The sequence below is a fragment of the Lissotriton vulgaris genome, chromosome 4_1 (assembly GCF_964263255.1).
Source record: "Lissotriton vulgaris chromosome 4_1, aLisVul1.2, whole genome shotgun sequence".
NCBI lineage: Eukaryota > Metazoa > Chordata > Amphibia > Caudata > Salamandridae > Lissotriton > Lissotriton vulgaris.
Window position 1 is genome coordinate 1274274057 of NC_141691.1, and position 72089 is coordinate 1274346145.

Sequence of the window (72089 nt, forward strand, 5' to 3'; positions counted from 1 at the left end):
GTCGGAAAACACATAGTACCAGTCTACCAGACCAATTGACAAACGAACCTACCGGAAGATGGGTTACATGAGACATGATTTAGGGACGGGCTCCAGGAAGATCTATTTTTATTGTGCTGCAATATTTATGTAGACCTATTTTTATCTGTGCAGGTGTACTTTTTCGCCCGTCTCCTCTTTGAAATTGATGGTGCTACCTGACCAATCAGAGAGAGTGGGGTTCCTTGGTCAAGCCATATTTCTTTTTGTTTTAATAAACACTTTTTATTCGTTTTAAATTATTGTTAATGGGAATACTGTGCATTTTAATCCCTGTACGAGCCACGCATATTTCATCTGTTTTTGAGTGACCCCTTTCTGCAAATCTGCTTGACATCAACTGGCTTGAATGAGCAAACAATTGGAAATACAATTCAAAGTTGTTCCTATCAGATCTGGGGGTCTCTAGTTGGCAGTGGTAGGTACCATTATCCAAATAGGGACCCTTGCTTTTAGTCAGGGTAAGGGGGATACACTCTTTGGATTACCCCTGCTCACACCCTTAATAGCTTGGCAGGAGCAGACAATCAAAGGCAATGTGTAAAGTATTTGTACCAAAACTCACAGTAACACAGTGAAAACACCACAAATGGACTCCACACCAGAAAAATAAAGTGCCTTTATCTAAACTACACAAGATCGAAACGACAAAAATCAAACATACACTGTTCCATAATAAGGGGCCCATTACGATGTCGGGCGGATTGCCCCCGCCAGGCTGGCAGTAGCCACCGCCAGCCTGGCGGGAGCAATCCGCCCAACATCCACACTCGTTTTCCACCCGCCATATTAGTATGGCAGGGGGGAGCTCAGGGGACGGAAAGACCGTCCGCCGCTTTTCCGCCCCGGTTGCAAGGCCATCGGAATGGAAAGGCATGCGGTCTTCACTCTGGGGGCCCCCTGCGGGCCCCCAGAGTGAAGGAGGGGTGGGGGTTGCACGCAGGGGGTTACCTGTGGTACCCCCCTTCATTTGCATAAACAAAGCGGTAGGCACCGCGCGGTGCCTGCCACTTTGTTTATGCAAATGCATTTATGCATTTATAGCATTGTGGCGGTGCAGAAAGCACCGTCCGCCACAATGCTATAAATGCAGGATGTGCCCGCCACTGTGGCGGGCACATCCTAATACCCCCCACGGGACCCCCTACCTAATGGCGGGCGGTCCTGATTTCTGACAGGATGGCGGGCGGACAAAGTCTGCCCGTCATCCTAATGAGCCCCTAAGTCTTTAGAAAGAGTTCGAAGGTTTGCACCAAAATAATCCACAGTTGCATCACTTTTAGCCCAAAGTACCCGTAGATGCGTCAAAAGTTCCAAGCCGCAGCTGCAGTGTCAGAAAACAAGCGATGCGCCACTCCTGAGACCCTGGGGAGGCGATGCGACAACCCTGCTGCACTCAGCGGGCGGGTTGCGTCGATTCCGATCTGCATGGGGAGCGATGCAATACCTTGTATGGATTCCGGTTTGCAGGTTCTCTGGTAGGAAGCGTCTCGCACAGGCACAATCCGTCGATCTTCGGGACGGCAACGATCTTCGGTGCAGCAGCGACGTGCGGTGCAGCATTGATCCTCTTCTTTCGCGGCCCCTCGATGTGTTGGCGCTGGACTCTGTGACAATGTTCGCAGCGACGGGATGCGGTCCGCAGGCAAGCAATGCGACGGTTCTCCCAGTGATGACAGGCTCTGCGATGATATTCGCAGTGACAGGAATCTTCCCGCACCGGGGCGATGCGCTCCGCAAGCAAAAGTTGCGCGATTCTTGCAGCGGCAGTAGGCACTGCGACAATCTTCGCGGCAACGGGAATTATCTTGCACTGTCCACGATGCGCTCTGCAAGCGAGCGATGCATGCAAAATTGTAGATCTTCTTCTTTTCTTCTTTTCCAGCTCCCCTAACAGCAGGAAACAACCTCCAGATACCCCACAATTGGATCAAGCACTCTCGGCAGGTTAGAACTCACACAGCAGAGTTCAAGGGGGAAGCTGGGGGTGAAGTCCTTTTGTTACTGGGACTTCTTAACAGGAGGCCAGCTCTTCTCAGGCCCTTGGAGATCTCTTCAAGCAGGGGACACAGCATCAGCAAAGCCCATCCCCTCTCCTTGAGAGAATAGCAACTGCAGGTCAGCCTACAAACACACAGCAGGGTAGTCCTTCCTCTTCAATCTTCCGGTTTTTCTCCTTGGCAGAGGTTCCTTCTTGATTCCAGGATGATCTAAAGTCTAAAGTACCCCTTTATATACCAATATTCCCTTTGTTCTCTGAGGGCAGAGAGGCCTGTGCCTAGTCCAAACCAGTTCTGGTCATTCCTGGAGCACTCTGTTTACATGACTCCTTCTTTCCTGTGAGAGAGAGCGGCAGGGTCATCAGCCACCCAGCAGGAGGTGGAGCCTGCATCGTGGAAGGCAGGCACAGCCCTATTCAGGCCCATGTGCTATCCTCTCCCACCACTCAAAATGCAGGTGAAGCTATTCAGCCTAGTGCTGACTCGCCCAGCCTCCTGGAGCAACCTAAGCCCCTGTCACTCCCAAAACATACAGTCAATTCACAAACAGGAAAAGGCAGACAGAAAGGTCAAACAAGAAAATAGCCACTTTCTAAAAGTGCTGTTTTTAAACACAGGATTTAAAAACCATCCTTCCTAAAAGATGGGTTAATAAATTCTGAGTTCAGGGATACCAGACTTCAATTTTGTATCTTGCTCCTATGGGAAGATAAAGCGATACCAAAGGGGATGATGGACGGAGCGTTTGATAAAATCAAACACCCCCAGTTAACTAATTTGGGTTTAATCCATCACCATTCTTTAGCTCACTCCACCACCCCAGTTCAGACATGGACATATGCCAATCAGTGTGACCCTGTGCCTCAAGAGAACAGTCCAGCCCGAACTGCCAAGCCATGTCTTCCCTTGACCGGAAACAAGCATCCTGGGACCAGTTTTGGATTATTAATCCTCATCAGCCAGGCTATCTTAATCCAGTGGTAGAGTGAGCAAGGGACCCACCTCTGGGCATACCCTGCCAACTTAGGGCGAACAAAGCGATACCAAAGGGGATGATGGACGGAGCAGCATGTCAAGAAGATGATGCAGCGAGTCTGCTGAATTTTCAATGGTTTGTGATGAGGTGTGCTGCAGCATGAAGAACATTCCCCAGGGACATCAGAAGGGACTTTTGATGCCAGCTATTAGACTGCTTCCTCTCTCGAGGTGAGACTGGATCAATGCATGGAAGAAAATTCTGAAATCATCTTCAGGATGAAATGGCTTCATTCTGTCTTGCTACACAGCAGTAACGATATCACAGAGCCACATCATATATTGCTGGGTCAAGCCCCTAAACCTTTACCTCCACTCCTCCACTCCAATGAAAAAAAATTTCAGGATGCCTTCTTGCAATGCTATGAACTAAGTTTAAGGGAGGGGTGGTGTGCTCAAATATATTCCTATGAAGAAGGCAGCACTGATAATATAAACATGGAAACACATCACAAATAGAAACAGGGAGGTAAAGAGATGCATCATTCTTAAACAGAACCCATTACCCTAGCAGGAGGTGTTGTTTTCCAACAAAGTAGATGTAAACCTGGATACCCTATTTGCGTTCTCAATCAAATCAAGGTATGCAAACTCCACTGACCTTGACACTAGTAGATAGCCACTGACCTGCAGTGCACACGTGGCTGAAGCAACAATGAAGTACAAGGCTAAAATAAGATAGGATAGGATAGGACATTTATATTGTGGAATTACAAATGTATATTCTCGTTGCTGTTCGACGCTATACAGTCACGAGTATTATCACTCTACCGTAACTCTAAGGTAGAGTATTGTAAAACCTAGAAAAATAAATGGTGCCCTCATGCTTTTACCGAGTAAGTACTGCAGGGCAACAAGGAAGTTATTTATTTTAAGAAGGCCAAATGATCAGTTTGTGTTGGTACATTTTAGTTGGGAACTTTCTATGCCCTTTCCCACTTCCTTACTCTAACATCCAAAGTGTGTGATAAGTGTGTCGGTGTAGGTGGCTTGTGTGGTACTTGCATGGTGTGTGTGAGTATGCCAGAGAAATAGGGGCTGGTGGGATCCATTTCTGATCCCTCGATCCTGTCCTTACATGAGATGGAAGGTGCTGACTTTAGCTCCCAATAGTGGAAGTGTATACTGCTCACAGTCCTGTAATAGGAGGGAGATGACCTAGACTTTGAAGTGAAGGGATTAGAGACAGGGATCCTTTAGATATTCTATTAGGTCTATTAAGCCTTTTGGTTGGCAGGGAGCTGCTGATTAAACTTACCGGGAACTACCATTTGGTGTATAGTAGGTGTGAGAAGTGGGTCTGCAGACTCTGATGGGAAGGCAAAAAAGCCTCTGGGTGTCGACTGCTATTTTGTCTTTCCACTGATTACCCCTTCATATGGGCAGATAGCAGCCAGGGTCACAAAACATTTTGTGTTGTGGGTGCTCCAAAATGGAGATGAATCAGCAGTGGAACAAATAGTTTTCCACGAAGATTCTGTCTGGAGAAAATCCTGGAAAGATGAAAGGAGAAATACCTCGGACAAGTACACTATTGGGAGAAACCAAAGGGACTTGTGGATTTAAGGAAACATGCAACGTGATATCTGGTGCAGTTAGCAAAATAACAGTGTGTGCTAGCTGGCTATTACTAAAAACTCTCATGTACTTGCACGAAAAATGCTGAAACTTAAAATGTATGTTAATGGTCACAAAAATACAATTTCCAAAATGGTAACTGCGATAGGGGAAGATTCCACATTTGTGTTTTCTCTTCATTTATTTTTCATTTGGACTTTGGTATTGAGACATGTGCATGATGGAGGCTTCAACCACTAGGTCCTTTATAATGGCGTGCCTGCTACTGTGGGTCTGGCTGCATGCAAGGGTCAGCAGCTGACAATGAGGAACTAGAGGCCCGATGTAGGTAAATCCCATTTGCCGATTTTGAAATACCGAATTTTACCGATTCGGTATTTCAAAATCAGTAAATGGGATGTAGGTCCCAACATCTGGAATCGTTAACGATTCCTTACAAATTCGGTATTATTTGCTATTGAATCCTATGGGCCTTTGAAGCCCATAGGATTAAAGTCAAATACCAAATCGGTATTTACCGAATCGGTAAATACTGAATTTGGCAAGGGTGCAGGGGGTGTCACTTTGACACCCTGTAGCACCCCCAAAACGGGCATGTGTGCAATGTGGCACACAGACATGCCCTAAGGGCACGTCTGTCTGTCACATGGCACATGTGTACATGCACAGATGTGCATGTACACAGGAATCGGTATTTTACCATGGATTTGTGGGCCCGATGTAGGTAGCCCTTTACCGATCGGAATCGGCCAAAAATACTGATTTTTGTCCGTTTCCGATCGAAAAAGGGCTATCGAGATGTAGGGGCACATTTTCGGTAATTTTACCGAATCGTTATCATTACCGAATCGGTAAATTTACCGAATCGGTAATATTTACCGATTCGGTAATGATAACGATTCGGTAAAATTACCGAAAATGCAATGTAGGTAGCCAATGTTCCATCAGCACATGGCTTACAGAATCGGTATTTTACCATGGAATACAAATCCATGGTAAAATACCGATTCCTGTGTACATGCACATCTGTGCATGTACACATGTTCCAAAACACAAGAGGAAGTAGAGAGGTACTGATAGAATCACCCTCCAATTAGATATGCATAAACAAATGGATTCTATCAATGTGAAGTGAAAAAAATATATAATATTAATTTCTGTGAATTGTGGGAAGATTCACTCTCTCTTAAGGTGGTAAAGATGAGAGCACAATGTGCTTGTTAAAATACCCCTCACACACTAAAAAAATCCAATAGTGTCATGCTTCATCATTGGGGTCTTCCCGTCCCTCTACGGGGCGGGGCGTGCTACGACCTGGCGAACTACGCGGGAGCACTGATAATGTGACAAGGCTATGTGATGGTGCAAGGTGAGGTGTGTCAGTGAAGTGTAGGGACCTAATAATGTGTGGGAAAAACAAAAAGTTAAAAATCCTCTGGCTAGTGGAAAAAAACAATTTATTCACTTCCCTAGCTGGGGACGTTAAGAAGGGGGTTTTGGGGTAGAGCAAATAGCCACTACCTGGTCTACATGTTTCGTAAGCAGTCCCCTACTGCTTACTCATCAGGACCTTCTAGTGGCCCCTACTAAAAAATAGCTCAGTTGCTAAATATAGTAAGCCTGTCGTCCTAAAAACTAACAGTAAAAATAAACTGATAGTTTTATGCTTCAGGGCATGAGCTGGCCCAGGGAAGCTACGATTCTCAAAAAGAACCTAAATAGGTCTTGCTGAGGCGGAATGAATGTGCCTCATGAGCTGGCAGTCGATAGGTGTTTCAATGCGGTAATAGTAGCCGCGCAAGGTTAATACCTTACTTCTATCCGTCCTGCCGCTCTGGAGAGTGCTCTTAACAAGCACATTGTGCTCTCATCTTTACCACCTTAAGAGAGAGTGAATCTTCCCACAATTCACAGAAATTAATATTATATATTTTTTTCACTTCACATTGATAGAATCCATTTGTTTATGCATGTACACATGTGCCATGTGACAGACAGACGTGCCCTTAGGGCATGTCTGTGTGCCACATTGCACACATGCCCGTTTTGGGGGTGCTAGAGGGTGTCAAAGTGACACCCCCTGCACCCTTGCCAAATTCGGTATTTACCGATTCGGTAAATACCGATTCGGTATTTGACTTTAATCCTATGGGCTTCAAAGGCCCATAGGATTCAATAGCAAATACCGATTCGGTATTTACCGAATCGGTAAATACCGAATTTGTAAGGAATCGGTAACGATTCCAGATGTTGGGACCTACATTCCATTTACCGATTTTGAAATACCGAATCGGTAAAATTCTGTATTTCAAATTCGGTAAATGGGATTTACCTACATCGGGCCCTGTATTCCATGGTAAAATACCGATTCTGTAAGCCATGTGCTGATGGAACATTGGCTACCTACATTGCATTTTCGGTAATTTTACCGAATCGTTATTATTACCGAATCGGTAAATATTACCGATTCGGTAAATTTACCGATTCGGTAATGATAACGATTCGGTAAAATTACTGAAAATGTGCCCCTACATCTCGATAGCCCTTTACCGATCGGAAACGGCCGAAAATCGGTATTTTCGGCCGATTCCGATCGGTAAAGGGCTACCTACATCGGGCCCAAAGTGTATTTCACTGCAAAGCTTTGTCACAAAACTTATGAGAATGCTATATTTCTACATTATGAAAAGTCAACATTATGCATCTTACAAAGCCACCCTCACCTGTGGCAGTTCCGATGCAAGGTCCATGTCTCCTAAGAAAAAAAATGGCAGTGTTGAAATGATGGCCCACCAGTCAATTCCCCAGCATGGATATTATTAAATTTACACAGTCAGCATATTTTGGTTGATGTGGGAACTTGCAGAGCATGCTAAAAGAAGTATTATTGAAATTTGCAAAAGTGATAAGTGTTGCATTATGAAAAATAGCAAATAAATAGCAAAAGAAAAAAATGAAATATCGTAAAATGTTACTTTCTTTGTGTGCTACAAAGTACACCATCTGCTTAGGAATCTCTCAAAAATCTTTTGAGGAAATCTGAACTCTCTGTGACGTTGTCCATATACCCCACCACATTTTGAACAATGTTACAAGACTCTAATGATGAAAATGTACCATTTTCTTCTACATTTCAAAGGTGTCCCTTTGGAAGAACCCACAACCACCTCCATAAAAAAAACTGCTCTTTCAATCCCATCAAGGTTTGACCAATGATGGTGGCAGCATGTGAAACATCCCAAAAGCAGCTGGAGCCTCGTCAGGCACCCTAGCCCAGGATGCACAGCAGTAAAAATTGTAAACTATTCCATTAAAGTTCAAAAATGTTGTCCATTTTAAGTCCAATTTATTTATCAATAATCTACAAGTAATCCATGGTTTTAAGAACATTAACGGAATTAGTGGAGTATTACATCAAAATATGGTAGTTGTCCCATCCAACATTGTATTATATGCATTGAGAGTAATGTGCTTGCAATATAGTGGATGGAATATTCATCACGTTTTGATGGAGGATGAAGGTGGTAGGCAGGCCACAACAACTTAAACGTGCTCCTATTTACTGGAGCCAGTAAATACACAGGGCTTGATTCTCAAAGGGCCTCCACACTCATGGCAGAGGCCCCACAGTCATGGGAGAGTCTCTGTTCTGGGGGCAGAATCTCTGCCATGAGAATTCTCATGTTGGAGACTTTGCCCAGAGAGTGGAGACATCCACATGAGCATGCGACCTCTGCCACAATTGCCGAGGGCCTTTCTAAATTAAGCCCACAATGCCTCAAATCGAATTTAGGAATGTTTGTATTCAAGCACAGCCATTTACTGTTACATACTTACTGACCACTCCATCTCAGTTTCCCAGAACTTCCCCTTTTTTGTTGGAGAAAGTGAAATTAATTGAAAAACACAAGCTAGGCTGGAGCGGACACTAGGCACAGTAACATTTACTCTCCTGCATCTTTCCTTGCTTATTATAAACTCTGCATTGCTTATATGGAGTACTATTTTCCCTGTTACAGGATTGCAGTCAGCAAAGGGATGATCATGTAGCCTTGCAAAATCTCCCACAAAGATGAAGTAGAAGTTATTTCTTTTTCAACAGGAAGCCTATCACTAACGATCAACTGATATTAAAGGAAGGACCTCAGTATTTCCTCAATGGTCTAGCGATAGACAATATATACATTTTATGCAGCCACCTGAGTCAGATAGGTAACTAAGTTCATATACGAAGTGTCAGTTTTATTACACATGTCACAAGCGTAAAGTTCTCTGGTGATTATTATCCACTCTGCCTCATAATTGTTGCAATCAAGTAGACAGTTGGGGTTTTGGACTTTTGCCAAAGTAGCCTAAATCATGGTCCAGGAAGAGCTCTCAGTCATCATAAATTGTAGTGATGACAAATACCTGGGGACTATCTGAAAATTTGATAGCTAGCAGTTCTTTGCAATGCAATGCAATGCTCTGGCTATTTTAGGTGAGGGGCAAGGAGGCTTGCCCCTCACCTGTTGGAGCAGACATTAGCATTGCGAAGCTTGTACAACATAGGACATTGACTATGGTTGGATAAGATGATACTGGAACTCACACTTAACCCCCCTAACAGCAACTGAGGCGACTTGGAGCCCTCAAGCTGTCACAGTTTGGATCCTTCCTGATTAGCCCACTGGGCAACGTGATCAGGTTGCCCTTTCTTCGTCCTGATGAAGACTCTCCGCTGAGGTTGCATATTGTCCCTCTAGCACAAGTTGAGTCGAAACGTCGACGCCTTCCCACTTCAGAGACCTGTACTCTCTTCCCCTGACTGATCCTATGAAAATACATCTGATGAAAAGGATGTTTGCAATTTACAGATGACATGTAAATTAAGATTTGTACATTGGATAGGTCTCACCTGACTGGATTTCATGACCGGTCGTTCCGAAATACTCAATTGTTTCCCTTTTTCCTTCTTTGATTTACACCTTTCCGACTATTACACCAATCTCCCTTCCTCCTTCCCTGTGCAACCTCATTGCTTTCAAACTGTGTAAATAAATTACGGATGCGTAAAGACAGAGTTTGTTTTTGCACTTTTTCAAATTCTATTGTGGTCACCATGAATATATGTATTGTAATCAATAGGGTTGCATGCATATATTCTTCACCTGCATTGATATTAAGTATCAGTATTGTAGTACATTCACAATACCGACTTTACCTTGCAATTAGTTTGCTTCACTTAAACATTGGTTACGGACCATTTTTTGTATTCCACTATCATTAAATCCAGCATACACATCAGAATCAAAATCCTATCTCTAGTCATGTCTGAAGGGAGGTTGAATATTGCCCAAACTGTCTAAGGTGATCTGTAATACTGTATATTTAGTGTGTACACTATTCCCATGATTAGCATCAGGGCCAAATTGTTTTCCAACTCTGCAGGAAGAGTAGGAGTCAACAATTGTACACTTCACAAATTGTGTTTGCAAAGTGACTGTCATCGCCATGTTCTTTAGAATCACTGAAAAACAAGTCATGATAAGATGGAACTCCACTTATTAAAAAAAAATACTTCTAGATTCTGATCTATGATCCCCTCCATCAGATGCAGTCCCAGTATCTAAACCTGCCTCAGAGTGCTCCAATATTGGAGTTAGGACCTGGGCAACAGTCATATAATGAAATGCCATCACTGCTTACTATCCAAAACGATCTTCCCCACATACAATGTTGTAGGTAACATGCAGAGGGGCAAGTCAGAAGGTATTAAATTATATGATTTTAAAGTAAGAATGGAGATTGGTTGAAAAACCTGGTTTAAAACGATTCTGACAGAAAAATTGTCATTGATGGTTTGACAAAATTAATTAATCAGAACTAATTTCTCCGTGCTAATTTCTCAGTAGAAGTGTATAAAACAGTTTACTTCATTTACGTCATGCCAGTCGTGATTCACTTTCATTGCTCATTTTACCTCAGTTTACTTACCTCATTTCCATATTCACCTCATTGTTCACTTGATGTCAATTAATTATGGACCCAAGCTGTTTTTTTGTGTTAAGCCTAATAATGCAACCATTTTATCTCTTTTTCCTCATCTCTTTATATGCCTGATCACACAAATGCTATTCCTGTTTATTTTTCCCCAGTGGTAAATTGAATCACTAGCCAGCTTTACTCTTGGCTTGAATCACCAGTTTTCAATATCTCTACCAACCTAATTCCCCAATGTCTCTTAAATCCACTCCTGATATTGCCTGCGATCATAAAATCTTTCCTGAACATTAGTTCTTTAGCTTATGTTTCTATATAAAACCTCTGCTTTCTAAATTAACTGCTAATCAGTATTCCTTGTGGTTTTATCACATTTTGTCTTACATTAATTCCATATTTTAGCACATCCATTGTTACATCATGTGTTATATTTTTAAGTTAAAAATGTCTCATTTGATTTTGAATACAAAAGCAAGGATATTGCCTGTGATCATAAAATCTTTCCTGAACATTCGTTTTTTAGCTTATGTTTGTATATAAAAACTCTGCTTTCTAAATTTACTGCTAATTAATATACCTTGTGGTTTCTATCCGATTTCCATTTTCTCTTATATTAATTTCATATTTTAGTACACCCATTGTTACATCCTGTGTTATATTTTTGAGTTACAAATGATTCATTTGATATTTAATACAAACGCAAGAAACAGAATACAATAAGTTTCAGTTATTTTTTTTAAAAGTATTAAAGTCATGTAATGAAAACAAAAATATTTCAAGAAGATTTTGGAAACTCATTTCTGTCTTAAAGCCTGAAGAAGCAGAATCATTCTATTTGTTTCAAGTGACTTGACTTTTGGAAAGCCATTTGCGATGCAGCACGTGCAATGTAATTCGTTTGACTGATTTATTTAGTTATATAACTCTGTTCGGCCGTGTGCCGTAGTTTACCACCCCCCACCCTGCCTCTCCCCAGCCCTGCCTCACAGCACTCCCTCCAGGAGTCGCTACTGTTGAAAGGTCGGGGAGGGGAAACATATTTTCGGTACCATAGACAGTATCAAAATGTGCATCTAAAAACACCTGTATTTGAATTTCCTGAGAATTGTATTCTTTGGCATATGCTGTTTTGGAAACGTTACCTTACTTGAAGGATGTTTCTTTGTCATCATTGCATTTACATCTACACTGATAATATTTAGAAAAATGTAAAAATCTTCACTTTCATCAAACGACTATAAAAGCCAGGGAAAAAAGAAAATATCACCTAATAAAAGAGAAAAACGACAATTAGAAATGCCAAGAATCCAAGAAATCATCCTAGACGACTAGAAAAACAGCATTACAATGCTCAGTTGTAGACGACAGGTGGTAGAAGGAGGCTGAGAGAGTCTCCAGGTGTACATACAGTTGATCTGGTACAAGCAGTTTCTATTTCATCTAATTCTTACCAAATTCAATTTGGTCACTCAAGTGCTGTGAAACATTTGCAGCTGCTTCCACTGGTTACTAGTGTCTAGAAATGACTATATTGTACGTATTGGTACAATGTTGAGACTTTTGCCAGACCACATGAAAGAAGCCTGGGTGGGTGAAGCGGAAGCACTTGGTAGTGGGCAAACTTCCTTCCCATCAATGGTGGTGGGGTGTGAGGTACATTGCATGTAGGTAGTTTAGTTGAATGAGTAGAAGTCTGAAGGATATTGCAATCTCCCTAGGAGTTCGATGCGTGTCTCAATACGTGCCTCATCTAGTTCTCCCACCTAAGCTTCCCATTTCTATTTCAAGCTTCCAAACATGTTTGGTGCATTGCTTATGAGGGAGTGGCATATCTTGGGCACTCTACCACAACTGAGGCTTCCCATCAGCAATTGTGACACCAGCGGGCTATACTGGGTAAATCTGAAAGATCTGAACAGTGTGTGGCCAATGTGTGCCTAATCTTAAGGTACTTATGAAATTGGGTGTGCTGAACTTAAAAGTGTGTCTGTAATTTGGCAAAGGACTACACGTGTGCTCTGCTCCACATGTCACGTAGGGAGGGATTCCAATCTTCCCCCAAAGGCGAACATGGCTGGGCTTTATGGCACAGCCAACAGCCGCTCTACAGCGGGGTCTGTTGCATCAGTTTGTGGTCCGATATTGTGATGTGGAGCGCCACTCAATAGCACAGTAGCACAACTTTTGCAGGCTCTAACATGCAGGCGTGGATGGTACATTCGTATAGGTATCCTGGGACCTTTTCCAGGTCCAGTAAGGCTGGGTCGCTGCAGCCCCCATTCATCCAGCCATTAACGACCAAGTGCTGTGAAGCCCAATAATAAAGCCTGACTTTGGCCAGCCCCATCTCACCATCAAACATCAACAAATGGAATTTATCCAATGCAATACATTGAGAACACACTCTTCATAGGAATGCCCGGATTAGTTCACTGAGTTGTTTAAACCAGATATTGGTGACTGGGAGCCAAAGGTTTTGCAGGGCCTATAGGTGTTTTGGGAGTATCATCATCTGAAATAGGGCCACCTTACCCAGTGTGTTCAGCGGGAGACTGGTCCAGTTTTGTAAGGCTCTTTTTGTATCTGCGACCAGAGAGATACGGTTATGGTCATGTGTGAGTTACGTATTACTGATATGTAGACCCTCCAATTATTTAAATTTCAAACTCTAGATTGAGATTGTATTCAACCTGCTCACTATTTTCATATCACCTGTCAATAGAACTAGAAGAGATTCTGTCAGTTCACGAGAGGCCAAAGGCCTTCTCACAGACCCACAGAATGTGTAAGATACAGAGACTGGACGATTGTGAATAAGTCAAAAAGAGGAGCACATAGTCAGCATACAGGGCTATGCAATCCTCTGTACCCTCCCGCCACCTCCAGTAGTGCAGCTGATCTGCACAGTGGATAATTGTGGCCAGGTGTTCTATCGCCATTGCAAAGAAAAGGGGAGAAAGTGGGCCACCTTGCCTTGTACCTCTGCTGATGGAAAGGGGTGGAGAATGCTATTGGTTAGGACCTAAAAGGAGGGCTCCTCTGGTGCACCCATAAGGCAGGGGTTCTCCAACTTTAGCATTCAGGTTTTCAAACTTCTGATCTCCTGGCCTTTGGGTGTTTCTGCCCTTCGAACATACGATTTGGTGAGCCTCCTAATTGTAATTTTTCCAGCTGCCCAAAGCACCCCAGGACAGGCTACTGAGCTTGAGTTCATCTCAAAGTATAGTTCAAGCTCTTGCTGGCTATTTTCTGTGCCCTCCTCATCCATGAGACACCATGCATTGAGCTGCTACATTGTGCCCCTGGACCAATACGGTGTCCCAAGGTACAAGTTCGCCAAGATATGGTAAGAAATGCCTCTAAGGAGTATTTGTGCTGCAGGTGAGTAGGGAAGGTCAGTAGCTGAGAGGAGCAATAGGTTTATATGCAAGAATCTTGCTTGGTGCCAACAGATGGGTGTATTATCTGTCTGTTGCTTGCCAGGTTCTCTACACATCGCACAGTTTCAGAGAGTCCATCCAGGACCCCAGGCCATGTTCCCCTAGAAGCCAATGCTCCAACGGGGGACTAGAGGAGTTCAATCAAGATGAGGAATTGCATTGAAGTTCCCAGCTAAAATGGTGTTGCAATGAGGGAGGCCCTTGAGGGCCTCAAGAGGCTGTGTCAGTAGATGGGGTGTGACATAGGTGCTCAGGAAGTTGAGTTGTTTCCACTTTAGTGTGCCTTCCACTGCAACATAGCAGATCCAGTAAATCCAAGGGAAACGTTCTGTGTAGCTACCTGCCTGGATCACCCAGTATGTCCCGCATGGAAGACCCAGTCATAACCAAAACTGCACATAAAGGAACACTTTGGGACCTATTCACAAAAAGTCATGCCGCAAAGCACAAAAAGTAAACTTGCTGCACTGCACTCCATGACAGCATAAGGGCAGAAAGGCACTGTACCTAAGGCAATATGGCACATCCCTGTCCTTTCCCATGTACTGGCGTACAATGGGCTGCCTATCGCCTAAGCAGGCACCCTTGCACCATGATGCAGGGGGGCCTGTGTTGCATGCAAGATTGTTTTTGTGCAGGAATGGGCACCTTCCTGCATAAAAACAATCCTGGGAGGGATATTCCTCTTCCTATGTGTTATGCAGAATGCAGCACACATAGAAAGAGGAAGAAACGAGAAAAAATAAAAATATTTCTTCTTGTTACGAATCCTTGGGGAAGGAGTAACTTTTTTGACCATTCACAAGTTTACTAGTACTGGAAATTCTGGGAATTTGGCAAAAGCCATGGGATTTGTGTGAGAACACCAACGCAACACCCGTTAATCAATCAATCCAGTGACATTTAAAGCCTGATTACTCACTTTTAAGGGTCTAAACACGCTGGGGGGCTGATGATCTGTTACAGGCCCTGTGGTTCAGTTGAAGAGCCAGGTATTGAGGTCCTCCCTAAATTGGGGCAGTGACAGAGATTGCGGTGGGTGGAGAGGTAGGGTGTTCCAGGTGTTTGCTATGAGGTGGGAGAAGGATTTTCCCATATCTGTGGCCTTGCGGATACGTGGTATGGCGCCAGGACCAGTTGGGCGGAGAGGAGTTATCTGGTGGGTGCATATAATGCAAGTCAGTGGATGAGGTATGCATTTCCTTTTACGGCTTTGTAGCTGTGCGTGAGGAGCTTGAAGGTGATTCTTTTGTTGACTGGGAGCCAGTGGAGGTCTCTCAGATGGCTGGTGATGTGGCTGCATTGGGTGAAATTGAGGATGAGTCTGGTGGAGGCGTTCTGGATGCTCTGCAGTTTCTTGTGGAGTTTTTGGGTGCTCCCATCGTAGAGTGTGTTAGCATAGTCAAGTCTGCAGCTGATGAGTGCATGAGTGACCGTCTTTCTGGACTCTATGGGAATCCACTTGAAGATGTTTCAGAGCAGGCATAGCGTGTGAAAGCAGGAGGATTAGACAGCATTGATTTGGCGGTTCATGGTGAGCGAGGATTCCAAGATGATGTCAAGATTTTGTGTGTGGTCTGTGGGTATGGGGGGATCCAAGATCTGCGGGCCACCAGGAGTCATCCCAGGTGGAGGATGAGGACTTCGGTGTTCTCTGAGATTAGCTTCAGGCAGCTTTCCTTCCTCCAGGTGGTGACCATCGTGGAAGTTGTTCTCGGTGACTGTGGGTTTGTGTGTGAACGAGAGGATCAGTAGGGTATCACCGGAATAGGAGACAATGTTCCATCCGTGGTTCCTGATGAAGGAAGCGTGTGGGGCCGTAGATGTTGAAAAGAGAGTGGTTCAGGGAGGAACCCAGAGGCACTACACAGCTGATCTCTGTGGGTTCAGAGTGGAACGGTTGTGGCCTGAGTCTCTATGTTCAGCTGGAGAGGAAGGAGTGGATCCATTCCAGGGCTTTTTTTGGATGCCCGTGGAGTCTTGAACATAGGGTGTGGATGGGAAACAATGTCGAAGGGAGCTGAGAGGTCCAGATGGATGTGGGCTGCAGTTTTACCTCAGTTGAGGAGGGTGGGTTTGTTGTCTGTGGCACCGAGGAGGGGGGTCTCAGAACTGTGATTGCTTCAGGAGCCGGTTTGGGATAGCTCCAGGATGTGGTTCATATGATGAATTTGGTACACCCATGGAATGCCTTCTCAGGGCAGGGTGATGTAACAATTTGTGCTGCATTCATGGACTCCAAATTTATGGAGGTACTCAGGGACACACAAAGTGGCTTTATACATCTTCAAAAATCTTTCTTAAGGTTTGCATCATGCATCTGTCATGTGGCATGGTGCTAATGCCACACAAACCTCCTCATAAATAGGCCCCTTTATACCTAGTATAGTAAGTGTGTCTCTAACAACATCAGGACTATTGGGTGGGTTTTCCTAGCTGTCAGTAACAATAATAGTGAGGGCTGAGCGTAAACTGAGTGCCAAGGCAAGGGGGTTGTGGAGGCCCAATCAGTGAAGTGGACATGAATGTGGCATGGTATTGGGTAGGTGTGCTGCCTAATGTGTGTAACATTACTAACCAACCAATAACAAAAAAAAAACATTCACTTCCCCCAACTCCCCCAAACGTCCATCCCAGAAGCACCTGCCACTCCAACATTTGACCATGAACTCAATTGTTCAAACTTTAGTACATGCATTAGAGGTGAACCTCCTCATTTAATGTACGCTACCAAGGGTGCAGACATCAGAACTAACAGCTAAGCATCTCTTTAGCCATTGGATTTCTCAGCCCCCTAAAGGAGTAGTTCAATGAAGAGCCTTAGCCTACCAGAGCCATACGAGGGTCTCTATCACTCCTTCTTCGAGGCAAACAACTGTGAGTCTCCTTGGTGTGAGCTCCTCCTCAGGGCTGGGGAACCCTGCTCTCCTCTCTGATGGCTCCTGTCTGTACTGGTGGAACCGGGTGAATCTTTGCAGCAATCTTGTCTTTCCTGAGGGGTAGTGGATAGTAGGGGCTGCTGAGGTGTTTGAGGCTGCTGCGTCTCATCCCAGAAGGCAAGTATATAATGCCTGCAGAGTTCTTGTTTCTCAGCTGCCCACTCCAATGTCTCCTCAGGGCAAATAAAAAAGTGAGTCTGGGAGTTAGGGACCTTCTTACGTTTTGCCAGTTGTTAGAAGTTAAGTTATAGGTTGACTGGGGTATGAGCCTTAGTCAAGCAGCAACTACATACCTAGTCAGGGTAAGAAGCAGGCAAATCTTTAATTTACCCGTGCTCCCCTTTTGTTAGCTTGGAATAGAGCAGTCAGGCTTAACTTAGAGGCAATGTGTAAAGAATTTATGCAACACTTAGTATCCATATGTCCAGAAAAGTGCTAAAGTGGTAAAGTGTGGGATCCAGCACCCCTGGTGCATTTGAAGTGGGGTAGACAAGCCTTCAAAGTGTACAGAGGTTCTCCCTTCCTGCCCAGGCTCAAGACTCATGCAGGGGGTTATGCCACCCATTGTGTGGGGACAGGATCAAGCCTATTCAGATGTAACGGAGGTTGCATCCAACTTAGGGGTGAGCGCAAAATCCGTTCCGCTCGCGGATTTTGCGAATTTTCGGTAAATTTGCGATCCGCGAACTCCCACAAATTTCCCGCTAATTTGCAAATCCGCGAGCGGCGGATTCCGGGGGCAAAAGTTGAAGCCTGGCTGGCCTGTCAACTTGTAACTATTTTCCGATGGCGCCGGCAAGCTGCCAGCGCCATCCTAAAATAGTTACTAAGTTAGCTTCAACAGGAAGCTCTAATAGATAAAATAAAGCAGGTGCTCGCACCACTACGGCGCCATCGTAAAACATTTACAACATGCCCTTCCTGTGAGTGACTCATTCATCAGCCCAAAAACAATCGTGCTGTTCCTGTGACCAGGAGCTTCTTTCTCTTCATCTGCTGAACTGATCTTTCTCTGACCTTTTATACACACAAGAAGCATGTGTGAACTCGCATGGAAGCCCTGCCCGTTTGGCCCCGCCCACACACTCGCGGTTTGCACCGTCTTCCCGCCATTCACCCACTATGATGGACAGCTCACTCAAGGGACCCCTGAGCCCTTCGGGGCGCCTGACTTTGGACTTGGAAGCCCCCCCCCCCCACACACACTTGCAGTGTGCACCGTCTTCCCACCGTTGACCCACTATGATGGACAGCTCACCCAAGGGAACCCTGCGCCCCTCGGGGCGATTGCATAGTAACACACACATGGCCGCTGAAAGCCGTGGAAAATCAGCTGTGATGCTGGATAGAGGCTTTTGCATCCTTAACTTTCACGAGCGCAATACCCGTGCTGTTCCTGTGACCAGGAGCTTCTTTCTCTTCATCTGCTGAACTGATATTTTTCTGACCTTTTATACACACAAGAAGCATGTGTGAACTCGCATGGAAACCCTGCCCGTTTGGCCCCGCCCACACACTCGCGGTTTGCACCTTCTTCCCGCCATTCACCCACTATGATGGACAGCTCACTCAAGGGACCCCTGCGCCCTTCGGGCGCCTGACTTTGGGCTTGGAAGCCCCCCCCGCACCCCCCCCACACACTTGCAGTGTGCACCGTCTTCCCACCATTGACCCACTATGATAGACAGCTCACCCAAGGGAACCCTGCGCCCCTCGGGGCGATTGCATAGTAACACACACATGGCCGCTGAAACTAGTGAGCTGAAATGATTCAGCAGGGCAAATCCGCGGATCCGCAAATCCGCAAATCCGCCGATTTTGCGGATCTACGATCCGCAAATCCGCAAAATCCGCGGATCGTGGATCCGCAAAATCCGCCCATACCTAATCCAGCTCCTCCCTCCCATCCTGCTAGGATGGTTCATTAAGTCACACCTAAACTTACATTGTGTATGGCTGCCTAGGGCTAATATACAATGCTCAGCTTTCACCTGCCCAAGAGACAGGCAGCGGGCACCAAATGGTTAAAATAGGAAAATGGTAACTTTCTAAAAGTTACATTTTCAAAATTGCAATTACACAAATCTGGCTTTACCCTAAGTTTGGATTTTAGGTTTTTATTCCATAGACATTATCACTTCCCAATATGGAATTACACTTAATAAATGCAATCAGTTAATCCCAATGTTATCCTATGGGAGAGATAGGCCTTGCAATAGTGAAAAACGAATCTGAGACTTTTTACTACCAGGACATGTAACATTAAAAAAAAAAGGTCCTGCCTTTTAAATGCATTGCAACCTGCCCTCTGGGATGTCCAGGGCCTACCTTAGTGGTGACTTATATGCATATAAAAGGAAGTTTTTGGGCCTGTGAAAAGATTAGCTTTGCCAGGTCGACATGGTAGTGTAAACTGCACACACAAGCTCTGCAATGGCAGCCCTGAGACATGGTTAGAAGGGCTACTGAAGTGCATGGCCAATAGTAGCATTTAATTTACAGTCCCTGGCACATGTAGTGCACTTTACTAGGAACTTACGAGTAAATTGTGTATGCCTATTGAATATGAGCCAATGTTACCATGTTTCCGGTGGAAAGAACATGCACTTTAGCACTGGTTAGTAGTGGTAAAGTGGTCAGAGTCCGAAGGCCATTAAAAAAAAATCAGCAAAAAGTAGGAGGAGGAAGGCAAACAAGTTTGAAAGTGACCGTGCAGAGGGGCAATTTTCCAACACGGAGTATATCAGCATGTATAACAGGAACATCTTCTGCACCTTTACTTTGACTGCATCAATGGATTTGCGCTGTCCCTGAGCTAATTTAGTGTAGTCTGGGAATATCAGCATACAAGCTGAATCAAAGTGAAGGGTACAATGTTTGCATGCTTCATGCAGAGTAGGATCACGGTGGAGGTGTTTCGGTATACGAGCAATCATGGGACTTGGGGGCTGCTCCAGGAGGTGGGTGCTGGGCCAAGGCTATATGCTCTTTCTCCATGATGAACCTTTTCAAGAGGGTGCCTTCTGGGAGCCATGATGTGAGACACTCATCTAGAAATTTCTCAGGAGCATGGATTCAGCCTCCTTTGAGTATCATAAAAAGCATGGGCTGTTCTGACTGGACCTGTTTTTGACATCCGTGGCTCTGGGTTCAAGAGTACGGGTGGTAGTGTTCAACTTGGCCACTGCCTTTTTTAGGTCAATATACTTCATCTTCCAGTTGAGAGTTTCTCCATGTAACTTCAGTTACTCTGCTTACGGCTTTCTGCAGATCCGGTTAAAGGAGGGCCTCATCCATCCCCACTTCCCTGATCTTCTCCTCCACCACCTCTCTTGAGGTCTGAATAGCTTGCAGGATGGCTGTCACATCGGTGACCTCCAGACGGCCCTCGCCCATGGCCTCACCAGGCAGACTGAGGTGATCTGCAGAGGAAATAGTCTATTTGTCAATGTGAGGCTGCATGTGTAAGTAGACACCCTTGTCTTTCATCGTGGTGTTCAGTGGTCTAGGGGCAAGACACCCAGCAGTGCGATTGGTCTCTAATCCCACCGAGGACCGGCAATCTCTTAAGCAGTGACCGGAAGGGTCCACTTAACCAGCTAGATTTGCTGTAATTATTTGATGCTGAAGACACACATTTAAAGGCCGGAATGCAGAACAAATCATAACATTTACCACCAGTCAAGAGTTGGGGTAAATCTATCATTCTTTTGCTCATCATGCCATCCCATATTAGACCTGACCATATGCAAATCAGTATTGACCCTGTACCCCATGGGAACAGTCCAGCCCGAACTGCCAAGCCAAGTCCTCCCCGGACCTGAAACAAGAATCCTAGGACCGGTTTCGGGGTTTCATCCCTCATTAGCCAGGATAGCTTGACTGTAGTGGCATGGAGAGCACGGGACCCATGTCTGGCCATACCCGTCCCACTCGGGGTGACAAATGCAAAAACAACAATTGACGGACAGAATGCAGAACAGTGTCATACATTCACTCCATCACGGATATCTGGGCCTAAATGCATCATTTTTTTGCTCACCATGCCATTCCAGTTTGAACCCGGCCATATGCAAATTAGTCTTGGGAACAGTCCAGCCTGAACTGCCTGGCCAGGCCCTGCCTGGACCTGGCCTGGCAGGACCCAGAAACCGGTCCTAGGATGCTTGTTACAAGTTCAGGGAGGACTGTTCCCATTAGGCACAGGGTCAAGACTGATTTGCATATGGCTGGGTTCAAACTGTAATGGCATAGTGAGCAAAAAAACTATGGATGTAGGCCCAGATCTCTGTACTGGGTTGAATGTATGGCATTGTTCTGCATTCTGTCCATCAATTGTTGTTTTTGCAATTGTCACCCTGAGTGGGATGGGTATGCCCAGATGTGGGTCCTGTGCTCTCCATGCCACTGGAGTCAAGCAATCCTGGCTGATGCAGCGTGAAACCCGGAAACCGGTCCTAGGATGCTTGTTTCCAGTTCAGGGAGTCCCTGGCCTGGCAGTTCGGGCTGGACTGTTCCCATTGGATTGGGCACAGGGTCAAGACTGATTTGCATATGACTGGGTTCAAACAGGAATGGCATGGTGAGAAAAAAACAATTGATTTCGGGCCAGATCTCAGAAGTGGGGTGAATGTATGACATTGTTCTGCATTCTGTCCATAAATTGTTGTTTTTGCATGTGTCACCCTAAGTGGGACGGGTATGCCCAGACGTGGGTCCTGTGCTCTCCATGCCACTGGATTGAAGCTATCCTGGCTGATGAGGGGTGAAACTCCAAAACCAGTCCTAGGTTGCTTTTTTCCAGTCCAGGGAGGACCTGGCCTGCCAGTTTGGGCTGGACTGTGCCCATTGGGCACAGGTTCAATACTGATTTTCATATTGCAGGGTTCAAACTGGAATGCCACACTGAGCAAAACAATGATGGATTTGGGCCCAGATCTCTGTACTGGGGTGAATGTATGACATTGTTGTGCATTATGTCCATCAATTGTTTTGCATTATTTGATGCTGGCCTTCTCCAGAGGGTTCTCACACCACTTGTCCTCAATGGTGCTCGGCCAAAGACTCAGTCCCCATAGAATCTGTTGTCAGTGTCCAATGCAGGTCATCTCCTCATCATGTATCACACCCTTCTCCATCATTGTAGTCTGCATCTTCCCAAAAATGGTTTAGGTTGGAGTGGGAATATTTAATTATGCCCCTTTAGTGTCCATCATCTTCCCCTTAATGGCTTAGATGGGAGTGGGAATAGTAAATGTCATTCATTTAGTGGCCAACACCCTACCCTAACTGGTTTAGATAGGAATGAGAATAGTAAATGTCACTCTGGTGTCCAACACCTTCCTGTAAATTGCTTAGATTGGAGTGGAAATAGTAAATGTGAACACTTTAGAGTCCAACTCCTTCCCCGAAATGCTTTGATTGGAGTGGGAATGATAAATGTCACCCATTTAGTGTCCAACAACTTCCCCGAAATGATTGAGATTGGAATGGGAATATTAAATGTCAACACTGTAGTGTTTAAAACTTACATTTTAGTGCCCTAAATTGCATAGATTGGACTGGGAATAGCAGTGGCGGCTGGTGAAATTTGAAAGTGGTGAGGTGTAACACCAACAAACGAAGTATAGTGCGCACAAGCGAAATGAGCAAGTTTGACATTTTGAGAGAAGGGTTCTGAGGAGGTGTCTTCCTGAGAAAATGTATTTTAATGCAACTTTCAGCACCATATACGTGCTAAGTGGAGAGAAAATACAGTTTTTTTACTGGCTTCAGCCTGCCACCCTCCCTCTACCTAAGATGTGGGTTCCATCTAGAGCTGCAGAGTTTGGAACTGGGGAGCCATGTACCAGGTTCAATTCATGGGGTTGGCTTATCATCCTGATATTTAGGGCAAATCACTTACTCTCCCCTGAGCCTATGCAAAATTAATGTGACCTTGGCAATGTAATTGGTGCTCATGGAAAGTACTTATAAAAACAGCAGAAAGAGGTTAAAACAAAGCCTTTACACAACAAAAGACAAATAGATACCCATCCAGTGGCTGATTTGTACAGAGTGAAACCGGAAAATCTGAATAAATCATGGCTTCTCCACTTAAATTATGTGATCTGAGACAAATATTGTATTTCGCTAAAACTCAATTTTATTCATTATCACAAATGAAAGCAATTTCAAATATGGGAGTTCAGGATACCAGTTGTACAACAAAAAACAGTTTTGTTTGATTTATTCGGACAATAATGCTCCTCTATAATAATGTGGGCCAGGTATAGAATTTACATTGCACTGGGGATATAGTGACACTTGTGAATGTGGCATATTTTTCCTATTGATTTGTTCAAGAGAGAGGGTATTTAATTGGGGCAGAAGGGTTTTGTTAGGAGGCAGCATTGTAAATTCTGCCAGACTCCAAGCAAGCAACCAAGACTATCTTTCTGAAAAACGTTCGATTATCCACCACATATGTGTTGTGTTTAGAAAGTAAGTTACCTAATTTAATTTAACTAGGTAACATACTTTCTAGAAACAGAACTTAAACGTCCAGGATATATGACTTTTGGAAGCATCGTTTATTTCTTCTCAGTCTGCCACAATTTACAATGTTTTGGCTGACAATGCCTCAGCAAATGCCTAATGTATTTCCTGCTGCTTTCTTTAAATAATTAGCAGGAAAAGGAGAAGCAAGCAACAGAAGAAGGGGAGTGAGAAAAAGAAAAGTAAGGGTAAAGGATAATGGAAGTGAAGGAAAGATTGAAGAAAGAGGGAAGGAGAGTGGAATGCGTACCCAAACAATGGTGTAGTCCAGTTGGTGTTGCACACGAAGTAACTCCACACCAACAGCCTGCAGCGTTTCTGTTTCAGAAATTGGCAGCTCTGGAAATCCGCGCCGTGGCTGACGTTCAAAGGCTGCAACACCTCCCCTTCACAACTCATCACCTCCATTGTATTGACTGTATTTTCTTTCATTGCTCCAGTTGTAGTAACTGCATTTTCATTGTTGTGCCTGTGACTGCTGTTGTCTTCTCCCCCGCTGCCTGTACGTGGTCTGTGCCCATTCTCTCCCTCTGTTCCCCTCGCTGCCCCTGTGTCTCTCTGCCCGGTTTCCCTTCTGCTGTCCTCGTTGCCCCATGTCTCTCTGCCCGGTTTTTCCTTCTGCTCACCTCGCGGCCTCCGTGTCACTCCACCCGTTTTTGCCTTGATGCTTTGCTGCCCCTGCATTTCTGTGACCTTTCTGCCTTCTGTGCCACTCGTTTTCCACGTTTTTGTGACCTTTCTGTCCTTTTCTTGTGACCTTTTGCCTTCTGTGCCACTCGTTTCCCTCCTTTTTGTGTGAACTTTCTGCACTTTCTTGGGACCTTTCTGCCCTCTGTGCCACTCGTTCCCCCCTGTTGTTTTCTGACCATTCTGCCCTTTCTTGTGTGACCTTACTGCCCTTTCTTGGGACCTTTCTGCCCTCTGTGCCACTCGTTTCCCCCTGTTTTTTCTGACCTTTCTGCCCTTTCCTGTGACCTTTGTGCCTCTGTGCCACTCGTTTCCCCCCGTTTTTTGTGACCTTTCTGCCCTTTCTTGGGACCTTTCTGCCATCTGTGCCACTCGTTTCCCCCGTTTTTTTTTACCTTTCTGCCCTTTCCTGTGATCTTTGTGCATCTGTGCCACTAGCTTCCCCCTGTTTTTTGTGACCTTTCTGCCCTTTCTTGGGACCTTTCTGCCCTCTGTGCCACTGGTTTCCCCCATTTTTTTCTGTCCTTTTCTGCTCTTTCTTGTGACCTTTGTGCCCAGTGATAGAAGTGGGCGGGGACGGAAGGGCACGGCATGCCTCTACTTCTAAAAATTCTTTCAGTCCGTTCCCCTACTTCTTACTTTCCTCAAAGCATCCGGGACGGCAAGAATAGTCTTAAATAAAAACGATCACTTTTTTTCCTCCCGATTCCAGGGGCTGCTCGCACTTCTCTGTGACTCCAGAGGCTGCAGCAGCCCCTCCCTGAGCGCTCTGAGCCCGAGGGCAGGCCCATTGTCATTCCGATTGAGGCTGATTAGCCCCTTTCGAATGACAATGCGCCTGCCCTTTGCCTTTAGCACAGGGGTTCCCAATCTGTGCCGCACCCTGGTGTGCCTTTAAAATTAAACACGCCCTCTAAGTCAAAGTGTCGAGTAAACTTTTACCTCAAATTTCATTTCTCATCAGCCCGGGAGTGCTGAGATGCCAACAAATGCATCAGTGTGAAAGGCTGTTTGAACTCTGAGGCAGAAGGAGTATTTCACTGCAAAATATACGTTATGTTTTTTATCACGCAATATGAAACCAATTGCCTTGAATAGACACCAATAGAAAGTAGGTTGCATCACTCACACGCACAGATTACTGATGCTGTTTGTTAGTCATTTTAACTCCAGCTGCACTCAAATTCCTGATTTTTGTTGATGGCTGAGTAAAAGTGTTTCTGTCTGAAGTCAGTAGAGGGCTGTGTCTTACAGGAGCCAATCGGGCTACTAAATGTTGAATGAAGGCCTCCTGGGCCAAGGGAGGCGTGTGGAGGGCTGGGGTGGGGGTGGGGGTGGATGGGAGATTCCAGCAAACTTCTCAGCATGTATCACTAATTTGGGGTGTTATGCACGTACCACCAGAGATGGTATCAATGTTTAATTTGGTAGCTGTGCATGTTGAGGGGGATTTGGGTATGATAAACTGCACAAAAGAACAGACACTTCCCTGCTAAGCTCCTAATTGTCCCAAGGATTGTATATGAACAGCAGGGTCTGAAGCTGTGTAGTGGACTGGACAGAAGGCTGTTTGCCAGAACGAATTTCAGCTGGTGTGAAATTTAACAGCATTGGGCCAGTGAGCCTAAAGCTACAGCTCTTGAGGTGGATGCTAGTAACTCTGAGTGAGCAGTCTGTACAGCAGTCTCACAGAACTGAGTTACTTCTTGGCACTATGTGAACTTTGCAGGAAAGGAGAGGTGACTGGGCAGGAGAGGCGACTGGGCAGGGGAGGCGACTGGACAGGGGAGGCGACTGGACAGGGGAGGCGACGGGGCAGGAGAGGTGATGGGGCAGGAGAGGTGACGGGGCAGGAGAAGTGACGAAGCATTAGAAGTAATGGGGCAGGAGCAATGATTAGGCTTAAGCAGGAATGGTAACCGGGCAGGAGCAGTGAACGGTCCCTTTCTCTTCTGAGCCGGCAAGAGCAGTGAACGGGGCAGGAGCAGTGAACGGGCAGAAGCAGTGAACGGGGCAGGAGCGGGGAACGAGGCAGGAGCGGGGAATGGGGCAGGAGCAGTGAACAGGGCAGGAGCAGTGAGCGGGGCAGGAGCTGTGAACGGGGCAGGAGCAGTGAACGGGGAAGGAGCGGTGAGCGGGGCAGGAGCTGTGAACGGGGCAGGAGCGGTGAACGGGGCAGGAGTGGTGAACGAGGCAGGAGAGGTGAATGGGGCAGGAGCGGTGAACGGGGCAGGAGCGATGAACGAGGCAGGAGCAGTGAACGGGGCAGGAGCGGTGAACGGGGCAGGAGCGGTGAACGGGGCAGGAGCGGCGAACGGGGCAGGAGCGGCGAAGGGGGCAGGAGCGGTGAACGGGGCAGGAGCGGTGACGGGACAGGAGAAGTGACGGGACAGGAGAAGTGACGGGACAGGAGAAGTGAGAAGTGACGGGGCAGGAGAGGTGATCGGGTACAAGAAGTGGCGGGCAGGCAACATGACAGGCAGGTAGCATGGGGGGGCGTGGCTTGGGCGCCGATGGCGATGGTCGCCTGAGAGCTCGGCTCCGGGACTGAGCCCGTGATTATCCTGTAAATCGGAGGCTGCGGGGCACCCCAGCCCCCGCATTCTGCTGACCGGCCCGACGGAGACCTGCCGGGGCCCTTGGTGCGGTCTGCACGAGTGGTGACCCGGCGAAAAATCGAAGTTTGCGGAGTTGCGGAGTGCGACCCAACATGGCGCCCGGACTTCATTGTCCCCTTGGCCGGATCCATTAGACTGGAGGAACATCACCAGCGGTGGCACACCCCCTGCTCTGCCATCTCCCAGTGATATGCGATCTGGACATCGTTCAGATCGGTCTCTTTCAACGAGGATTGTACTCGGATGGGCGGATGGGTGGATGCCCACGCTATAGTGGATCCCGCACACGGACGTCTGGAGTTCCCGGTGGTGACCCCACTCCCTACACCGCACTTGGCTACCTTTTCCAGGCAGACCCACTTCCATGGGAGGCGCAACCCTCTGGCGCCGCAAATTGTCCGGTGGAGTTGGTGACCCTCACCCCGGGACTTTGTCGGCCGTGCGGGCCTGCCCGACCTGGCGACGATTTTCTCCGCCTCCTCCTCGGTGCCCTCGGACGACGGGGTGGTGGCGCGAGCCGAAGCTGAGAAGATCCAACAGGCCCTGGAGACGGGGATCTCCGGCACTCGACCTGAGGCCCAGCAACCGGGAGAGTCATAATCGGCGCCGGCACTCGGAGACGCCTGCTCCTGAGCCCACACGGAGTGCTCCCGGCGACATGGGGAAACCTAGAGGAGCCAAGGGGACTACCCCAGCCGCCTCAGACTCGGAGACCCAGGACAAAGAGGAACGTGGGGACCCAGAGAGTTCTGGTGGTGCATCGATGCAACAGCAATTTGACCGCGTCGTAGAGGCAATAGCGACCACGCGCTCGGCCCTCCAGCAGGACATTGCCCAGGTAGCGACGAGCCTAGGTCTCCTTAGAGCGGACCACGGCAAACTTTCGGACCGGGTCAAGGAAGTGGAGAGCTCGGTGAAAACCTTGGAGCCGGCGCAGCGAACCTTGGCTGCGACTATGAAGGATGCTCTATCCCGGATTACGGCCCTAGAGCAGAGAGCGGAGGATGCGGAAGGCCGTAACAGGAGGAACAACATTCGTGTGGTGGGCCTGCCGGAAAAGATAGAGGATGGCGACATGGTGGCATACTTGGAGGCCTGGCTCCGTGACACGGGGGCCCCGGAGGGTCTATCCTCCTTCTACACCCTGGAGCGTGCCCATAGAGTCCCGGCGAGGCCACCGCAGCAGGGACGTGCCCCGAGACCGGTGGTGGCACGGTTATTGCACTTTAGGGACAGAGACCTTATCCTCAATGCCGCCAGACATAATGGTCCCTTCAAAGTGGCGAACAGCCAGGTGAACATCTTCCCGGATTACACCTATGAAACGCAACGCAGACGGTTTTCCTTCCAGGCGGTTAAGCGCGAGCTCAGGAGCGAGGGCATCCAGTACTCGCTCCTATATCCTGCAAGGCTCCGCATAATTGTCGATGACAAAACTCAATTCTTCGATACCCCAGAGGATGTCTGTAACTGGCTAGAACTCTATAGAGCAGGGAAAGATGGCTTCGGCTCCTCATCTCAGCAGGCGGCGGAGCCGGAGCAGAGACGGCGGTCCAAGAGGATTCGGAGTCGCCGTGGCCGCTCAGGGGGGCCCTCAACTGCAGAGACTTCGACGGAGCGGAAGGGAGTGCTGGAGGTGTTGTCTGCGCTATCTGGCTCACGGGACGATGCCATTGAGGAGGAAGCAGACCCTGGTGACGAGGGGGCACCAACGGACTCCGAGGAATCGGTGACTGATAGCGTCCATACACCGGTGATCACACCGAAATCGGTGGAAGACCTTCTGGATGGACAGGGGTAACGGGGTGAGCTACTTCATTTTGGGAGGGGGCCCGGCAGGGGGGTGGCGGGTGCCGACAATTGATGCTGATTCCCGGGGTAGGGAGGGTGGGGTGCCCTGTTTTTGCCCCGAGGGTTTTTGGCACTGTTTTGGGCTTGCTTTAGTCCTGGTGGCCTGAGCGTCGAGGGCCCACTGCCTCCGCCCAGCCCGCACCTGGCCCTTAAGGCCTTCCTACGGTGGCGACCGCAGGATTAGTAGGGGATAGTGGGTTGTTGAAGGGTATGGTTTGGATGGGAACTAGATGGTGCTATTTGGGTCCTGTTCTGGGGAGGGTGGATGGGGGTTTGGTTCATACTTGGGTTGTTAAGTTTTGGTTGGGGAAAATGGCCGCCATCAGTGCTGGGATGATTGATGTCCTTTCTTTGTTGGGACCCAGATGGGGAGACTTTGCGAGTACGATGTGGGACAATGGCTGATGTTGCTAATCTGAAATGTGTTACTTGGAACGTGCGGGGGCTTCATACTATGTCCAGGCGTCACAAAGTCCATGCTTATTTAGTGCGTAGGGGGGTACAAATGGCGCTGCTGCAAGAGACTCATCTGAACAAGGCGGAAGGGGCGGCGCTACAGCGTAGATGGAGGGCGCAGGTCTTTTGCACTTTGTACTCTGCGTATGCCAGGGGGGCGCTGATTTGGGTTAGAGCTGGGGTTCCCTTCCAGGTCACGAAAACAGTGATAGATCCAGAGGGGCGTTATGTGGCCATTTCGGGCACTTTGGGAGGGAGAGACCTAAACGTTTGCTGTGTGTGCGCTCCTAATATAGACCAGACTGCCTTCCTTTCCAGGTTGTCGGGCTCGTTGGCCCACTTCTTCTCCGGGCCCCTCCTGCTCGGTGGAGATTTCAACTCAGTGGTGGATGTAGATGCTGACCGCTCGCATCCACCCCTTCCCGATTCTCCGGTTCGTCGCATGGCTAAGGGTCGTGGGGACTGGCAGACTCACTGGGGTCTAACGGATATCTGGAGGGCGCAACACCCCACGTCTAGGGACTATTCCTACTTTTCGAGCCTCCATGAGTTGCACGTTAGACTGGACGGATTTCTTGGCTCGCCCTAACTGGTTTCGGCAGCTGTCCGGTCTGAATATTTGACCAGGACCATATCAGACCACAACCCCCTCCTGCTGGACCTTCGTTGGTTTCCCGGGGCGCCTGCGGTGCCCACCTGGAAATTACGGCCCGAGATCCTCGAGGACAGTGTTTTCAGGGCGGACCTAGGTGATAAGATCTCAGAGTACTTTGCGTCCAACGGCGGCACCGCGAGCTCAAGAGCGTTAGAGTGGGACACTTTTAAGGTGGTGGTGAGGGGATACTGTATTTCTAAAAAGGTCGGCATGAGGCGAATTATCCTCGCCGACCTGGATGCAGCGGACCGGAAACTCCGCGAGCTGGAAATTCGCCGCCCCGGGCGCCCTGAATTGCAGGTACGCACGGTGGAGGCGAGGGAGGCAGTGGCGGCGGAGGTCGAACGGCTTCGCTGTTTTGACTACAAGGCCTATACGGTTCGGTCCATCGCAGAGGGGATAGGTCGAGCGCGTTGCTGGCATGGCTAGCCAACCCTACGCGTCAGTCCTCATTGACGACATCCATGCGCAAGGCAGACGGAACCGAGGTGTACACTCAGCCTGAGATTCTGAGCTGCTACCGGCAATATTACGAACGTTTGTACCGCAGTCGCTCTGCCCGAGACCCTGGCCTGCTTGATAATTATCTACGGCCTCTGGAGCTCCAAACAGTGGAGCAGGACGTGGCGAAAGCCCTGGGGTCCGACATAGAACTGGGAGAGATCCGTAGCGCCATTAAAAAGATGGCGAGGAATAAGACCCCGGGCCTGGACGGCCTTCCTGTGGAGTTCTACGCAGCTTATGCTGACCTCCTAGCCCCTAGGTTATTGATAGTATACAGAGAGGCGAAGAGGCTCGGGCGACTCCCGGGCTCGATGTGCGAGGCGTTAGTGGTTCCACTCCTCAAGCCCGGAAGGGACTCATCCGACCCGGGGTCTTACCGTCCCTTATCAATGCTGACGGTTGACTATAAAATACTGAGCAGCATCTTGGCCTCGAGGCTGCTGGGACACATGAGCTCCCTGGTGCATGAGGACCAAGCTGGCTTTATCCCCAGGCGTAACACGACCATGAACATTCGCAGGTTGTTCCGCTTGCTAGGGGAGCCGCTTGTGGACGCCCCGTGCCCGGTTGTCTTATCGGTAGACCTAGAGAAGGCTTTTGATAGCCTGGAATGGGACTACCTTTGCACTGTGTTACGGAGGTTCGGCCTCGGTGAGGGCTTCATCAGATGGACCACGGTCCTATATGCCTCTGCATCGGCCAGAGTACGGGCGGGACCGCTGATTTCCTCACAATATCCGGTGGAACGGGGCACGAGGCAGGGATGTTCGTTATCCCCACTTCTCTTTGCGCTGGCGGTGGAGCCCCTTGCGCTGCATCTCCGGTCGGGAGCCCATTATACGGGCCTATGGACTCCTTCGGACCCGCACTACATTTCGCTGTATGCAGACGACCTGCTGCTCTTCCTAGAGGATCCGCTCGCCGCCCTGCATGGAGCTGCGGCGGCGCTCACGGAGTTTGGGGAGGTCTCGGGCCTCCGGGTGAATTGGACTAAGACCTGTCTTTTCCCGGTTCGCAGGGGCACCCCTACCCCTACTTTAAGTAGGGAGATTAGATGGGAACCCGACTGCTTTAAGTACCTGGGGGTGTACGTCTATCATGAACCATCTGACCTCCTGGATGGGAACATTGCCCGCGGCACTCGAGCACTTCGAGGCTGTATGGACTTCTGGGCCACGCTACCGCTCTCGGTAGCAGGGCGGATCGCTTTGCTTAAAATGGTGGCGCTTCCCCGGTTGTTATATTATTTCCGGACACTACCGATCTGGGTCCCACCGGCTACGTTTCGACTATTAAGATCTATGATAGTCGGATTCCTCTGGGGCTCGGGCCGCCGGCGGGTGGCCCTCAAGACCCTGATGAGGCCGAAGGATGAAGGTGGGCTTGCGGTGCCGGACTTTGAAAAGTATTATTTAGCGGCGCAGCTCCAGACCTTCACCCAGGAGATCGCCCGGGAATTCCGGGGCCCGGAAGACAGAAGGGGAACGGGTATGGCCAGGCATGTTCTCTCCTTCATAGCGCTGCGACAACGTTTGGCCTTGCAGGACTTGTCGATGGAGGAGCGGACCGTTCGCCTGTTTTGGAACCGAGCTCACGCCCGGGGCCACCTGAGAACACCGTATGCGCCCGAAATACCTCTGGGGATGCTGACGGCTTTGCCCCATGGTGGCGATTGGTCACAGTTGGCGAACTGGGAGGACGCCGGCTTACAGCTTGTAGGGGACCTATACGAGGACGGGACGCTCTTGCCCTTTCAGGAGCTCAGTGATCGCTTCGAGATCCCCCGCGGCGACTTTCTGCTGCACTCGGCCCTTGTCCGAGCGATCCAGGCGCACTGGAGACGTGGGCAGGAGGAACCCACTTTATCTCCGGTGTGCCAATACGTGATGATGTCTGCGGGCACGGTGAAGGCGGTCACTTGCCTTTACGGCAGACTGATCAATGAGGGGCTGGCTCCCCTCACTACTCTGAGAAACCGTTGGGAGGAGGACATTGGCAAGGAGATCTCGGAGACGACCTGGTCCCAGCTGGTGCGGCGAGCCTGGAAGGGCACACGCCACGCCCGCTTTCAACTGGTCCACTATTACGTGCTCCATAGAGCATATCTGACCCCGGTGAAAATCAGGCGATATTTCGATACGAACTCGGCGGACTGCCCCAGGTGCCCGGCCCAGGAAGCGGACCTTCTCCACATGCTGTGGGCCTGCCCGGGATTGGCATCCTATTGGGTAGAAGTGGGGAAGACCCTGGAGGAGGTGACGGGGAGATCCTTATCGTTTGACGCGGCGGTGGGACTCCTACACTGGTTCCCTCATACCCCCAAGAATAAAATGTCCAGCAAGTTCATCGACTTAGGGCTACTCCTGGCTAAACGAGAGGTGACCAGGAACTGGAAGGCACGAGTTGGTCCGACAGGAAGCCGGTGGCACAGCGAACTTTTGGTGTGGGCGGCGGGGGAGAGCACGCTGAGATACCAGCTAGCTTGGAGGCAGCATAGTGAGAAGGCGCAGGAGCGGGCGCTGGAGTGGGAGACGTTAGTGCAGGCCCTCAGGGATTATTGCGCCCCCAGCGACTCTGAAGATGAGGAAGCAGCTCGCCCCATGTCCCGATAAACGATTGCACTTTTCAGATCTGTTGCTTTCCCCATGGGTCCCTTGGCAGATCCTGTTGCGGTTGTTACCGTGCGCTGATGGCGGGGTTGGGTAGGGTTTTCTTTGGTTCATAGTGTTTTGAGGGTGGAGTTTTTCTTTTTGGGTTTATAGGCTTGTTTGGAAAAGCAGATGACGGACAGTGGATCATCCGGACCAGCTTCGACATCCTTCTGAGCCCCCATTGAATTTCGCCGCCCGGCCCCAGGGTTGTGGGCTGAATGGCTGTGTAAGAAACTTACAGCGGGGGGACGGAGGGTTGTGTCTCATTGATTTTGCTTGTGCTATAATGCTGTTCGATTATGTAACGATTTACTGATTCCTGCAATAAAAATATATTTTTAAAAAAAAAAATGACAGGCAGGAGGCATGACGGGCAGGAGAGGTGACGGAGCAGGAGAGGTGACGGGGCAGGAGAGGTGACGGGGCAGGAGAGGTGACGGGGCAGGAGAGGTGACGGGGCAGAAGCAGTGATTAGGCACTGGGAACAGACAGGAGCGGGGAACGGACAGGAGCGGTGAACAGGGCAGGAGCGGGGAAAGGACAGGAGCGGGGAACGGGCAGGAGCAGTGAACAGGGCAGGAGCAGTGAACATGGCAGGAGCAGTAAACATGGCAGGAGCAGTAAACATGGCAGGAGCAGTAAACATGGCAGGAGCAGTAAACATGGCAGGAGCAGTGAACAGGTCAGGAGCAGTGAACAGGGCAGGAGCAGTAAACAGGGCAAAAGCAGTGAACAGGGCAGGAGCAGTGACAGGACAGGAAAAGGGAGGGGGCAGGGGAATTGACGAAGCCGCAGTGTTGATCGAGCAGGAGTACTGACTGGACAGGAGCAGTGAAAGGACAGGAGCAGGCATTTCCCAGGGCGACTGGAAGGGTAGGGGGCCAGTTTAGTTTGGGGGGACTGGTCGTGTATAAGTGCAGGAGTTTTAAAAACACTGCAAATTTATTTGTATATTCAGCAGGTTTTGGTCAACAATACAAGTGCCAAGATAACTTTGGTGATCAATGTACCTGCTGGAGAGAGATGGGAGCATGTTTTGTCTGGTGGCTGTTTGCCTCATCTAAGGTAGTGCAGGGGGGTAATATGCCTCCTGCAAAGAACATGTACCATGCATATCAAAGAGCAATATGTTATGTGCATAGTTCAGGGGTTACTGCTTTGTTTTCACTTCCCAAATGAAAGGACACTTGAATACAAATGGCCTGGCAGTTCGGGCTGGACTGTTCACATTGGGCGCAGGATCAAGACTGATTTGCATATGGCTGGGTCCAAACTGGAATGGCATGGTGAGCAAAAAATGATGGATTAAAGCCCAGATCTCTGAACTGGGGTGAATGTATGACATTGTTCTGCATTCTGTCCATCAATTGTTCTTTTTGCATTTGTCACCCCGAGTGGGACAGGTATGGTCAGACATGAGTCCCGTGCTCTCCCTGCCACTAGAATCAGGCTATCCTGGCTGATGAGGGCTGAAAGCCCGAAACCGGTCCTAGGATGCTTGTTTCCAGTCCAGGGAGGACCCTGTTCCCATTGTGTGCAGGATCAAGACTGATTTGCATATGGCTGGGTCAAAACTGGAATGGCATGGTGAGCAAAGAAACAATGGATTTAGGCCCCAATCTCTGTACTGGGGTGAATGTATGATATTTTTCTGCATTCAGTGGTTATGTTTGCTATATTATGATTGAGCAGCTAACTGGCTGACATGAATATGAAGGAGCCTTTGTGGATTTCCGAGAGTCCCTTTCTCTTCTGAGCCCTGCTTAACACATGTGTACAGGAGGAGCCCTGTATTCATGACCTCAATGTTTGAGATAAAAAATAATCATGGATTTCTGAACAATGAGAGTAAAAGCATTAAGGTAACATGTTGTTCCGGCTTATATTTCAAACGCTTTACATAAACTTGTATTCCTTATGAGTGTTTGCTTTTTCCTGAATTAAACCTCAAATAAACATGTTTATCCATTGTTTGAATTAAATAACGTTATAAGCTGTAACTGGTCAGTGAAATGCTAAACGTACTAAAAATGTGTATGTTTTGCTATTTCTAGCCACACCCCTGACTCCGCCCACTGATTCAATCTTCGGTTATTCCCGCCCCCTGATTCTCCACCCACAGTTCCCCTACTTTTTTTTCCCCACTTCGACCACTGTTTGTGCCTCTGTGCCACTCGTTTCCCCCGTTTTTTCTGACCTTTCTGCCCTTTCTTGGGACCTTTGGGCCTCTGTTCCACTCGTTTCCCCCCGTTTTTTGTGACCTTTCTGCCCTTTCTTGGGACCTTTGTGCTTCTGTACCACTCATTTCCCCCTGTATATTTATGATCTTTGCCCTTTTTGTGACCTTTCTGCCTTCTGTGCCACTTGTTTACCCCTCAATTGTTGTGCCCTTTTCCCTCTATTTACTTCGTCGCCCCTCGCCGCTGCATCCCCTGCGGACCCGCCCCCTGACTGCCTATTTGCTGCCCCCACCTCCCGCCTCCCAGCTGCTCCTCCCTTCCACTTCCCCATATAGGCCAGCCGCTGTGCAGTGAGGAGAGCGACCGTTGATCCTTCCAGGTAGGTCCCTGCCCCAGCTGCTGCTGCTGAGGAAGTTCGAGGCCCTCCTCCACCCGCAGGCTACCACCTGCACCTCACCCCTGGTGGCCAGTGGAAGGCCGTAGGTTTGCTCATCCTCCATTGTGTTGCCTGTAATTTCTTTCATTGCTCCCGTTGTATTGACTGCATTTTCATTGTTGTGTCTGTGACTGCTGTTCTCTTTTCCCCCAATGCCTGTACGTGGTCTGTGCCCGTTCTCTCCCTCTGGTCCCCTCACTGCCCCCGTGTCTCTCTGCCCAGTTTCCCTTCTGCTCCCCTCGCTGCCCCGTGTCTCTCTGCCCGGTTTTTCCTTCTGCCACCCTCGCGGCCCATGTCTCTCTGCCTGTTTTTGTCTTCTGTTGCTTAGCTGCCCCTGCATTTCTGTGACCTTTCTGCCTTCGGTGCCACTCATTTCCCCCAATTTTTGTGACCTTTCTGCCCTTTTCTTGTGATCTTTTTCCTTCTGTGCCACTCGTTTCCCCCGTTTTCGGTGACCTTTTGCCCTTTTGTGACCTTTCTGCCCTCTGTGCCACTCATTTACCGCTCAATTGTTGTGCCCTTTGCCTTCTGTTTCCTTCATCGTCCCTCACAGCCCCCGCTGCTGCGTCCCCTGCGGCTCCGCCCCCCCGACTGCCCATTTGCTGCCTCCGCCTCCCGCCTCCCAGCTGCTCCTCACTCCCACCTCCCCATACATGCCTGCCGCTGCGCGGTCACACAGCTGGCGCGCGGCAAGCCCGTCTGCGCCCGTCCGCGCCTGGACCGCGCCCAGTGCTAGCACCCCTGGCCCCCGCACCCACCATGATGACCGCCGCCACTATGACGCCAGCACTCTGCACGCTCTCAACATCGGACGGACCCACAACTTCTTCAAGGCCGCCCTTAAATGCACACACGGTCCCTTCACCAGCCACAGAGCTGACGAACCACCCACCAAGAAAGACCTCAACCACCTCCAATGCATACTACTGAACACCCGCTCGGCACGCAAATACGCCGTCGAGCTCTGGGACCTGCTCAACTCAACCTTCCTGGACGTTGCCTTCCTGACAGAGACCTGTTTGAACAACTCCTCCGCACCTCACATCACCATAGCCATCCCAGGCGGCTACAAGATCACCCGCAGAGACGGAGTCGGAGGAGGAATCGCCATCTTCCACAAGAACAGCATCAGGGTCTTGACTATCACAGACGATGCGCTCAGCAAAGCCGAACACATGCATTTCCAGATCCACACAGACCTAAACTCAACCCTCAGAGGCACCCTCGTCTCCCGAGTCCCGACCCCCCGGACCCCACCCCCAGTTCAGCGATTCCATCGCCGACTTCATCAGCACACACGCCCTGACCTCCACCGACTACATCCTCCTTGGAGACCTGAACTTTCACCTTGAGAACAACAACAACAACAACTCCACAATCCTGATCGACAATCTTGCCAACCTTGGACTGAGACAACTCATCACAACGCCCACCCACTCCGCCGGCCACACGCTCGGCCCCATCTTCTCCTCAAGCCCGCATGTCTCTGCCAGCCACACCACCGAACTCCTCTGGACCGACCACCGCTGCATCCACTTCACCTTCCAGAAACCCACCACACACCACCGCACCCAACAGATCCCCAGCCGCCGCTGGAGCAAAATCACTGAAGACCAACTACTTGCAAACCTCGCTCTCAGCCCACCCACTGAAGCCTTCAACGCCGACGAAGCTGCCCACAACTTCAGACGCTGGATAGAGGACTGCGCCAACACCCTCGCCCTGCTGAAGAAACCCCCCCACCGAGACACCAGCAAGAGGGCCAGCTGGTTCACAGCAGAGCTCCTAGATTCCAAGCAAGCCTGATGGAAACTAGAGAAGAAATGGCACAGTGAACAAACTCCGGACAGCCACGCTGCACATAAGGACGCTGTCCGCAACCACCACCACTTCATTAGGGCTGCCAAGAAGACCTCCTTCAAAGATCACCTTGACAACAATGCACACAACAGCAAGGAGCTATTCAACATGGTGAAGGAACTCTCTAACCCCAGCTTCAACACCAACGACATCCCGCCGTCGCAAGCCCTGTGCGACTCCTTCGCCACCTTCTTCCACCTCAAGATAGCAGACATCCACGACAGCTTCAACACCCAGAAAGCCCCAACAGACAGCAACACAACAGACCCTCCACACACCATCGACCACGTCCCTTACTAGCCTGGAACAGCGTGAGCGTCGATGACACCATCAAGACCATGATCACAATCCACTTCGGCTCTCCGTCAGACCCATTCCTGCACCATGTCGTCAACAAAGCAAGAGAACAGAGTCCTGGACCCTTCCCAGTCAGTGTACCGCAGCAACCACAGAACCGAGACTACCCTCATCACCGCCACCAATGACTTCAGGACCCTGCTAGACAATGGGGAGACTGCAGCACTCATCCTCCTAGACCTCTCGGCCGCCTTTGACACCGTCTGCCACCTCACACTACGTGCATGCCTCCACGCCACAGGGATCCAAGACAAGGCTCTGGAATGGACCACCTCCTTCCTCTCTGGCAGAACCCAGAGCGTCTGCCTCCCCCCGTTCTGTTCCGAAGTCTCCGAGATCATCTGCGGTGTACCCTTTAGCCCAACACTGTTCAGCATTTACATGGCCCCGCTTGCACAAGTCGCCCGACAGCACGACCTCAACATAATCTCCTACGCCGACGACACTCAACTGATACTATCCCTCACCAAGGACCCCATGACTGCCAAAGCCAACCTCCATGAAGGAATGAAGTCCGTCGCCGACTGGATGAAGATCAGCCGTCTGAAGCTGAACTCGGACAAGACGGAGGTCCTCATCCTCGGCTCCAACCCGTCAGCCTGGGATGACTTCTGTTGGCCAACAGCACTGGCGGCAGCCCCGACCCCCACCGACCATGCACGCAACCTGGGAATAATCCTCGACTCAATGCTCTCAATGACCAAGCAAGTCAACGCTGTCTCCTCCTCCTGCTTCAACACCCTCCGCTTGCTCCCCAAGATCTACAGATGGATCCCGACAGATACAAGAAAGACAGTCACCCATGCCATCCCCAGCAGCAGACTCGACTATGGAAACGCCCTCTACACGGGAGCCCGACCAAGCTCATCAATCGACTACAACACATCCAAAACGCCGTGGCATGACTGACCCTCGATAGACCACGACACGGCCACATCACACCTGCACCTGAGAAACCTGTACTGGCTCGCCTTCAACAAGAGGATATCATTCAAGCTCCTCATCCACGCACACAAGGCACTCCACAAGACCGGCCCAGCCTACCTCAACAGACGGCTCTCCTTCTACATCTTCAACCGCAAACTACGCTCCGCCGACCTCTCACTCGCCACCGTCCCGTGCATCTGAAGAACAACCACCGGCAGGAGATCCTTCTCCCACCGCTCTGCCAAGACATGGAATACCCTCCCACCGAGCCTACAACAGACCCATAACCTGCTGACCTACAGGAGTACACTAAAGACCTGGCTGTTCGATCAGTAGTGGCCCCCACCTCCTCCCCTGCCCCGCTAGCACCTTGAGACCCTCATGAGTATGTAGTGCGTTTAACAAATGACTGATTGATTGATTGATCTATTGTGACGACCTGAGAAAGGGAGGGGTGGTGAGAGGCAGTTGTAGTTGATTCACAAGCAGCCCCAGGAACAGGGCTGATACTGTACACGCCCAGGGCTACTGTAAATCGTCATACCTGGGAGGTTCCTGAATTCCTAAGTATTGAAGACCTGGTCTGACAGCATGTCCGCCCAAAGGCTGCTTACTTTCCAAAGCTGCAATGGCCACCATGTGACTAGCGCATGTGTAATGAAATCCTAACTGGTCTGCCTAACGTCCATTTTGGAGAACGGAGTCAGTGCGCACTAGGCAGGTCAAGTAAGGCACTGAGTGAGTGCCTTAATGAATTATCATGCAAAAAAATGGTAATTGACCTTTGCAATTATTGTTATTTCAGCAGCAATTATAAGGGTGTAGCCCCTCCGCCCACCCCCAGAAACCGTCCCTGGGGAATAGTAAATGTGAACTATTTGGTGTCTAAAACCTTCTCCTGAATGGCTTATACTGGAGTAGGAATAGTAAATATCACCCCTATAGTGTCCAACATATTACCGTAAAGGCTTAGTTTGAAATGGGAATAGTAAAAGTGACCACTTCAGTATCAAACACCTTCTCCTAAGTGGCATAGATTGGAGTGTGAAAAATAAATCTGACCACTTTAGTGTCAAAAACTGTCCCCTAAATGGCTTAGATAGAGTGGGAATAGTAAAAGTCTCCCCTTTCGTTTCCAGCACCTTCCCTTGATAGCTTGACTCCAGTGATGTGGAGAGCCTGGGACTCACGTCTGCGCATACCCAGCCAACTCGGGGTGAAAATTGCAAAAAACACAGTTGATGGACAGAATGCAGAACAATGTCTTACATTTACCGCAGTACAAGGATCTGGGCCTAAATCCATCGTTTTTTTGCACTCCACACCACCCTAGGTCATACAATGGCTATATGCAAATCAGCCTTGACCCTGTGCCTCATGGGAACAGTCCAGACCGAACTACCAAGCCATGTCTTTCCTAGACCGGAATCAAGCATCCAAGGACCGGTTTCTGGCTATCAGCCTTCTTCAGCCTGGATAGCTTGACTCAAGTGATGTGGAGAGCCTGGGACTCACGTCTGCGCATACCCAGCCCACTCGGGTGAAAATTGCAAAAAACACAGTTGATGGACAGAATGCAGAACAATGTCTTACATTCACCCCAGTACAAGGATCTGGGCCTAAATCCATCGTTTTTTTGCACTACACACCACCCTAGGTCAGACACAATAATGGCAGGACTCAGGGCAGGTTTTAGAGACATTGAATCCTGATTTGACACACAGGCCAGGGGGTTGGATATGATGGGCAAATGCCTTGACCACCCTGAAAACCAAATCAAGGCTACTGAATGGAGAGTATCGGACCCGGAGGACAGCGCTGCCACAACAACGAATAGACTGGAGCGAGTGGAAAAGCTCCTAAAGACTGTGGTAATGAAAAATGAGAATTTGGAGGCTAGGGACATGCGCAACAACCTGTGAAGAGTGGGGGTGCCCGAATCCACCCATACTGGATGCCTGGATTTGTTTGTCTAACGTCTCCGTTAACAGACCTGTTTGATAAGGAACCGTTGATCTCCAAGTTTCTTGTACAACGGGCACATCTCTTGCTAGGCCCATGCAAACCCAAACTCTACAAATGGATTGATTCATAGGTATAAATCCATAATTGTAAAAACATGGAATTCACATTCAAATGATTTACACAATAAAAAGTTTAATCACAAATACTTTCTGATGTAAACAAACCATTTTCAAATGGAAGAGAAAGAGTTGCCAAGGTGGGAAAACAATAGGAACTTTGGAAAACTTAGAAACGTTTCTCAAGTCACTGCTTCCCTAGATACGGTTAGAGAGTAATTTCTCTTAGGGTCAGCAGTAAATCAAGAAGGGACTGGTAAAAGAACACTTAAAAAACTGGTTGGGGTGTAGGACAGAGTTTTTTTCCAGGGGTAAAATATTTTCCCCATGGAGAAGACAGAAAAAGCGTTCTAGAGTGCAATTGTGCAGTATGTACATTTTCACATGCAAACAAATACGTTTCTCATAGTTGTCAATGAAATGGATTAAAGAATTTCAGGAGTACTCCTGGGAACTTGCGACTGCCGCCTTTTCCCCAGACATACTCCTGGACCCCTTTGAGAATTCCCAAAAAGTCAGAGAGTTATTCGAAGTGCAGGAAGGAACCTACAGGAGTACATTTCAAAATGTCTACTGATCGAACCAGTGGAATTTACATCATGTGCTTGTATGTGCCAGTTAGGTAAACATAATAATTTTAAAATGGCCACTAAGTAAACAGCAGCAACATCACTTCATGCAAGATGAGCACATGAGCCTGAAAGCTGGCGGACCACGAGCAATAGAATAAAAGCATAAATTACCCGGCGTCCTTTTAAACAACTGTTAGTGGAAACTAAAAGCATTTTCTTCTCAAGTGCTGGCAAGCACCTGAAAGGTCGAAAAGCTAATTTTCCTCCAGTCTCAGCCAATATAGCTGATAGAAGAGTGGCATGCCTAAATAAACATCCAAAATCATTTTTGCATAAATGCAGAGCGACACGGTCATTGAAATGCAATTATTTCGCATTTGTTAGGGAAGGAGATACTTTATTTGCAATGTCAAGTTCTTCATCCCCCGGGAGGACGAGAGTTAAAGAGAGAGTGAGAGAGAAGCAGTGCTTGCAGGAATCCCTGAACCTTCCCAATATCTGCTTGCACCTAATATAAACTGCTCACAGTCTTTGCTTAAGCTTCGTCTGGGGGACATTTTATCAGATGAAACAGCAAAGATATAAAAAAACTTTTACAGTAATCAAAAAAATTAACTTATAATTGACGTCAGAATCTTGAATAAACAGTGCCTCTTTAGAGCCTACATGCAGATCAAGCTTTCTCGTCGACGGTCCAGTTCGCAAAGATATCTGTGATTTTCTCAAGTCAGGCTTGGTCCCACGGTTTGTGGGGCCTTGAGCAGAAATGGAACGTGTGAGACATCGCTAAGATGTGACATCACGGAAAGTGACATCACAAGAAAGGACATCAATTGTAAATTATTGTTCTGGAATATTTGAAGCAGCTGTGCAAGAAACTACTTACCTAGTGTGGACAGCACTAAAAGTATAAACAACAATCTTAATAAAATAAGTATATATATTTTAAAGCTGTATTATGTGGAAATACATTACATTAATCAAACTGACTGAAAAAGCTAGCCAGGGTCTCTCAAAAAACAGATATGATTGCTACAATGTTTATTCATTTTTTGCAGATTAGGACATGATTACAATTCCAAGTCAGACTTCCTGTAATAAAGATGAATGGTAGGAACTCCAGACATAGTCATGAGGTAAGTTTTATGTAGAAGTTTATTCAAGTAGAGATGGAAGATGGTATATTCAAATCTAATTCAAGGCCCCACCAGGAGCAGGTTCTTTGCTGCTCAGCCCTCAGCCCTCAGTCTCCAACTGTTTTTTCTCTCACAACCAGGCACACCAACATTCTGCTCTCAACTCAACATTCTAACATTCCAGTACACATTCATACAGGCTGAGCAGCAAGAAAAGGAGATCAAAGTACAACACTTCTCATACCTATACAATGGGACTTCAAGTGACTGCCCTCCCTTTATGCTACTGAGGTTCAAGATAAGGCGTTTGGTTTTCAGCAGGCATGGGGATCAACATAAACAGTTACATGCTAGATCGGGGGAGTGCCCTGGTAGAGCTACAGCAAACAAAAAGCACAGATTCCAAAAAATAATAAGAGGAGACAGAGAACATTTCATATACAGGTGGGATGGCTAATTAATAGGAAGCATCTGCCCCAAAGGCTGGCCCACACCTACACACTGATCACCTAAACACAGCAATTAGGCTCAAACTCAATTTTTAAGAGAGCACAGAGCTGAACTACCAAAGATATACAGAAGAGATGGCTAAGAGGGAAAACTGTTTGTGGCCAGGGAAAAAAAGACTGACACATCTATGCTGGGAATCAGTAACTAAAGAGATACATTAAAGCAGCAAAACAAAAAGGGATTACTGTAATGGAATCTGTGCAGTTTACAGCTATATGGAAAGTAAATGTAGCAATGTGGAATAGGGTGGCTGGGGGAGATGGGGCTTAACTTGCAAAATAGCACTAAATTAATACCAGAAACCTAGTTTAGAAACTGTTAAGTGACATATCCTTAATATCTGAGAAGAAACTTTCCAAATTACAAAGGGACCAGAACCATGCCACTCAACTCATATTTAGCTTAAGAAGAAATACCCAGATTGCACCTACCCTCAATTAAATCCATTAGATGTTGGTTAAAGAGAAAATGGAATGCAAGACCCTTGCAAGACAATTTCCATCATCCACAAGTCACTCCCCATGTACCTAACCAAACACTTTTGGTCTACCAACCGCTGATGCAAAATTTTCCGCTTTGAACGTATTGGTTAACCACTTGCATAAGCTCAGTGTTTGGCAGATCACTCCATGTGTCTTGATGTTCTCTGTAGAATGCACCCATATTTCTCAGCTTCCCTCCAACCCACAGCACCCTTCTCCTGAACACCCCACCTTCTTCTACTCGCCTCCTACAGGAGGCACATTCTAACTGTCCTCCTGAAAAGCATCCTTTTCTCTCACTGTCACTCCCTGAGGTGTGGGTTAATTTATTGTGGAAGAATGAGGAAATCATACTGTGCTGTCCCAGGCCGGCTCATTGTAATTATGCACATAGCAGTTAGCAGGCTGGCTACATGAGCACAGTCAGACTGACTCCTGTTCACACCAAACCTCAGGCAGTAGCATCCTTTTGGATTGTGCACCTGTTGCCAAGCCATCCCAACCAAGGAGCCCAGTTTATCCACAGTAATATAAAAACCATATCACCAAGTGGGCTGCGCCTAGGGCTATCAGTCACATGTAGATTCTCTGACTTTCCTACTTAAATGTAGCCTCTTCCTTGGGCCTTGCAGCACTTAATGCTCCGGGTTGGAATACTCTCCATTATCACTTTGCTGGACACTTTGCACACACAGAGATATTATAAGACGTTTGTTGGGTGTTGGGGCACTATTAATCACAAAACACATTTGTTTTCTGTTTCATTTCATTACCACCTGATCTACATTGGTATCTTTTAAAAAACATGGCTAGGCTGGTTGGATACAGTGCTTATCAGGTATGATTATTATGACATACTGTACCTGAGTTTCAATACCTTTATCACCTCTGGGAGTAATCTTTGACTACTCGCTTTTGCCACCATTGAGCAAAAACACTTCTTTTAGGATTTAACTTTTATACAAATGAAATAGTCAGTTCTGAAACAGCAATTGTAAACAATGGTATCCTCCACACGATGTTGCCAAGTAATCATCTATTGCCCCTACCCAAAGAAGAGGTGTCACAATATATTTCTGCTTTTTTCCTTTTACTGAAGATTATTGTGTATTTGAGAAAAAGGTAGCAAGGAGATGTCAGAAGATGCTGAGAAATGTTCAGCCTCCTAAAGATGTTTTGAGCAGAGAAAGAACCACAGCTTGTTTCGTTTTTACATTGGTAGGAACATATGATGAGGCAAGCAAGATATTGCACAAGAAGTTCTGGACAGGAGCGATGATCTCTAGAGCTCCAGTTAGGACATGGGCAGCAAAGGGTCCCACAGGGAGTGAGATTTAATAGAAATATCAAGAGGGTTAATTGAGTACACAGAGAGCTGGCTGAAATTCAGGGCATTCTCTTGTTTTTGATAAATTGGTCTTTTGTCTCAATAGTTTATTTGCCGCACTCACATAGTTGGTTCATTAGTCATGATGTCACCCACCGGATGTGCATGGTAAATTGTTCTTTTTACAACATTTACAGTTATGTGTCACGCAAGTGGAAATTATAATTTGTTCAATATAATGTTTCATTATTTTCTGGTTACTCTTGGTTCTGATGTGGTTTGTCTAGCATCGCTGTTACCCCTGACGAAGAGCAGTTTGCCCAAAATGCATTACCATATAGTTGACTTGTGAGGCCAGGGCTCAGGGACAGGCTGGCTCCAGGCCGAGCCGTGTCGTACTGAGCTAAACAGTATTGGCTAGAGTGGGATTCCTGGTCGCCTAGAGGGATATTGGTTGTCACTGGAGAATTGGTTCACCTCCGCCAATGGCGGAATGGTAACAGGGCATGAACTACTGTGCAACAGCCAAGAAGATGCTGTATATGTGGAAAGGCTTACCATCAAAATACGTTAAACTTTGGGGCAATGGTTAAACAACTAACTTGGCTGATCAGAGTTGCTGCTATTTATATGCATCATAGCTATGGTCCTACTTACATAAACCACAGAGCTTTGCCTTGGTTGCCTGCTGTCTGTTCCTTCGCCAACTCCCTATGTTTCATCATACACCATCAACTGTGTTTGTATTGATTTGTGTTCTGTCTTACAAAATTAATACAAATAATTATTTATAAAATTGCTCCTTGAGGCATAGCAACTCAGAAGCTATTTGAACACTAGCAACAAGGCTGTTTTTAAAGCAGTTGATTGCATTCTCTGACCCAATTTTTTTATTTGTGTTAAATCAGCAATGCACTGGCCCTTTGCACATTATTTGAACAACACCTACTCAAGCAGCAGCCACAATTTCTGTCACAAAATGAATAGAAATGCAGCAAGTTTAAAAGCACAAACGTACGCTTTCAGATGATTGTTTGTTAACTTGCTGCTTCTCTTTTCTAAATAGAGCGCAGCTGTGGGCCTGATGGTTTGCCTTTTGAAAGTATTTATGTTAAATGCAGCCCTTGATGAGCGCTGTGATTAACATAAATACTTTCAAAAGGCCCACAATCAGCGTGGCAGCCGAGCTCTAATTTGAATAGAAAGGCAGGAAGCTCATGAGCATTTTCTGCCCAGGAATGCTCTCCCGAGTTTTGCTGTGTGTGTGCGCTTCACACACAGCACTGCACACTTGGGAAAACAGAGGTGCGCGGGCGCGCAGGCGGACGCCTTACTGGGAACAGAGGTTGTCTTTAGTGTTCAGCCTAAGAGATATTAAAAAACACAAGATCATTATGGATGGAGGCCAGGTATCTTCTATTTTTTTGTGGACATCTGTTCAGGAACAGGCTGTTTTTCTAGATCGTTGCATAGTTTCAAAACACTTCTTTTCTGATATGTTCTCCCTGTTTCATCTTTTGATTTCCAGTTGGGCCATGTCAAGGATTCTTGTATTTCTTTGGCCCCAGCATCTGGTGATTTTGGGCCTGATTACATCCTTAGCTGTGCTGTATAGGCTTTGGCCTGGCACAGCACCGCCAAAGCCTTGCATGGTCCACCAGCCAGATTTCAAGTTCATCTTGCATCTGGTGGGCTTTTCTAGTGCCGTTCCCATGGCAGTGCCCTGAAAAATAGCACCACAATGGGAAAGCAAAAGAAGTTCCAGCACAGCATGGACTGTGAAGTCCATCCTGTGCTGGAACTTGGGGTGCATGCAAATAGGGGTATACATGTTGTGCCCCCCTGATTGCATCACTATGGCAGTGGGGGTATGGGGTTTCTGTAGGCCCCCCCTTGCTTTCCCACCTCCAGCTTTTTCACTGTGGGTTCACATGCATGAAAAGGCAGGCAGTGTGGAAACTCTTAATATGCTAGGAGGACCACGGTGGTCCCCCCTGGCATATTGTATACCCCTGTCCACTGCACAACCCCTTCTGGGCAACGGGCACAGTGATGGCGGTCCAAAAGGCTGCCTTGTAATACGGAGGCTGCAGGACCACCACTGATGTGCCTCTGCGAGTCTGGTGGTCAAAGACTGCCAGACTCATAATCAAGCCCTCTTTTGTCGAGGTAGTTTGATGTGTTGATAGTTACTATTTTGAAGATGGTAAGCAACTTTTGACAGATCAGGTTAGTTTTGATCCATTAACTCCTGTTACTTTCTTCCGCAGTTTATTATTGGCATTCTGTGAACATTTTTTTTATTTAACAGTGATGCAAGTGCAAACTCTATTACACTTAGTGAGTATTCCACTACAGAACGGGTTCATGGTCTGCATGTAATGCCATATCATATCCTCCTGAAGTTTGCAGTTATGTTATGGCATGTGCGATTGTTATTTTTTAAATATAATTACCGCAGGTGGACCCAGATTATAGGGGAAGAACTTTTTATTGTAGTAGGTGATGAACATTATGATATGGGGTCTGGTACCAATCAGATTACAGACACCAGGATACAATGGACGTAGGAATATGTAACAGGAACTGTATTGTCCCACTGTACATTTGAGATTTTACATTACACGTAGTTACTTTTCCAAGCACAAGTCAACAAAGTGATTGCCCAGAATGCCAGTTTTTTTTTGTTTTATTCCTAAACTGAGATTAGAATAGAAGTATTCAAGAATCAAATTAGAACCCATTGTGTTTCAAGATCAGGATATTAGCCATTGGAACATCCTCCATTGCCTTAAGTGCTGTCATTTCCTGTTGTGTCACTTGTTGGTATTTCATTAAAGATGACATGGGGTTTTCTCTGAAAAGATTAAGCCTCATTCATTATGCATGAGGATTCTCAGAATCACAGGACAGCAGGCCTACCATCTCATGCATAAGAACTATGTACAAGGGTCATTCCTTCCGTCATCCTAGTCCGACATGACACAGCAAGGTATATCTCCAGGGGGTACCACCTTGGGTATATATACACCATATCTTGCTGAGATAGTCAGAGGAGAACAGAACTTCCATGCCGACACACTGGTGCAAGACACTGAGGTTCCTGCAAGCAGACACTCCAGCTTGCATTGGTCTAGCATACCTTGCAGGGTGTCCATTACAAAACCAAAACAAGGTCTCACAGTCTCTCACTTCAGGTAATGAGGTTGACTTTATCCTAGAGGGATTCTTGGCTTTACACCCACATACATGCTAGGTACACTTAGGTACATCTAGTAAGGGTCGCATCGTAGGAGTATGCATTTGCTACTCTATGTATTTTATATACTTGCCTATAATAATTGTTTTTGCCCTATGGTAGAAATCTACCATGTTTTTACTCTGTTAGTGCTTATAATCATTTATAACCGTTACTGTCTAATGGTTGTTTAAGCACACCTATTTTACATGAGAATGACACTGGTTCAATAAATGCTTAGTGAAAAATGTTGCCACCCTTTATTCTGTTTTTCTCTCTGAGACAAAGTGGGCAAGAGTAACTGAGCGAAAAGTATCACACTGTTTCCACGTTCCTGAGGGTTCCGGGTTGTCATGTTCGATATTTGCCAAGAACTATTCTCTCCTTGATAAGAGGGGTTTCTAGTGACACTGTGAGCTAGCTGGTATACAGTTTAACATACCCAGTAGGGGTGTCTAGAATCAGCCTGAACACCAATCCTATAGTGTATGTTGTCTAAACACGCCGATCCTATATAGGTTTATAGGAACTACACAACATGACACCACCAACACTGGCTTGGTACCTATTTACCAGTCAAATCTGAGTAGGACAGTAGCGTTGGTCTCAGAGACCCCTCTTCACATTTCTCCAGAGACGTCTGGAGTGGGAAGGGAACAATATGCTACAGCCGTGTAGGCAAAATTCCTATTTATTGGCTGGAGGTTTATCAAGCTTGGAGAACAAACAGATCCTATTGTACATAAAACCCTATCTCAGTTTCCTTGAAACTCTTCCTTGAGACCTTAGTCCATAATGGCTGATGAAGATGCCGCTGTTGGAGCACAATATGCGGTAGTCAGAAATGCCCTTACTCAAAAGCTAACAGACTACGGAGACACAGCTAGGGGTGGGACAGTAACTTTCGGGATTGAGGCACATGAATCATATAGAATAGAGATATTCTAATAATGGGTTAAATTACCACAAGCAGATGCACAATCAAATGCATTTCATTGTGACACTGAAGATGAAACACCAGATGAATACTGTATGTAGGAGGACATCGAAGTTCTGCTCACCTACCAGGAGCACATACACTGGTTTAAAGGCACCATCTCCGATACAAAAGACAAAGTAAGACTAGGTCCACTCCGAAGAGATCGAACCACTTGGCCAGTCTTAGCGGCCTAAACACCGCATCCAGAGATTGACACAATGCCAGTAACAGACTTACATCCAGTTCATTAAAAAAATTATATTTTACAGAAACCTGACACAGTTTGTGATGAGAACACTCACACTTCAGCCAACAAGAGCTACACAAACAAGTCAAATTCAGGGTTCTACGACTAAAATTACACCACAAATGTTTTATGCGGTTATGGGTAAAAGGTCCATTAAACATGAAAAAATGCCATTCTGGATAGCTAAAAAAATAACACAGCTAGAGGTAGTATTTCCACACGCAAGCCCTCAAGAAAAACACAGAATGCTAACAATCTGCTTGCCAATAGGGATAGCTCCCCAGATAGAGGATTGTACCACTCGGGCAACAGTTTTTGCTGCCATATATACCAGAACTCATGCTATCCCGTCATTAGCAGTAATACCAGACATATTAAGACAAATACAGACTGAGTATGGAGCAGAAACTGCTCTGAACATAGGGATACATTTATTAGGTAATTTTCCCCAGGTATCAGCTATAATATTAGCAAATATAAAAGGAGAGGCAGCAGTAGTGGCAATACAGCAACACCTGAGGGATTTCACTCCTTTACAACAGGAATCTGAATTACCTAAAATGATCACAGACACCTATGCTGAATTAGGTAGATATAGTTTTGGAGCTAGAGCAACTAAACCTCAACTGGGTGGTCCTGAAAAGGATAACTCCAAGCAATCACCTGATTCTTCCAAGACGAAATGGGATAATACCAATAAAAACCAGAAGAACAGATCCCAATTCAGGAGTGGGTTTCGTCAACAGAAGCCTTATGAAAGGAAATACAACCTTAAGAATAGAGATAACATAAAAAAACCTGAAAGGTATCAGGATACTGATGCATGTTCCTCTCGTTCCTTTCAGGGTTCACCAAGAAGATCAGAGAGAGAAGGACGGTCAGAACACAGACAAGAAGAGCGTATAATGTCCAGAGACACGCAACGCTTTAGAATACACTTCTAAAAAAGAAGACAAGCCAAAGTTAAAACCTCAATTTAAAAAGAAGAAAGTAGTAGGGCTCAAATTTAAACATGCCCAGAATTCTGAGCACTTAACGTCTGAATGGGCAATGTGCTCTGACGATGCTAGACAGCGCAGCAGAAGTAACAATAGCTCACCAGAACCTGATGGAATTTCTGGTGACAGCAGAGTTGAATGAGCACATCAAGGTGAAAACACCTAATACAAAGGTAAGTATCACACATAGGTTACATGAGATAATACTCCAAATAGAGGGGACAATCCCAGAGAAATGAAAGGTCTCTTTGGGAGGACCTGACTGTTTGCTATGACATTCTTTTAGCTGAAAAAGATTAGCTGCCTGAAATTGTTATGGCTTGCCCAAAGTGAGAAACTGTAACTTTACCAGGTTTTACCAACCTCGTTCCAATATACGTAAAACACACATACATGCAAGAGTGAGCACTAGCCCTTGCTCCAGCGTCACCACACCATGTGACCCCAGTAAAAAATACTCCATCTCCACAGAGACAGTACCCAATGAAACAAGAAGTGAAACAAAGGTCAGGGAGGTCTTAGATCAACTTAAATACCAGGGTGTAACAGAACATTGCACCACTTCAATGAAACCTGATAATTCAATTTGTCTAGTCTTAGACTACAGACATCTGAACACATGTATAAAAACATTTGCAGTACAGAATGCACATAGTGCTGCATTATTGAATGACATTGTGCAGATCAAATTTAGAACAACACTGGATATCTCAAATGGATTTTTCTGCCAAAATATAGTGCCTGAAAGCAGGTATTTAATCACATTTTCCACGTTAGGTTCCCAGCCTCAATTTTGCCGACTCAAATTATACTCAAGGGTATAAGAATAGCCCTGGATTGTTCTCCACTTGGGTTGCAGAATCACTTCAGAATTTGGATGAAGAGGCCTTATCCCAAGTAGATGATTTTTATCTGATGGATGATGATTTAAAGGATCACTTAGCCACGGTGAGCAACATAATGTTGAGGTTTGCTTCTGAGGGCTACAAATTAAATGTGTTATCAGGTAAAGAAAAAAGCCTAGTAGCTAACTTTTTAGAAAAGTGCTCGCTGCTCCAACCTCCCAAATCACTCAAAAATGTACAATCCATTTTAGGATTTTAAAATTTTTGCATAACATACATTTTGAATTACGCAGAAATAGTAAAATCTTTTTATGACTTAATAAGACCTGATTTTTCAGTTAGGCATTGGCCACAGGAATACACAGATATCCTTGGTTCACTACAAGCTGACATGATAGCTTCAAAACACTTGCAGAAACGCATAAACGTACAAAATCTAGTGATCCGCATTATAACGGGTCAATCTGGGTATTCTTACCTAACTTCAAGCAAGGCGAAATAGTACCCATTTCATGCAAATCACATTTGTACACAAACGCTGAAATGCGCTTTGCTTCTACAGAGAAAATCCTGACAGCAGTACAGATTATTGCTTTTTAAAACAAACAACTTCTATGGACTTAACTTTGGAGTTGAAAACTTCATTTTTTTCAGAATACCACGTTGAGCTGTGTATATGGGGCAGTGCAATTTGAGTTGCAACTTGGTTGAACTGCCTTGAAAAAGTCTTTTGGATAAGACGAAACACGTGTTGGCTGATTGTTGTGAAACGAAAAAGAAATCAATAAAATAACAGTGGAACCTCTATCGCTCATGAACCTTCTTTGAGCATTTCCATTAAGAAGAAGAGATGCTTTGTTAACTTTTGAGTAGTTATAATATTTTGTATAATTGCATGTACTGTTTTGATGCTATCCGAGGACCTAATGGTCATTTCGGTTCACTTATGAGAGTGCTGGCATAAGGTTCTATTGCACATAAACAAAAAGATTCTATCAAAAAAGTGCAAGTGTTAATTTTATGATTTTTACAGTTTTTCATTAGGGAAGTGTGAAATAAGGCTCTTCATCAGACCAGTGAGATGAAGGCACTATGTGCTTTTAAAATACCCCTCACACACTAAGAATCCCTTAGTGTCATGCTTCATCATTGGGGTCTTCCTGTCCCTCTACGGGGCGGGGTGTGCTACGACCTACGAGCGACGCGGGAGCACTATTTTTTGTGAAGGAAGACTAAGTGACAGTGAAATTTAGTGAAGTGTAGGGACCTTGTAATGTGGGTAAAAAAAAAAAAAATCCCTGGCTAGTGGAAAAAATAATTTTATTCACTTCCCTGGCTGGGAAGGTTAAAAAGGGGTTGTGAGGTAAGGCAGTTGGCACCTACCAGGTCGACATGTTTCACAGACAGTCCCCTACTGCCTGCTCATCAGGACCTCTGATGGTCCCTACTAGAAGGTACTCAGTTCTAAAGTTTGCCTAGAGTCCTACAAACCGATAGCAAAAATAAGCTGTCAGTTTGTGCTTCAGGGCATGAGTTGGCCCAGGGTGAAGCTAAACAAATTTTTGAAAAACAGACGCAATGGTCTCTGAAAGAGAAGAAGGAAAAAGGGTATGTAACACAATGAAAATGTTCAATTATAGCACATGGTTCATAGTTAGTCTAGATGTTGTCATTGAACTTCAAATGATGCACACCATTCTCGACTGCATTGGTGATGCCAATAATTTTGGGCAACAGATCATTACCAAAGGTAATGGGCTCCTTCCTTTGGAGCGTGACTTTTTTCGGTATAAAAACACATATAATCTCGACTAGACACACGTACACAAGTGACTCAGACATAAAGACAGACACCCGTTAATTTACTATTTCAGTGTTTCTGAATATAAGGCATTGTTTTTTGCGATCGGTTTACTCGTTTTCAGAGTTGCGATTGCAAGTGGTAATTAATTCGGAAGGCGCATAAATATATACATATATACATACTTTCCCAATTTTTATTGCGTGCCTCATGAGCCGGCAAAACCGAGGGTTTTTCAACGTGGTCAACTGAAAGAATAAATAGAGCCGCATACTCTTGTCAGACAACATTGTTCGCGAGAGCATTTTTACCTAGTTTTTTGTGAAGACCTGAGGTTCTCGACTGTTGTACACAGTCGATTACTTACGTAACCGCTGATGAGCACTGCTTCAGTCCTACCCTCGTGCTGCTCCGAGGAAAACATCGGCTTCACCTAGCTCTCATCATTTTATGGAAGCCGGTTGTGCAGTGTCATCGTCCTTACACTGTTTTCAAACACTAGAGAGCTAACCCAAAATGGCCGTGTGTTTTTGGAACACTTCCTGGTTGGTACGACAATAGTATTTTTTCTCTGTCTATCGTTCACAATCCAGAAAATTTTAAAAAGAATATATTTAGAAAAAATATTTTTCTTGCTTTAGGGACAGTAGTATTATTCCATACAAACACAGGGGAGGTTGGTTGGTTAATGACAGTTATAAAGGAAGTTATTAAGGATTAATATGAACCAGTGATTCATTCAGAAAATCGGTTGATTAGATCATATTGTATCATAGTCGGCCCCAGGGGATGTCATCGTTCAGGCCGTTCTTATTGGATTTGATTCGGAACACCCATCTCTGTTCCTTCTCTAGTAGTTTTTCTTCTCTCGCGACTAATTCGATTATTGTCCATGACATTTCCTCTGCTTTGTGGACCATTTCCAGGAAGTGGTTGGTTAGTTTTGTACTAGATTTTTTGCATTTGACGGTGCTTTTGTGTTCTCCAATCCTTATTTTGATGGCCCGGCTGGTCATACCCACATACTCTAGGTTGCATGGGCATTTGATGAGGTATATAGCATTTTAGCTATTACAATTGCTGAAGCTTCTCTGTTCCCATTTTGTGCCATCATTGAAGGTGAGTGTGGTGCTTTTTTTAGTCAGGCAACAGACCTTGCAATTTCCACAAGGGTGGTGACCTTGTACAAAATTCGCATTCTTCGCATGATTGCTGTGGTCGCTTTTTGGTCTAGTGTGAACTAGCAAGTCTCTAATGCTCTGTGCTTTTTTGTGGGAGAAGATTGGTTTTGGCAGTTGGAGGTTGCCACTGTTCAAAATCCTCCAGTTCTTGTTGATGATCTTTGTCACCTGATTGGAGCTTGTATTAAATGTGGTAACACAGATTGGTCTTCGCTCCTCTTCTTTCTGAATTTTATCTTCCAGAAGACTTTCTCTGCAATTATTCTTTGCTCCTTTGTAGGCTTGGTCAATGATTTTTTTGGGTTATTGACGTTCCTCTAACTTTTTCTTTAGGTCATTTGATTGAAGTTTGAAATTGCTGACCTCAGTACAGTTCCTACGGAGTCGCAGGAACTGACCGTAGGGCAAATTGTCCCGCAAATGTTTTTGATGAAAGCTCTGGTACATTAGTAAACAGTTCTTAGATGTACTCTTGAAATGGGTTGTGGTCATCAGCTTACCATCCTTAGGGAAAATATTTAGGTCCAGGAAGACTAGATTGCTATTTGAGGTAGTACTCGTGAATTTTAGAAAATCATCCTGTAGGTTTAACCATGTTAGGAACTGTTTTGAGGTTTTTTCCTCTCCATCCCAGATGATAAGGATATCATCAATGTACCTCTTCCAGGTTCTGATGTGGTCCCTGAAGGGGTTCCTAGGGTTCAGGATTCTGGTGACCTCTAGGTGACGGACATAGAGACCAGCTATGCTAGGAGCAAATGTGCTCCCCATGCTGGTCCCATGCTTTTGGACGTATATGGTACCCTCATATTCAAAAAAGTTCTCTTTCAATGCCAGAGAGCAACATTCCATAATAACATTGGGTCTAGTCTGTTAGTCCCATTCTTCCTCAAAAAGCACGTCTTCTATTATTGTCAGGGTTTCATTGTGTGGCAGGCTCCTGTAGAGTGATTCTACGACACAACTTATTAGAAGCTGGGTTTCGGGGTCGAAAGTCTGGTCTTCAAGTAGATTCAGTACATCCTTAGTGTCTTTAAGGTATGTGGAAGTGCATTGGACCATCAGTCTGAGGAAAGCATCTGCAAATTTAGCTACAGGTTCAAAAATTAAACCAATCCCGAGACTATCGGGCGTCCTTGGGGATTTTGGAGACTCTAATGGATCTTGGGCAATGTATATAGGTAGGGGATCGTTGGATTTTTTTGGCAAAGAAATTCTCCTTATTTTTTCGTGATCCAATCATGTGCCAAGGCTTCCTCAACCATAGTGGTGATCTTTGTTCTTATTTTTTCAGTTGGATCTTCCCGAAGGATCTCATAGTTTCGTTGATCTCTCAGAAGTCACATACATTCATTGTTATAGTGCTCTTTGCTTTGGATTACAGTGGCACCCCCTTTATCCGCTGGTTTTATTACCAATTCATTGTTGTTACTTAATTCGTGTAAGGCTATTCGTTCATCTTTAGAGATGCTTTGGTACACTTCTTTGTTTGTTGGATTTAGTTCTTCGAGTTCCTTCATAACGGCATTCTCGAATGCAAGTATTTCCACAGGTAGTGTGATATTCATCGGGGTGAAGTTGGATCTCGGTTTTAGTCATGTATCTCCTTGGTTTTGGTTGTCTTCTTTATCTTTAAAGAAGACTTGGAGTTTCAAACGTCTCATGAACTCCAGTATCTCCTTACATAGATGGAATTTGTCCAAGTTGACCACATCAGAACCTGGAAGAGGTACATCGATGATATCCTTATCATCTGGGATGGAGATGAAAAAACCTCAAAACAGTTCCTAACATGGTTAAACCTACAGGATGATTTTCTAAAATTCACGAGTACTACCTCAAATAGCAATCTAGTCTTCCTGGACCTAAATATTTTCCCTAAGGATGGTAAGCTGATGACCACAACCCATTTCAAGAGTACATCTAAGAACTGTTTACTAATGTACCAGAGCTTTCATCCAAAACATTTGCAGGACAATTTGCCCTACGGTCAGTTCCTGCGACTCCGTAGGAACTGTACTGAGGTCAGCAATTTCAAACTTCAATCAAATGACCTAAAGAAAAAGTTAGAGGAACGTCAATACCCCCAAACAATCATTGACCAAGCCTACAAAGGAGCAAAGAATAATTGCAGAGAAAGTCTTCTGGAAGATAAAATTCAGAAAGAAGAGGAGCGAAGACCAATCTGTGTTACCACATGTAATACAAGCTCCAATCAGGTGACAAAGATCATCAACAAGAACTGGGGGATTTTGAACAGTGGCAACCTCCAACTGCCAAAACCAATCTTCTCCCACAAAAAAGCACAGAGCATTAGAGACTTGCTAGTTCACACTAGACCAAAAAGCGACCACAGCAATCATGCGAAGAATGCGAATTTTGTACAAGGTCACCACCCTTGTGGAAATTGCAAGGTCTGTTGCCTGACTAAAAAAAGCACCACACTCACCTTTAATGATGGCACAAAATGGGAACAGAGAAGCTTCAGGAATTGTAATAGCTCAAATGCTATATACCTCATCAAATGCCCATGCAACCTAGAGTATGTGGGTATGACCAGCCGGGCCATCAAAATAAGGATTGGAGAACACAAAAGCAATGTCAAATGCAAAAAATCTAGTACAAAACTAATCAACCACTTCCTGGAAATGGGCCACAAAGCAGAGGAAATGTCATGGACAATAATCGAATTAGTCGCGAGAGAAGAACAACTCCTAGAGAAGGAACAGAGATGGGTGTTCCGAATCAAATCCAATAAGAACGGCCTGAACGATGACATCCCCTGGGGCCGATTATGATACAATATGATCTAATTACCCGATTTTCTGAATGAATCACTGGTTCATATTACTCTTTAATAACTTCCTTTATAACTGTCATTAACCAACCAACCTCCCCTGTGTTTGTATGGAATAATACTACTGTCCCTAAAGCAAGAAAAATATTTTTTCTAAATATATTCTTTCTAAAATTTTCTGGATTGTTAACAATAGACAGAGAAAAAATACTATTGTCGTACCAACCAGGAAGTGTTCCAAAAACACGCGGCCATTTTGGGTTAGCTCTCTAGTGTTTAAAAACAGTGTAAGGACGATGACACTGCACAACTGGCTTCCACAAAATGATGAGAGCTAGGTGAAGCCGATGTTTTCCTCGGAGCGGCACGAGGGTAGGACTGAAGCAGTGCTCATCAGCGGTTACGTAAGTAATCGACTGTGTACCACAGTCGAGAACATCAGGTCTTCACAAAAAACGAGGTAAAAATGCTCTCGCGAACAATGTTGTCTGACAAGAGTATGCGGCTCTATTTATTCTTTCAGTTGACCGCGTTGAAAAACCCTCGGTTTTGCCGGCTCATGAGGCACGCAATCAGAATTGGGAAAGTATGTATCTATGTATATATTTATGCGCCTTCCGAATTAATTACCACTTGCAATCGCAACTCTGACAACGAGTAAACCGATCGCAAAAAACAATGCCTTATATTCAGAAACACTGAAATAGTAAATTAACGGGTGTCTGTCTTTATGTCTGAGTCACTTGTGTACGTGTGTCTAGTCGAGATTATATGTGTTTTTATACCGAAAAAAGTCACGCTCCAAAGGAAGGAGCCCATTACCTTTGGTAATGATCTGTTGCCCAAAATTATTGGCATCACCAATGCAGTCGAGAATGGTGTGCATCATTTGAAGTTCAATGACAACATCTAGATTAACTGTGAACAATGTGCTATAATTGAACATTTTCATTGTGTTACATACCCTTTTTCCTTCTTCTCTTTCAGAGACCATTGCGTCTGTTTTTCAAAAATTTGTTTAGCTTCACCCTGGGCCAACTCATGCCCTGAAGCACAAACTGACAGCTTATTTTTGCTATCGGTTTGTAGGACTCTAGGCAAACTTTAGAACTGAGTACCTTCTAGTAGGGACCATCAGAGGTCCTGATGAGCAGACAGTAGGGGACTGTCTGTAAAACATGTCGACCTGGTAGGTGCCAACAGCCTTACCTCACAACCCCTTTTTAACATTCCCAGCCAGGGAAGTGAATAAAATCATTTTTTCCACTAGCCAGGGAATTTTTAATTTTTTTACCCACATTACAAGGTCCCTACACTTCACAAAATTTCACTGTCACTGCACTAACACATAGTCTTCCTTCACAAAAAATAGTGCTCCCGCGTAGCTCGTAGGTTGTAGCACGCCCCGCCCCGTAGAGGGACGGGAAGACCCCAATGATGAAGCATGACACTAAGGGATTCTTAGTGTGTGAGGGGTATTTTAAAAGCACAAAGTGCTTTCATCTCACTGGTCTGATGAAGAGCCTTATTTCACACTTCCCTAATGAAAAACTGTAAAAATCATAAAATTAACACTTGCACTTTTTTGATAGAATCTTTTGTTTATGTTGATCTACAAGGAGGGTGATTCTATCAATTCCTCTATACTTCCTCTATTGTTTTGGAGAATAAGGTTCTATTACTTCATATATTTTAATCATGTCACGGATAGGCTTGCTACCTATTTTGTTACAAAATCATAAAATTGCCTCTATAGTTCTAATAAGTTTGAGTCTGGACTCGTCTAAATGAGAAGCTCAATTACTGTTGAAATAAAATAAAATACCAAGGTAGGAGAAGTTTTGGACTTCTGTTAACTTATTGTCCCTTACAAAATGATGGTTTTTGTTTTTTAACCCTACCTCAACCCCAGAAAATCACAAACGTTTTGGTGAGGTTTATTTTTAAATCTCTCTCCTCCATGTATGATTTATTTATTTATTTATTTATTTTATGGTTTTATAGAGCGTGTAGTCACCCCGAGGGTATCCCAGCGCTGAACCTCTTACTCGCAGGGGGAGATAGTCAGGAATGATGATGGCTCAGGGGAAGAGTAGGGTTTTGAGAGATTTCCTGAACCGCAGGAGGTTTGGTTCTGCTCTGAGGCTCAGGGGGAGTGCGTTCCATTTTTTTCCCGTGTTGACCGAAAAGCGGCGGCCACCTATACGGGCCTTCTTCACCTTGGGGATCGTGATGAAGTGTCCATGTTCGGAACGAAGCGCTCTCGTGGGTCTGTAGGGGGTGATCCAGTTGTTTAGGATTGGGGGGCCAGTGTTGTGAAGTACCTTGTGGGCCAGACAGAGGGCCTTGAAACTAACACTTTCCCTGATAGGGAGCCAATGCAGCTTCCTCAGTGCACGCTTGGCAGATGTTCTGGCCGGGGTGTTCGTTAGGAGTCGGGCTGCGGCATTTTGAGCTTTTTGCAAAGTTTGGAGAGTGGATTCTGGAGATCCCAGGTAAATGGCGTTGCTGTAGTCCAGCCTGGATAAAATTAGGCCTTGGATCAGCAGGAGACGCGACTGGAAAGGCAGTAGAGGAATTACCTTCCTGCAAGATCTAAGTAGTCCGTAGCATGTGCCGGCCGTCTTTCTTGCCTGTGTCCTGAAGGTGAGATCAGTCTCCAGCCACACTCTGAGACTCTTGACCTCCGTCTTGGGGGTGGGGGGTTCACCCATGCAGGCGGGCCAGATGTTAGGGGGGAGGTTCGTGGTGTTATGCCCTAAGAGCAGGATTTCTGTTTTGGAGCCGTTTAATTTCAGGGCAGAGTCACTCATCCACTGATGTACGTTGGAGAGGCAGTCGTGGAGATTGGAGGGCTCTAGCTTGGGGTGGGAAAGCGTCACCACCAGTTGTGTATCATCGGCATAGCTGACGATAGTGACTCCAAAGGGAGAGACCAGTTCCTCCAGTGGGGCCATATACACGTTGAACAACGTGGGGCTCAAGGATGAGCCCTGTGGCACACCGCACTGGAGGGGGATGGAGGGGGAGCGGCTTTCACCTTCCCATACTTGGAAGGAGCGTCGGGAGAGGAAGGACGAGAGCCATTTCAACGCCCTGTCTTTTACCCCGATGTTATCGAGACGTTGGGTTAAGACCTGGTGACTGACTGTGTCAAAGGCCGCACTCAGGTCTAGGAGGACCACTGCCACTGATCCTCCTGTATCGATAATTTCCCTGGTCTTTTCTACTGCTGCGAGGAGAGCAGTGTCCGTACCCTGACCTGGTCTAAAGCCTGTCTGTGAGTCATTGAGGAGTTGGTTTGCCTCCAGGAAGTGTGACAGTTTTTTGTCCGCAAGCTTTTCGGCGACCTTACCTATCCAGGGGAGGAGTGAGATAGGTCTATAGTTGGAAAGATCTGCCGGGTCTAGGGATGGTTTTTTGAGAAGCCCTTTCACGACAGCCTCCTTCCAGTTTGAAGGGACCTCTCCCTGTACCAACGAGATGTTAATGAGGGCTGTCAATTGGGGGACTATGGTCTGAGGGATGTTTTTGACGAACCGTATGGGGACTGGGTCGCTAGGGGCTCCGCTCTTGGTTGATGTGAGTGTAGCCATTACTTCCTCTTCTGTAACTGGGCCAAACGACGCTAGATAAGGCTTATCGGGTGGGGGCGGCGGCTCCTTAGCTCTCTCTATGGAGTCTGGGTTAGCGGCAGGAAGGGAAGTGAGGACTTTTTTTGATTTTTTCGTCAAAGAAGGTGGCCAGCTTGACGCATTTTTCCTCCGCTGCTTTGGGGTCCATGGGTTTTTGCGGGGGGTCAGGGACATGGAGGAGCTCTTTGAGGATGGAGAAGGTCTCCTTGGCTGAGCAAGAGGAGCCTTTTATTTTTTCCTCGTAATAGGCCCTTTTTGCGTCATGTAGGGCTCACTTATACGCTTTCATGGAGGATTGATAAGCACTTTTCTCTGCTGTTGACTTGTTTTTCCTCCAAGTGCGTTCTGACTTTTTGCATTCTTTCTTAAGGGCATTGAGGGCGGGTGTGTACCAGGGAGCGGGGTTGATTCTTTTAACGTGTTTTAAGGTACTGGTAAGTGGGATGAGACTGTCTAGGGGATGGGCTAGCCAATCGTTGAATTCTCTGTCCGCGGTGTTCGGGTCCGCGGCTAGAGGGCCAACGGTTTCACGTAATTTAGCTTCCCATTCCTCTGGTACTAGCTTGTGCCATCGTCTGGTTCGTATCCTTGTTTTCTGTTTGAGTGCTGGTGTCGTTTTGAGTGACCAGTGCATAGGGATCAGCATATGGTCTGTCCAAGGTAGAGAGGTGGGGTCCTGGGCATTTAGGTTCTTGATGTTGGTGAAGATAGGATCCAGGAGTTGTCCTTTCTCATGGGTGGCTTTGGAATTTCGAAGATGGAGATCGGCTTTAGTGAGATCAGCAAGTAAGTTGGCTGCGGCATTGTCCGCGGGGTCCAGAAAGTGCATGTTAAGGTCCCCTAGGAGGAGAAAGTTGGAGACTGAAATAGTCTTGAGTGAGATGTGATCCATTAGAGTACTGGTGAATTCACCTAGAGAGCCTGGCGGACGGTACACTAACAGTCCCGAGAGGGAGATTGATGGTGAGATCTGGATGGTGAAATAGCAGTTTTCACAGTCTTTGACGGTTCCACATTCAATTCTACATTTAAGATGGTCTTTGTAGAGTATGGCTAGGCCGCCACCTCTACCGACTGGTCTATTCAGGCAGCAAATTTGGTAGCCGGGGGGTGTTGCATTGACCATGTCGAAGTCACTGTGCGGGGTCAGCCATGTTTCAGTCAGAAACAATATGTCTAACATCAAATCCTGGACGAGGATGTTAGTTTCGTGGGCGTGTTTTACTAAGGATCTGCTATTCAGAAGGCCAAGCCGAAGTCCTTGGTGGCGTTCCGTTTCCTCGGGTTTGTTACAGAGGATACATCCTGCAAAGGGGGCGTCTTCCTTGAGGATGTATTTGCACTGGGGATGTTTTTTTGGGTTCCAGGCAAGCAGTGTATCTTGGGTGTAAGAGATACGTTTCTGCAAGTTGGGCATAGTGTCTAGGCCTGAGGCCGTCTGGGCCCGGACGGGCCCAGACGGGCTTGCCTTTGGCGCGCCTTCGGCGCGCTGACGGCGCGCCCGCTGCGCCCGTCCGCTGCGCGTCCGGTAATTGCACATCTTTTTGAGGGTGGAAAAGGGGCGGGTGGGCATGGCCTAGGGGTAGGCGTGGCCTCGATTCCTCGCCGTCAATGGCGGCAGAATTGTTTGCTTTTTAAATTGTTTGTTGCAGCGAAGATCTCTGTTTTAGGCGTTTCTATAGCCCGTTCCGGTGGTGCCAGGCGGGTGAGTGCAATTTAAAATACAGATTTTGACAAAATTGGTGACACAAGAAATACGAATTAAAATAAGGTGATCTCCCGGCTTCTGCCTCAGGAGTTTAGCAAGGTTCTGGTATCGTGGCGCTGTCGGCAGCGTTTTATACTGTGTTGGGCGGGTGGGCGTGGCCTAGGGGTAGGCGTGGCCTCGATTCCTCGCCGTCAATGGCGGCAGAATTGTTTGCTTAGGCGAAGGCTTCAATCAATACTTGTAATCCATTTGCATTTCGAGAAATTAGAACCGCATTGCCTACATACAGGAGCAGCAGGGTCAGTTGTGCACCAACATTTGGGGCATCAGTATTTAGTTTCTGAAGAGTAGTTGTGACCCCATTAATATATACTTAAAAGAGAAGGGGTGCAATAGGACAACCCTTTCTTATTTCCCTGGACACCTTGAAATTAGGGGTGGACCCTCCTTCCCTCCCATACCTTACTCTAGATGTCAGTATTGCATATATTTGTGATAAAAATTAGATGATGTAATCAGGGGCCCTCCTATCAGTCATCACTTCCCACAATTTAACATGGTTTATGCAGTCGAAGGCAGAACTTAGGTCTGCAAAACATAGATGAATATTTTCTTCCTTACCCATCGTATATTTATCGATGATTAGATTAGGCCTCTGCAGTATATTCAGTTCCGCTCGCGGAATTTAGGTAATTTCGCATTCCGCCGAGAATGTGGAATTGCCAAAAATTCTGCGATCTGCGGCTTCGCAGAAGGTTTTGTTTGTTTACCCTTTTAAAATGCGTGCTCGCGACATATTTCCCCCTGAGCACGCAAACAGCGTTCGCGAACAGGAAAAAAGCATCGTGAATGGGCGGAATCAGCAATTCTGCGTGTTCGCAGAACTTTTGCTTGCACGCAGAGATTTTTTACAGTTTCGCAGAGCTTTTCGTAGCACAAGTACGCAAATTCCGCCCAACCCTAGATTAGATGCAGGTTTCTACATTGCTCCACTGTCCCCATCTCTCTCCTAAAGCCATATTGGGTTTCAGTCAAGATATTTCTTTCATTAACCCAATTGTCCAGTCTTCTAAGGACTATTAGCCCCATAATCTTAACAGATGAGTCTAGGAGGGATATGGGGCGGTAGCATCTTGCATTTCTCCGACTACCATTTTAAAAAATTGGAACAATTATGCTATATGTCCTTGCTTTAGGGGCACAGCCTTTAGCAGCAGCAGGTGTTCCACTCAAATACTCCTACAAGTTAGATGCAAACAATGTTCCGTATGCTCAGATTCCAGGAGTGGGGGATAGAGTAATACCAACCATGAATCGCAGATTAGGATTAATACAAGTTGCACACAAGGGTCTAGGTTCTGCACACGCAGGGATAACTGCGACTTTTTCATTATTGAAACAGAGCTATTGGTAGCCAAGGTTAACTAAGAGACAAATAATGATGTCTTAAAATGCAACATGTGCCAGCAGATGAAGGGTTCCACTGCGGCGTGTCCAGCACAGACACCACTACTAATATCAGACAGACCACTCACTTGTGTCTATTTGGACCACTGCAAACCCTTACACTCAGATGGGGCTTACAAGTATATCTTGGTGGCAGTGTACTCCTGCTCAAGATTCCTATGGGTATGGCCTCAGTGCTCCGGTGACAGTTGATCTGTTATAAAAGATTTATAGACCTTTATCGGGATATACGCAATTGGCATATTACATTCTGACTTTGGCCCTGTGTTCAGCTCCAGGGCTTGCAAATAAGCAATGGAAGGCTAGGGTTAAGCATTGCGGTACTCCTCTCCGAACAATCCCGAGAGAAATGTGGTTGTGTAGAGGAAAAACCGGGACTTGAATCAATCTTTAACATTGTATCAGGTGTGGGTGGTAGTTGAGTCAATCACTTATATGGGGTACAACAAGCCCAAAACAATCTGCCAAGAAGTTGTTAATGGGGGTGTCACTCCATATGAGGTCCTTTTTGGGACATGAATGTGGGTACATAATCTCGATTGTGAAAGCACAGTGGTGGATGAAAAACCATTTGAAATCAGTCAACGTTTGGCTGTTTTACAGGATCTGAATAAATCCAGAGCTCTACTAAGCAACGTGTAAGTAAAATGTACCGCCACTGGGGAAGTCAAATCAGTCAAGGCAAGACCTGTCTGGATCCCAAAGTCAGGGATCTAATCAGAGAAAAGATTGAGAACAAGAAATTATTTGGGCCATTATACGGAAAGCCTGTACCTGTCCTGGCTGTCGAATAAACAAGGACAGTACTTCTTTCACTTCTTGCTGGCAAAAAAGAAAAGAGATGTGTCTCCAATGATCTGATCAAACCACACTATGTGGCCGATACTGAATAGTAGGCCCCTTGGGCTCCTGGGTAGCTGAAGCTCTCCTCTTGCTACCATATCGGAAGTTCAGACAGAAAGACTCATAACATTCAAAGAGTCACCAATTCAAAGAGTCACCAATTCAAAGTGATGGAATTTCCAACAATGAAATGGAAATGATTCCTCTGGAAACAGAACTTCAAACTACAAATGAAAGACAATTTGGTCTAACACCGAAGTCTACATCAATATGCCTCAAGACGAGACACCGGCAGGTTCCACAAAACTTGCTGAGTTACCAAAAATTGATTGAACTGCATCTGGCTACTCCATCAATTTTGATACCTTCTCTCTTGATCCCAGCGAACCTGAGACAATGCCAGCTCCAGTTTCCCATAAACAACAAATTTGTGAATTCTACATTTCTCTGAAAGACTTACTTAGTGTCACCATGGCGCCATCTCTGGATAATCACTGGAATATTGTCAGTCAGTCACTCAGTCAAGTACACTTTATTCGATTTGTTAAAAATCATAAAAGACATTAAAACATTTATATACAAATTTACAGATTTACAAGTTACATAGATTTACAAGGACCAAGCAAGGGCATTATATACACCGCTAGGACACAAGAGCAATGCAGAAAGAAAAATTATTAAGTGCGGCTCAGGGGCTAGGCAAGATCCCTCGATACCACCAAATTTGTTTTCACTCTATGAGCCGCCACCAGGAAGCTGGCTACAACAAATATGATGGTAGTACTGCCCAAGGACTGTAAGTAAACTAAAGCAGGACTAACTTGGACAAAGCCGGCTTCTATTAAAATTGGGGCCAGATATTTTTTCCTAGCATCCGAATATAAACTACAAAACATGATAAAATGCATAGTGTCCTGATGGGAAAATTCCTCACATTTGCACGGAGGGCCCTCTTCTGGTTTGCTCCAGGATGGGTAATTACCTAAGAAATAATGAATACAATTAAATCTGAATTTGATTAACAGGTATCTATGGAAGGGCTTGGTTACAACTTTGAGGTAGGGCTCAAGGGAAGGGGAAATCAATAGCATATAATGTGATCTGACAGTTGGTTTAATCAGTTCTTGCTCCTCCCGAGCCAATCTGACCCTATCCATGAAATGCAATTTGGTCCAGTCAATGTCCTCCTTCCTGATACAGGAAGGGGAATTAAATAATTCCGGGTGTCCTAGCTGTAAAAAAGTGTGTCTCACATAGTCCAGCCAGGCTATTCTCTTTACATGGTCCAAGGACATAACATCGTGCAAAATAGCATGGTTGAGGTTTAATTCATCATTTAGCCAAGTCCTTAACCAAAATAATAAAGGAGCCAGTCTAAGTTTATCAGTAACGTAATCTAGGCCCACCTCCCCATGAATAGAAAAGGTAGGGGGGAACTGGGGTACAGAGAGAAGACGTCTCAGGAACTTGTTTTCCACTGTTTGTATTGCGTCCTGAGAAACGTACCCCCATAGTGAAGAACCATACATAACTATAGATATACATTTAGGGTTATACATTTTTAAAAGTGCCTCCATGGGCATGGCCCCTAACCTGTTTGCAAACCCTATGAGGGCTGAGGAGGATCTCGTTAGTGATAAGCACTTGATCCTAATTTGAGGTCCCCACAAGCCCTTATCATCGAAGCTAACCCTGAGATAGGGGAAAACTGTCACCCTAGACACTGCCTCACCCTTACAGAAAAAGGATATAGGCTTACCCTTATTTCTAAGTCGGACTACCACCATAGTATGGGATTTCTTCCTGTTGATTTTTAAATCCAAGTGGTCCATAAAGGCACCAAATGATGCCAACGCTGAAGGCCCAGCCCAGTACGTGCTATCAGGACTGCGTCGCCCGCGTATAGGAGAGCCGGAATGTTGATTTCTCCTACATGCTGAACGTCCCCCTCCAGTGCCTTAAGGTGTTTACCCAAACCGTTTATATAGATGCTAAAGAGGAGGGGGGCCAGGATGCAACCCTGGCGGACTCCTCTCTCTGATTTAAAGCGGTCGGTGCACCTGCCCTCCTTGGTAACCCGCACTATGGTAAACAGGTCCTGGTGAAGGGATGCCATGAAATTCACAAGTGGTTTGTCAATCCCAGACTCCAATAAGATTTCCCATAATTTTAACCTGTTCACCAAGGCGAATGCCGAGGAGAGGTCCATGAAAGCCAGAAACAAGGACCCCTCCTTGGCAACCGTGTACTTGGATATTAACAGATGAAGGTTGGAACACTGGTCCAGGTTACCTCTTTTAGCCCTGAAACCGTACTGGATGTTTGATAGGCCTCCACACCCCTCAATGTTACCTCTAAGTTTATATAACAAGACTCTGCCTAAGATCTTAATTGCAGAGTCTAGGAGGGAAATGGGCCTATAGCAGCCTGGACCGTCACAGTGGCCCTTTTTAGGGAAGACGTTTCCATTTGCAGCTGTGAAAACGTGGGTTAAAACCCCTTCCCAGAGTTTTTGGGAGTGCCTATAAAAGTCAGCCGGAACCCCGTCCGGCCCCGGGGCTTTCTTCTTCGAGGTCTCCAAGATGGCTCTCTCCACCTCTCTCCACCTCGGCTAAGTTAAAGTGTAGGGGGTCGCACTCCAAAGCCGTCCACGACTTCTTCGGGGCGCCAAGCTCATTGTCACCATAAACCTCTCTAAAGTGACTAATCCACTTTTCATCTGGAACAACACAATCCAAGACCGTGTTGTCCACATCTGAGAAGAGAGGTCCGTTAACTATGGCCCAAAACTGAGAGCTGTCACGAAGTACATCAATAGACATTCATTTTTCCCAAGCCTTATTCTTTATATCCTTTTTCCTCTTGTTAATTGTGGCTTTATATTCCTTTCTTAAGGAGGCCACCTCTAACCTATCTCTAGGGGAAGTTTTTAGGGCTGTCATTAACGCCTTATGGGCTTTGGAGCACTTTGTGTCAAACCATTTATATTTCTTATGTGCCACCTGAGTTGGTTTGGCCTTCAAGGCTCCCGAAATTTGAACACAAATACATTCGAAAGCCCCCATGATCTCTTTGGCTGTTGCAAAATGGTCCTGACAAATAGTCATATGCCCCTCAATGATGGGGAGTAAGGCATCCATAAAGTTTCCCAGCACTACATTGGTCCATTTAAGCCTTCTCCCTTGGTCTACAGGGCGTAAGGCAGGCTCCCGGATGTCAGGGCGGGGTATAGTTACCATATAGTCTTCCCAGAGTAACTTAAGCAAGACCGGGTTATGGTCACTATAGGTTGAGACTATAGCGTTATAAAAAACAACCCTCTGTAAGATACCCAGGGTCATAAAGATTTAATCCAATATGGTACCGGGGTCCGATCCTTTATACGTGACAGTTCTTATCCCTGCCTCAGAGATGCTGGCTTCGTACAGGTTATGATTGGCAAGCAACTCCGCAAGGGCCTCCCCCGTCTTAGTGTGCTCGAAATGGGGGGCCCCTATACCCAGCAGGCCCGCCTGTTCACCTAAAAAACACAGATCACTAAATGGGTGAGCGTTAAAATCACCTAATAAAATAAATTCGAAGTTAGTGTAATTTTTATTATGACTGAGCATAGTAAGGGAATGATCCAAAGCACCTATGTGATCGTTTCCCTTGTCCCTATCCCGAGAATTATATAAATTTAATATGACAATTTTGCAACTATATGAGACTACCCACTCTACAATTCGTAGGTTTGGTGACCCACTTGGGATCATCTTGAAGGTACCCTTGAGGTTAAGTGAAAATAAGAGAAATAAACCGCCCTTTGCTCTTCCAGCTGAACTTGGGACAGCTGGGATTGCAAAGGTAGTGAAGCCATCCAGCCAGAAGTTGGGAGAGGTATCCCAAGATTCTTGGCAAGCGATGATGTCATGACTGCTAATATACCCGATCCAGGCAGCTTCAGTCCTCTTTGCTCTAGAGACAGCTATGTTCCAACTAATCAGTTTACAAAGCCCACGATCAACGGGGAGGATGGTACTATCACTGCCAGACAGCGGGGTAGCTGGCTGTCAATCTATTTCCTCAATATCAGAAAGGGGGGTAAACGATTTCTCAAGGCTAGCCCTTCAGTCTCCTTACATTTGTACATAGATTGTGTGATCGAAGATTTCTGGATACAAAGATCCCACCTTGTGTTGAAATGTGTGTAAGCCGCTTACCCTGTCCCACCAACTTCGCTATTTGGGCTCCTTCTTACTCGGGCTGGGTAATTAAGCCCGGTGTGAGTCACTGGTGGTGGGTAAAAGAAACCCAGGGGGATTGGTCTCATCTGGTCTCCTCCCCTAATGTCCGAGCCATCCCAGAATAATCTATCGGCCATATCAGGGCTGTCAAAATTGACTACAACTCAATCCCCCTGTACTAACTTGGGTCGTTTCCCAATCCATCCCACTCTGTTAGCAAATATAATACTGTCCTCTACTCGAGTCCCACCACTGCTGACTTCTGTACACAATGACTTTGCCTTAATTATTAAGTCAGCCGCTGATTCTGTCGTTCCCTCTTCTAATGAGGGTACACCAACGAAAATAGCCACTAGTGGCGCTACCGCCGGGGGTAGGTCGAGATTCAATTTGCTTCCCCTAACCCTCTTACTCGGAACTGGATTGGATGGGTTGGATGGGTGACTAACACTCCCTGGGTGTCCTACCTTGGGGCACCCTGAGTCGGCGCCCATGTTAGCACTGTGAGGATTTCCTGCCCCCTCCATGGCTTCAAGCGATCCGGAGCTACACAAAGTGGGCTTTGGGGTTGTAACCACCAAGCCTCTACCAATATTGAGCGGGGCAACCCCTGTAGCTAAATGAGAGAGTGGGGTAAGATCTTTAACCAGTTTTTCAATTAATGAATATTTCTTCAATAAACCAGAAAGGAAATTGTTCAGAGTGTCAACAATGTCCTTAGCGATCCCCACTAGCAAAGGCTCGATTTGAGCGAGGAACAATGTCTCTAACTGCTCTCCAAGATTGGCATCTGTCCCAGGGGGAGCGATTGGAATACCCTTGGGATCCTCCATCCTCTCAGAATTCCGTGTAACGACACTGCCAGTAGATTGTTGACTCAATGTCAAGTTCGGGACCAAGGGAAGCCCGTGTGGAGAGCAGACAGTTTGTGACGACGGCAAGTTCACATTAGATATAACCACCTTTGGTTCGAGAGGAATAGCAGGGGCAGGTTTGGCGACAGAAGATTGTGGGGACGTGGGTGGGCGGGTGGCAGATAGGCCCAGTTCAAGTTCGGCATTAGCAATTTCCTTTGACAACACACCCACCGCAGATGAAAAGTAAGAAATGATAGACTCAGAGTGTCTAGGTACCTTTGTCTTCTTTCCCCCCTCATCAGTTAATAAGGTTTTCTTGTGCTTGCCCATTGGGTGATGTCAGGGAGGTGGCTCTGCCCTGCCTCCTCCTGCCCAGACTGCCACAGACTGCCTGCCCTTGTCCCAGGCTTCTCCCGGCAGCTCCTGCGCATGACTCGCGGGGCAAGAGGCGTACCCTCCTGATAAGGCGCCTCCGGGCAGGTGGATGACCTCACGCCTGCCTGCAGCCTGGGCCAGCTGGGTAATGTAGTTTTACCCCAGCGGTGGCAGCGCAATGCTCAGCGCAAGTAGGCAAGCAGGTCCCGGGTCCCCGAGGTATTGCTGGCAGAGTGACTGGCGGTGAAATGCCGTTTCCCTCCCGGCGACTGGTGAGAAGATCTGTGGCCCACTGCAATATTGTTTTTTTTGTTCTGGATTGGCCTAGTTAATGTCTTTTGCTCACTCATAAATGGAAAATATCTCCCAGAACGCTCCGCAGTATCCAACGTGAACTTGGTCCTGAAACCTCATACATCATCTCACCGTGAACAAAGATTTGTTTTCCGTGAACATTACAGCTGTTCCAATCCCTGATAGTATAGTTTAGGAGAAAGTTGATTATGATGTATTTGGCCCTCCTGAACTTTTGTAAATACCACATTTATTTAAAATTTCTTTAAATGATATCATTACCTCCAGTATATTTTCTGGTGATTGGGATTTTGAAACTATAAATAATATGTCGTCTGATTTGGAACAATCCACTGCATTTTCAAACAATGAAATGTTAGAGGGCACATCTGATTTTGATAGCATGTACTGTTACCAAATTTATGGTCATCATTTTTTACACAAATCCAGTATCCCAAGAAATGTTTTCACAGACCACCAGTAGGAAAATTGCTCAACACTGCTGAAAGTTCATTAACAAGATTTGCACAGAAATTCTCATATTTTGAAGGGTTTAACATTTCTGACCCAGCCTCCTACTACTATAAGGTTGAACCTACACCAGCACAGAAAAATATGCTGACTAATACCAAACAGATTTATTCTGCATCCTTTATTGCCCAACTGTCTGAACAGGATTTCAACTTATGGAAGGACACTATAGACACAAAATTGGTCTGGAGTTCAAAGGAATGGCAAGTTCATGGAACAGAAGCACTATTTAGAGCGTGCTTCATTCCACAAGAAATAATATTTCTGAATGAAACTGTGGAAAACAGACATCTTGTCTTGGACTGGCCAAGAAGAAGGATTTGAACACACCTTGGATCCTACGCCTTCAGATATCAATTTTACATCACATGGCGGTACAATACATGAAACCCAATTGGAGGAGGGATGGTTAGTTTGGCCCACTGACACAAACAGATGTTAATCAAGATTCAGGGGTACAACCGAAGGGTTCAGTATCCATAGGCCAGACCCACGATATGTACAAAGAGAACATCCAAAGGTAGTGACAGCATAGTGTTGGGAAGTTGTTCCTCGATTGGTTAAAAACCTTCAACACTGTCCCAGGTGAAACAGAACTTATCCTTACTCTCAAATGAGGTGGATGTAAGGGATTTTTTATTAGGTCCCCGAAAGCTACATCAGAAACGTTTCTCTTACGCTGTCTATAATGAAATTTGGAAAATCTCTTAACAAGAAGCTGCGGAGAGACTTTGTGAAATAGATAGAATTATCCTAGAAAAGGCGTTAGCTGTAGTTGATGATGGTATGACTACATTGACATCCAGCATTTATTTAATGGGCAACATTGTTTCTTCTGCTATTGCTATACTAGAACAGAACTTGTCCATACTTCAACACGGACAATCTCAACTTCGTTCTATTATGTTATTGACCTGGATGCTGCAATCATTGCACACTGGATATGTACCTTGGCGATTTATCCCCAGTACATCCCTATTTTCTGCATACAATCTAACTGCGATGCAGATAACAATAGCACAAAAGGGAGCAACATATACAATGCTGTCACCATCCACAGAATGGTTAATCCATGGCTATATAACATATAACAGTATTGACTAGAACAACAACAGGCAGGCAGATATGAAGCAATGGATAGGGAATTCATCATGGAATCTTGGGAATTGCCGTACAGATTTCAATGCAGGAATGGGGACATGGAACTGTTTCTTAGCAGTACCAACT